The sequence below is a fragment of the Anabrus simplex genome, chromosome 2 (genome assembly GCF_040414725.1).
Source record: "Anabrus simplex isolate iqAnaSimp1 chromosome 2, ASM4041472v1, whole genome shotgun sequence".
NCBI classification, from domain to species: domain Eukaryota; kingdom Metazoa; phylum Arthropoda; class Insecta; order Orthoptera; family Tettigoniidae; genus Anabrus; species Anabrus simplex.
Window position 1 is genome coordinate 1,045,797,733 of NC_090266.1, and position 72,089 is coordinate 1,045,869,821.

Below are 72,089 nucleotides of genomic sequence, written 5' to 3' on the forward strand. Positions count from 1 at the left end.
ATTGTGAACGGCTTAAATCGAATGTCTTTCCTTAATTTCAGCATCTCTAGCCGTTTGCTTTCATCATTGTCGTTTGCGTAAGCTTCCTTGATTGTGTTTTTGGTATTCGCCCGTACAGCATAATTACATTTGAAACCTTAAAGAAGTCGCCTGAGGTGAGATCCTGTAGGCAAAGACAATGCCTACGATGATGTCTGTAACCCCTAAGCTATTTCCTGTCCTCTATGAACTCATTTTAATAACTCACACTTTTGGGACCAATGTTACATTTCTTCAGCTTCGCTCTAACACTTTTCAAGTTATTTTATTGTAGTGTTGTAAAGAGTTAATTTATACAGTGTTCTTAAATTCCTGCGTGATTTTTTAATTATTTTCTTCAAATTTAGAATGACACGGGGAACATTAACGCCAATACTTATTCTTTTTAGATGTAGAAGAAAGATTATTGTAGGCTAATTTATTTAATAGTTATAGCGTTTAGTTTTCTTACTGTTATCAAAGAGTTTATCGTGTAATCCCATTCACAGTGGATATGAGGACTCTGATGGCTCATTGGAATAGGAGGGAAGTTAGAAAAAATATGTGGAACAACTCCCGGCTTAAAGCTCTATCTAACCCAAGGAAATTTGACGTTTTACCCTTCAATAATGAATGAGTCTAACATATGTAATTAATTGAAAGGTAATCGGGGAACTGTCATTCGCAAATTTCTGATTTACGTATAAGAGAAGTCTCTTGGAGTAGCCCTAGGCCACACATTGAAGAGATGTTCATCTTTTAGGCTGTGTAAGGAAAAGTTTACCTCTATCTGACGTGTATCTAGATCGACTTCTCGGCACAAAACCCTACAAAAACCAACATCCACCACCTAAAGATGAACCGGAAGCCTTGCTGGAGCACTTAAGAACGTGGCTCCAGTCCTTTCAGCGAAGACTCCCACCGCGCCATTCGTATAATGATACACAGGAGGAAGTAAGCACACTTATTCTTCTACGCGTTATGCTTACACTTAACGAAAGAATGTAAACTTACAGTAAAGCATGTCTGGCAATACTCAATAAGTACCGGCCGAGTAGGCCGTGCGGTTAGGAGCGCGCAGCTGTGAGCTCGCATCCGGGAGGTAGTGGTATCGAATCCCACTGTCGGCAGCCCTGAAGATGGTTTTCCGTGTTTTCCCATTTTCACACCAAGCAAATGACGGGGCTGTATCTTCATTAGGGCCACGGCCCCTTCCTTCCAATTCCTAGGCCTTTCCCGTCCCATCGTCGCCACAAGACCTATGTGTGTTGGTACGACGTAAAAAAACTCAATAAGTTACTCCGCAACGATAGGCAACCAGGAACACAAGTTCACTCCGTTAGTAGGTGAACCAATATGACTCACGTTCGTCTATATTTCAATGATTTGCAGAAAAATAGTGTTTCACAGTGCGTAAATATTGATCATAACACCTCAAGTGAATCCACGTAATGAAATGCCTTCATTTTCCTCTGTATACGAACAATATATCATATAACAATTTCAGCGGTCCTTGTGTTTCGTGATTTTTTATTTTTTTATGTTATGTTGTCAGTCCAAAGGCTCGTTGGATTCCGAATAATTTCACTATCACCTATCACAGAAAATCTAGATGTCACCGAAAATGCACACTAAGGATATGAGGAGTGATGTAGTTTCCTGTTGGTTTCCTCAAGAGTCAGAAGGTGCTATTACGTATCAGTCTGCCAAGCCCACTGAAGACACCTAATGACGCTATAATCCATACCTAATTTTCCGTGGTTTCCCATTTTCACACCAGGCAAATGCTGGGGCTGTACCTTAATTAAGGCCACGGCCGCTTCCTTCCAACTCCTAGGCCTTTCCTATCCCACCGTCGCCATAAGACCTGTCTGTGTCGGTGCGACGTAAAGCCCCTAGCAAAAAAAAAAAATCCATACCTAAAAGCCAATTACGACAGGGACTGGGTAATTAAGGATAATGTTTCGAGCATTGATCATACATCAGTTTCTTTCAATCCGTGCACCGAGCAAGCGGCTGCGCGGTTTGAGTCACGAAGCTTGTCAGCTTGCATTCGGGAGATAGTGGATTCGAACCCCACTGTCGGATACCTTGAAGGTATTTTCACACTAGGCTTAATTAAGGTCACGGCCGCTTCCTTCTCACTCCTAGAGCTTTCCCACCCCATCGTCGCCATAAGACCTATCTGTGTCGGTTCGACGTAAAGCAAACCCTAAAAAAAAATTAAAAAATCGTCTTTCAATCTGACAAAACCATAGGTCAATCTAAGACAGATCCATGAAAGTAACAGACATTTCCTAGCCCATGTAATGCATTGTAAACTCTGTATCAACACAATGATGGATCTGAGATGTAATTTTTCATAATTTTAAAAATTCTTCATTACCCAATATCTTAGTAATACAAAAGCCGTCAACAGAGTATCTAGGAACAGTTCTAGGGCCGGGCGAGTTGGCCGTGCGGTTAGAGGCACGCGGCTTGAGATTGCATCTGGGAGATAGTGGGTTCGAATCCCGCTGTCGGCAGCCCTGAATATGGTATTCCGTGGTTTCCCATTTTCGCACCAGGCAAATGCTGGGGCTGTACCTTGAGGCCACGGCCGCTTCCTTCCAACTCCTAGGCATTTCCTATCCCATCGTCGCCATAAGACCTATCTGTGCCGGTGTGAAGTAAAGCCACTGGGAAGCAAAGTTCTGGAATGCAGTCAATGGCAGTTAGGTGATGTGTAAATACTCTCGAATACATACTATAAGTACTAAGAAATCATAAACAAAAATAAATGAATTTGGCACGATGGGGTAGGGTTGGGGGATATGTTTATATTTGGAGTATGAAACTACCTTTTCACAATGGAATTAGCAAATAAAGCATTGTTTTTTTGATAAAGTAAGAACATGGTGGCGATGGTTATCGTTAGAGCCCGGAAGTTCAGGCATTTATTTTGCTAAATAGGCAGGCAAATAAGCACTTAACATTTAGGAAGTATGCAGTAAAATAATGAAAATAGGCATTTATAATGACAAAAATGGGCACTAAAATAATAACGATGTAAGCTACGTGACACACATCTGCATCACATTTTAATACTTAATCTTACGTCCCCATGTGGCTGGGGATGACAGAATAACGTCAACGGTATCCCCTGTCTGTCGTAAGAGGCGACTAAAAAGTAGGACCAGGGCCTCTCAACTTGGGAGTGTGGGTTGACGATCACGGTTCCCATACCTGAGTCTGGCGATGCTCCACTTACTTGTGTCAGGTTCTTCGCTCTTACCTTTCCTGTCTGACCTCCCTTGATCAACTCTTGTTCTTTTTCGACCCTTAATTAAGGTACAGCCCCAGCATTTGCCTGGTGTGAAAATGGGAAACCACGGAAAACCATTTTCAGGGCTGCCGACAGTGGGGTTCGAACCTACTATCTCCCGAATACTGGATACTGGCCGCACTTAAGCGACTGCAGCTATCGAGCTCGGTAACATAAGTTTTGGAAATCAGTTAAAATATACAGTCAAAATAAGTTTTGGAAATCAGTTAAAATATACAAGTAAAAATCAGTTTCGGAAATCAGCTAAATAAGTTTTAAATGCGGTGGTAGATTCCGTACTCAAAACAAGGTTAAGTTAGGTTTAGTGATTAAGTAATGATTTAATCATAAACGCATTTTAAACTTATTTCATGTTTGTTAAAAGGGCGTTTATTTAAGACGTTATTATGAGGATATAATAATTTCAATAACTGTCTTTAAATGATATTAAAATGTAATTTTGATACTTGTTAATATTAAGAAGCACATTGAGATGAAAACGAGCGGTAGAACATGAACAAATGAAGAAACCTACCCCTCTGAGCAGAGGTCGTAACTGGACCTAGATCCTCCGAGGATCGATGATAATCCGCAGGGGAATGTTTTGAACGTGCCCGCCTGAGCCACGGAGGCTGTTGACTTGACTGTAAGCATATATGGAGGGAAACAATATTGCCTACAAGGAAATCTTGCATGAATTCAAGATGGCTCCCTTGCGAAGCCGGGGTGGTCTCTACTTATTGGTATATAAGATTTCTTTAACAAATTGCTGTCAGCGTCGCAAACGAGAAGCGCTGACGTAGGATGACGGAAGTTTGTGACGACACTGTTCAATGATCGGTGGTATTAGGAGGCCAGAATAGAATAAGAGGTGACTCTTATTGACCGGCCTCGGGGTATGAGTTACTAAATGCGGCCACTGCTGTCGTCCCGGCGCCACTTGATGCGTTGGACGAAGCTGGGTGCGTTGTGAGCCGCCCTATCGTCTTGTGACGACATAACCAACAGCGTGGACCAACCAGGAGTTGATAAGCAGTGGAGACGTACGTAGAAACCTGCGATAACTTCCTCAAGTCCTGATAATGAAGTTAGTTGTTGTCATGCGTTTTCCTTTTTCTCATTCCTTGTCTATTTATTCCTCTCTCTAGTATTATCTCCTGGAATTTGAAGGAAATGTGTGTGTGTGTTTTTTTAAAAATTAGAGTTCAACCATGCTCAGGAGCAGTGCAGCGTTCGTTTCCTACAAATCACACAGTAGACAAGCTCCCATTGCGGGTCAAAGATCAACACGGGTTCAAAACGGCAGGGGTAGTCAGACTTTTGAAAGACGATGTCGGCATGGAAAAGATCTCTGGTGGCACATTTAGTGCTCACCAGACAAAACTAAAAAGAAAAGTCAGCTACAGTACAGATCACTCAACAGAAATCTATTTTATTGCGCCATCTGTAAACTAAAACGGAACTTCGAAATTAATAATAATAATGTTATTTGTTTTACGTCCCACTAACTACTCTTTTACGGTTTTCGGAGACGCCAAGGTGCCGGAATTTAGTCCCGCAGGAATTCTTTTTACGTGCCAGTAAATCTACCGACACGAGGCTGACGTATTTGAGCACCTTCAAATACCACCGGACTGAGCCAGGATCGAACCTGCCAAGTTGGGGTCAGAAGACCAACGCCTTAACCGTCTGAGCCACTCAGCCCGGCGTACTTCGAAACTGACCCGCAGGCAGCATAAATGGCGTCAAATTAAAAAGCCTGCTCACAGTAGCTGAGACCGTACGATTATTATTATTATTATTATTATTATTATTATTATTATTATTATTATTATTATTATTATTATTATACTGTAGCTCAGTGGCTTAGCTGCTGGCTTTCCACCCAGAAAGCTGACGTTCGAATCTAAGTCATTTCTGGAATGAGAATTTTTTAAAAATTACGTGGCGTCAAGATGTGCATCCGGCCTTAAACAACCGGCCAAAACCATAGCGATCCTGGGTGGCTACAGGGACACCAGAAATATCTGGGATAATCTGAAGAATGTTTCAATAATAATAATAATAATAATAATAATAATAATAATAATAATAATAATAATAATAATAATAATAACAATAACAACACCGAGCTCGATAGCTGCAGTCGTTTAAGTGCGGCCAGTATCCAGTATTCGGGAGATAGTAGGTTCGAATCCCACTGTCGACAGCCCTGAAAATAGTTTTCCGTTGTTTCCCATTTTCACACCAGGCAAATGCTGAGGCTGTACATTAATTAAGGCCACGGCCGCTTCCTTCCCACTCCTAGGCCTTTCCCGTCCCATCGTCGCCATCTGTGTCGGTGCGACGTAAAGCAACTAGCAAAAAAAAAAGAAAAATAATAATAACAATAATAATTGTTACGGAGTTATCCGTGGAAGTCAGAGGTGAAAGAAGGTGCGGGCTGGAATGGGTCTAACTACAAGTTCGAAAGATGAATTAAAATTTCAACAAGGTTATATTTTCAAAACTTAACAATGGTGACATAGAATTTTGAGCGTACAACAAATAACAAGAAGTTAAATCAGGTACACAACCAAGAGAAAAATTTAAACAGTTTCCACTAGGGGGAAATAACAAAGAAAATCAGGTACAATGCCGCTTTACAAGAAGGCACCAGTTAAGTGGTCATTACAAATTCTGGGCTACGGGCCCAAATTCATCAATCTTTGAGCTCTCAGCTCACAATCACAAAACACCAAAGGGCAGAAAACCCTTAATTACATGGAGCATTAGCTCCCAACCTTACATTTCAAGCCCCTCTAAGGCACTTTTACCACAACTCCATAAAGAGCTGACCAGCTCTCGATCTTTCAAGCCTATAAAGGCAATAACAAACCTTTACACAAACTGCCATCAAGGCATAATAAAGAAACAGGGGTATCTCGTACCCCATCTACTGGGCCTTAGTGTGCAAAACCAGGTTAAATGGCCCAAAACAAAAGGATGGAGACGTGAATTTGCACTCCTAAATCTACATTTTAAAACCTAAGTGGCTCTAGGCCGATACACAGGGGCTAATCCCAAGCTAGGAAGGTGACTCGTATGAGAAAACTTTAATACATTAAGGAAGAGAAGAAACGGTTACGAAAACATAGTCACCTCACTTTCAAATGAAGGGGAGCTCGAGAGGGTAAAGCACTCTCTATCCCCGAATTAAAGTTCAAGAAAACTGAAGTTTACCAGGAAAAGGGTTTACATGTTTAATAGTTTACATATTAAAGGTTTCGAACCTTCCCCGGGAGTTAAACTGCTGAGCTAGCCAGAAATAAAGATGTTAAGAGGCCATTACCTTGTAGAAGAACTGCTGTCTGAAGAACGAGGCGCTTCCCGCCCCCTGCTACATATTCACACACTGAGTTAGATGTTATACTAGTGGCCCCGAGACAAGAAAATCAGCAGTTTTTATACCCTCGTGGAAAATTCGAGACCTTTCACGAATGAGTAGACACACCCCCTCAATTTTTATTGGAAGACAAAGAATTACACATGGAAATTTGAAGAAGAAAACTATGATTGGAGGAAAATTAATTACAGAAATTACTGATTGGATAAATTCAAAACAGGCGGAAAGAAAGGATTAATATGCCAACCCACAAACCACAGAACAAAATTTAGTAAAGACAAAACTTATGAATACAAAATTTCTTCAAGAGAGTTCATTCCATTGCGTCAGAGTGTATTACCATAGTTTTTGGTAGAGACATCTGTTAGAGAATGTCCACACTTCTTGATCAATGAAAAACAAAAGCAAATCAAAAACACTCAGTGACATCTTCTGATAAGTAGTAGAGGTAGTTCGGTGGTTAAAGTTCCGGGTTTCTCCAGTAGAGGAGTTTCAATTGGCGCAAGATTTGAACTTGCGTCGCGTAGAGGTGTACCGCCCGGTACAATAATAATTCTACAAGTATCTATATAAAGCTAGTGATGTCAATGTTAGGAAGAGTGGAGAACTTTACCACTCCTCCACAGGTCTGTATGGTCTGTGCAGAGATGGCTTTGGTTTATTTACCGATGTGTATTGAACAGCCTTTCAATTGCTATAGATTTGCAGAAACTGAAGGGTATCCGAGGTTCGTCCCGTGAAAGACACGCAGTTGTCACATTTAAATAGGCCTACCCTCAATCCTACCAATCTCAATCGGGATCGAACTCGCTATTCTGGGAATGGAAAGACAACCAATAATCGACTGCGCCGTTGTGGTGCGCTGATGAATGAATGAATGAGCACACGAATAATTTGATACATTTCGTCAAGTTACTCCGCATTTCTGAAGTTTTAAATTCATGTATTCTTTGAATGGTGCAAAATTGCAATCAAGGGCACAGTAAGCATAATAATGAGCGTAGAAAAACTACCCGTAACTTAGGTCGTCATGTTGGAGAATGCAATATTTTTACAATGAATTTCAAAGTTCTTGACGTTTTTCGGTAAGACTATTCGACGACTGGATGAAGTGTCATTAATAGACTGGTGGAATTTCAGCTCTTCCTTTCCGGTTTCTCCAAAATGAGATTGCGGTATGAGCAGTGCTGTTTTGACAAAGCTACAGGAAATGCTAGGCGTATGCTCTGTAATTGGGACATGCCTATTTCGACATTTTGTCCACGAGTAAAGGTCACAGCAGTTTCACCGTCAGTTAGTTACGCAGTAGACTCATCTTCCAGCCCATTGAGCAGAGTACTGAGCGAGGGTGACGAGCCACTTTCCTTCTAAGACAATGAGTGGAGAAGGTTATTTCCTTCCACAATCCTTTTTATGGGCAGTGCGTGGTGCAGTGCCCAGATGAACATTCAAGCTGCTGTGAATGCGCACTTCGGTTTTCATATGGCGTCTCTTATGTATGTAGGGATGATAACAATCATTATGAATTAGTAGGGGCTGCCTGGCCGAGGCGGTAAAGGCATCCTCGGTCCACCCGGAAGGACGTGGTTTCGATTCCCAGTCAGGAAGTCGAAAAATTTATAAAAACGAGATTCCCACTTCCGGAAGTGCACATGGCCCTGAGGTTCACTCAGCCTACACCAAAAATGAGTATCAGGTTTAATTCCTGAGGGCAAAAGCGGCCGGGCGTAGAGCTAACCACGCAACCCCACCAAGAGTGGCGAGGTTACGGATAGTGGAAGCCTTTAACTTCCTCTCCTCCACGGGCCTTCATGGCCTGTACGGAGATGACTTCTTTGACTATGAATTAGCGGAAACACCCATTCCTTGCAAGGAGTTCTTTGCTCTCTTTCGCATTTAAGACAGAATAAAGTCTTCCTTTTGTCGTAAAATGTCCAGAGAAACACAACGAGTACGTGCCTTACTTGCCATGCTGAACAAGGGCCTTGTAGGGGGATGGGAAGTTCGGAAATGATAGGCAAGGAAGAGGGAAGGACGCGGCCGTGGCCTTAAGTTAGGTACCATCCCGGCATTTCCCTGCAGGAAAAGTGAGAAACCACGGAAAACCACTTCGAAGTAGGCTGAGGTGGGAATCGAAACCCCCTCTATTCATTTGACTTTCGGAGGCTGAGAGGACCCCGTTCCAGCCCTCGTACCACTTTTCAAATTTCGTGGCACAGCCGGGAATCGAACCCGGTTTAATCACACTAACCACTATAGCGCAGGGGCGGACAATCCTGTCTTCGGCAGTCGAAATTACTATCTATAAAGTAATTGGAAATTCTAAATGGACTATTAATATACAGTATTTTATGGATGAAAATTACACTTTCCAGGTTTTATATGACATTCGAGTGGAATCAAAACAGGTAGACCAGTATTTCATTACAAATCATGTTGAGTGCATTTGCAGCTTGGAGTTGTACTTTGACGTCTATTGATCTGTTTACTCTTGAGAAAGCTACATACAGCTGTCCAAAACACTGGAGTGGGGGGATTTATCCAAACTTTAAAAGTTTGTCCTGCTGACTTATTCATTGTGACAGAGAAGGCTAAATATAGAGGAGATTGTCACCATTTAGGAACGAAAGGTATACCCGGATTCACAGGTGCTAGATCTATTCTTGGAATAAAATACTTTCTTCATGAAAGTGAGTAAGTCTGAATTTCTGCATGAACGATATTTCTGTTAAGCTTCCGTAGATTCAATCTCGCCCTATTGCCTAAACCAGCTTTATTAACTTCATTAACATCATCGCACACTATGGAGGCAATGGTAATGTACGTTATTTGGTCACCTGTCAAACTATCGAGCCTCCGTAGCTCAGGTGGCAGCGCGCCGTCCTCTCGCCGCTGGGTTCCATGGTTCAAATCCTGGTCACTGCATGTGAAATTTGTACTGGACAAAGCGAAGGCGAGACAGATTTTTCTCCCTGTACTCTGGTTTTCCCTATCATTCATTCCAGCAACACTCTCCAATATCATTTCATTTCATCTATCAGTCATTAATCATTGCCCCAGAGGAGTGCGACATGCTCCGGCAGCCGGCACAATTCCTATACTCGCCGCTAGATGGGGGCTTCATTCATTCCATCCATGACCCGGTCGGATGACTGAAAACAGGCTGTGGATTTTTTCATTTTGATCAAACTATTCAGAACCTATTGGTTGATGATGTTAATTTGTTCGTTTCTTGGGCAAACGTTGGAAAATGTTGTACTCTGAAAAGAACAACAAAATGAATCTCGTGTAATATATTTTGGAATACTGTTTTGTTGAATCTCAATACTGCCATTTGGCCTAGTTCTCTGTTTTCGGGTTTGTAAATTCAGTGAAGTCAAATATATTAATTTTGGACCACTAAGTATAATATTGAAAATTTGGCTGGATAACACACGTTCAGTAACAGTAAGGTATTACTGCCAGGCACTGTGTGAATCCCGCACCAAGCACGATCATTTTTCTAGCGAAAGGTGATTTGTTGTTCATTATAAGTAGCTGACCTACTGGGGAAAGAGCGTAAAGGGGAGCTATGTTTGCCTCGTGCCATGTGATTATCTTAATCTGAAACACCTGTAACATGCAACTCTAAAAATAGTCCAGAAATACTAGGAATTGTTCTGTTGTAATGAAATAGCAAAGCTAATTTTTAAGTAAAGCTGCGCGCATTTGTCCATGTTAGACGATATTACACCGCCTCATTTGGCTGTATTCTGTTAGCTACGCGGTGTTTTATCTCAAGCCACGGTATTCGCAGGGGCATGGTTGGTTAGCTATAAAACATTCGGCAGAGTACAACCGTCGCATCATGTTCGGTGGCCGGTCGAGGTCGAACTGAATATAAATAAGTTTCTACAGGACTCTAGATCGAATCCCATCTTCACTAGCTTCGAAAATGATTTTCCATGGGTTTATATTTTCCTTAAAATTGTGGGACAACTTTCTATTATTTGTATCCATATGACCACAAAGGATATCGCTCTTATCAAGTGTTAAACATGTTTCTGAAATTAATCACTTATAAAATTACAGTTAAATACACAACACTCTTAACTTAAATGTAGTACAGAAATATTTAAAATAGTTATATTTGAATTAGCCTTGTCAATACACTTATTAATGAAAGAAAATTATTTATTCAACCAAACATGTTTCAGGAATTCAACCATTCCCTGCCATGGTTAAGTTTATCAACTCTTAACTTATTCAAATACGCTCAAGTAACATGGTTTGAGTAGCCTGTACCATGAAAGTGCAGCGATTTGAGCTTCCTGTAAAAGTAATTTAATAATAAAATAGGTGATTCAAATATATTGCGGGAAATTTATTTCCAGTCATCAGAGAAATTAAGTCGACTTACAAATATATTGCTTATATTTCATACCTTTATTTCAAAGATTAAATTTGAAATTCGTGAGAACTCCTCAATTAATAGAACAGTGAGAGAATACAACAGTATCCATGTATGAGTTGATAATTTTAGTATGATGGAGGCTACAGTTATGTTTCCCTGCAACTCTGTACTTCTCAATATAATTTAATCGAAACCACAACCAATTTACAATGCTCTAATATACATTCAGCAAATTACTCGATAACATCCTAGTCGAATATCCTGTATTAATAGGTTCTATATTTTTATATTCTTATAGTTAACAATAGCACATTTTATTATGATTTCATATTAGAATTAATTGATGTTTACTGTTGTTTTATTTCTAATTTTATTCTGCTACTTAAATCAATTAAGTCACTTATAAGTGATAACAGGTAATCAAATAATAGCCTTTATGGAACAGCTATCGCGAACAAGGTAAATGGGACTCATGACCTTTGGTATTCGCATTAAATAAATAAATAAATAAATAAATAAATAAAATAATTCATTCATTAACTAAGTAAATAATTAAGCCAGTGGTCTATGTAGCTCAGACAGTACAGCGCTGGCCTTCTGAGCTCAAGTTGGCGGATTCTATTCCGGCTCAGTCCGGTGGTATTTGATGGCGCAAAAAATATGCCGGCCTCGTGTCGATAAATTTACCCGTACGTAAAAGCACACCCGTGGGACAAAATTCCGGCACTTCATTAACTTTGAAAGCCGTTAAAGTAGTCTGTGAGACGTATAACAAATATGATTCTTCTTCTTCTTCTTAATTAGAATGGGACAAATGAGGACTACGACATTCAGTTTTTATATTACTGTGGGCCGTAATGTTTGCCCAGCAATCCCTCATTCTCTGACTATGCTGTTCCTTTCTCTCCTCCGTTCTGTGGATGCTTTCAAAGTTAATGAAGTGCCGGAATTTTGTCCCACGGGTGTGCTTTTACGTACGGGTAAATTTATCGACACGAGGCCGGCATATTTTTTGCGCCATCAAATACCACCGGACTGAGCCGGAATAGAATCCGCCAACTTGAGCTCAGAAGGCCAGCGCTGTACTGTCTGAGCTACATAGACCATTGGCTTAATTATATAGAACCTCTTTTGTGTCGGTATTCTTCCGAGAGGTGATCTGTCTCTGATGTCACTCTCTGTTACTCCCTGTTTCTGCGGTGGCGTGCCAGATGCGACCGTGCCGCATGCGACCCGTGCCACTAGCGACCGCATAATCTGTAACCGTGCCGGATGCGACCGGCGTTGACAAGCAAATTGTCATTTTATAAGTTGTGTCATCACCCAAAATCAGGTAAGCTAAACGAAGTGCAGTGCCATTTCAATAGCGAGCTCGATAGCTGCAGTCGCTTAACTGCGGCCGGTATCCAGTATTCGGGAGATAGTAGGTTCGAACCCCACTGTCAGCAGCCCTGAAGATGGTTTTCCGTGGTTTCCCATTTTCACACCAGGCAAATGCTGGGGCTGTACCTTAATTAAGGCCGCGGCCGCTTCCCTCCCACCCCTAGCCCTTCCCTGTCCCGTCGTCGCCATAAGACCCATCTGTGTCGGTGCGACGTAAATCAACTAGCAAAAAAAATAGCACCATTTCAATAAGTCCTATAAGCAGCTACTGCTCCTACTTTACATAACACTTCTGGGGGAAACTCGTTTTACAGCACGAAACATGGTGATGCGTTTACGTCTTTTCCCCACCGGGCGAGTTGGCCATGCGGTTAGAGGCGCGCGGCCCTGAGCTTTCATCCGGGAGATAGTGGGTTCGAATCCCACTGTCGGCAGCCCGAAGATGGTTTTCCGTGGTTTCCCATTTTCACACCAGGCAAATGCTGGGGCTGTACTTTAATTAAGACCAGGGCCGCTTTCTTCCCATTCCTAGCCATTTCCTATCCCATCGTCGCGTTAAGACCTGTCTGTGTCGGTGCGACGTAATACCACTAGCAATAAAAAAGATCCTAATTCTCTGAAATTATTTACGACTTAGGGCTACTTACTTATCGTGTCCTATTAGTACCATGAGTGTCCGAGGACGTGTTCGGCTTGCCTGGTGCAGGTCTGTCTATCTGACTCCCTTGGGCGGCCTGCGCGTCTGGATGTGGGATTATGACAATGAAGTAGGGAGAGATGAAACCCGGTTTCGGCACGTAGCCTACTCCTCTCGAATAATACCAAGGGTTCTGCTCAATGATTTACGTCGCCATCCGACGGCCGAATCACCATCAACAGCATCATATCCCCTCACTCCATTTGAACACTGCGAAAAGGTTTGGATTTGAATCCAGGCTTTTGGCATGCAATCTAGTGATTAGAAACTGTCTACCAACCAACTTTCCTACCCTGTCGGCCAACATTCTGATGGTTTTTTTTTCATCCAGGCTAAGTGGCTCCGACGGTTGAGATGCTAGTCTTCCGACTCCAACTTGGCAGGTTCGATCCTGGCTCAGTCCGGTGGTATTTGAACGTGCTCAAATACGTCAGCTTTGTGTCGGTGGATTTACTGGCACGTAAAATAAATTCTGCGGGACTAAGTTCCGGCAACTCGGCGTCTCCTTAAACCATAAAAGTAGTTACTGGGATGTAAAGCCAGCAACATTATTATATTTTTTTTTCGACCAACGGCACTCGAACCTGCTAACAACGGTGTCAGACCTCTATTTTAGAAAAGACCAAGTTAGCTACTTATAAGCAATCTGCCACTTGGTGACAGCCCTTAATGCAGATCAATTGTAAGTGATTGATGGGTCGCATGCGGCACGATGCATATCCACTCGGTCGCTATTGGCACGATAATGACCGGGTCGCATCTGGCACGGAACCGTTTCTGCATGTCTTTGGTCACTTCTGTTAGCCATGTTGTCTTGATGTTTCTTTTCTTCCAGTAGGTGAGAAGAAATAATTTCTTGTGAGACTTCTAATCCCTGGTTTTTGAGTATACAAGGATTCTTTACTGCTGTTTCTATGGAACTCGTTCAGTAGTGCCAAGTAGTAAGAAAATGCCAGAAAATCTACTGTGAACCCTTTATGCTTGTTCTAGTAGGGTTCATCCTTGAGATATGTTCGTAGGTTAGTCGTTGGACCTCCGCTCCATGTTCCTGGAACCATTCCCGGGCGACCGCGACGTGGGGGCGATGTGGCGGCGCGTTATCATCTTGAAACACCGCAGAACCGTCTGGGCGCTGGAAGGCCAAAAATGGGTGGAGATGGTCTCCGAGCAGCTCAGCATACCGCGTACCATTCAAAGTCTCTTCCAGAACAACGATGGGTCCCATTCCATACCAGGAAAATGCACCCCAGACCATAACAGAGACACTAGCGCCCTGGACCACACCTTCGAGGCAGGCGGAATCCATAGCTTCATGTGGTCTGCGCCATACACGGTGCCTCCCATCGGCATGGTGCAGTTGAAATCGTGATTCGTCCGACCATATCACGTTACGCCATTGTTCCAGTGTCCATCCCTGGTGACTAGCGACAAATGCGCGTCGTTGTGCCCGATGACGTTGGGTTAACAGTGGCGCCCGTGTCCGGGGCCGGCTCCCATACCCCACAGAACCCATGTTCCTACGGATTGTCCACTGGGAGACGTATCTAGCACGGCCTGTGTTGAATTGAGCCGTGATTTGTTGTACGGTTGCCCGTATGTCACTATTGACAATCCTTCTCAGATGTCGCCGGTCACGGTCATCGAGGGTGGCTGGACGGCCGGTCGTTCGTCTGTTGTGGACGGTGACACCCGCATTCAACCATTCACGATACACCCTGGATACGGTTGATCGTGTGAAGCCGAATTCCCGCACCACTTCCGAAATCGCACTTCCCATCCGTCGGGCACCGACCACTATACCCCGTTCGAACGGTGTCAGCTCACGACGACGTTCCATGTTACACCTGTCACATGCAGAGCCACTGCTCACAAGGTCTCCTATACAACTGCCGCTGGCACAGAGGGCGCGTGGTGCGCAGACAACACACCTGGGCATCAGTGCTCCACTATCCCATGACATTTGCTCAGTCAGTGTACACCTCTCCAGGCTTGCGCTATCCGATAACATCCTGTTTCTTGTGCACGCCAGCGATCTCGATCGTACATGTACGATCCAACCCGCTGAACGTACGCCTGTTGTAAGATCCAATTACGTATCGTCAATTTTGTCTTATTTTCCCTTAAAATGCGTAGATTTTTGTTCTTTCTTTTATTTGTGCAAGTTATGTTCTATCATAGTTGACAAGTTGGAAAGAGAGGAAGAGGCTTTGCGAATAATGAAATTCCCAAGGGGAATTTACCAAGTGTGGGCTCTTTCCTTTCTGAGTTACTTCACCGTCTCGCGCCTGTACTATAGTCAGTGGATCATAGCATTCACCTTCATGAGATTGACGCAGTGTTGAACACATTTAATTGTGAATGTCGCTATATAAAGGATATGTCGCTATAGTAGCCCCTATGTATAAAGGAAAGGGTGATAAACATAAAGCTGAAAATTACAGGCCAGTAAGTCTGATATGCGTTGTATGTAAGCTTTGCGAAGGCATTATTTCTGATTACATTAGACTTGTTTGCGAAATTAATAACTGGTTATTCCACAGAAGCTCAACTTGTAGGATTCCAGCAAGATATAGCAGATATTTTGGATTCTGGAGGTCAAATGGACTGTATCGCGATTGACCTGTCGAAAGCATTTGATAGGGTGGATCATGGGAGACTACTGGCAAAAATTAGTGCAATTGGACTAGACAAAAGAGTGACTGAATTGGTTGCTATATTTCTAGAAAATATATCTCAGAGAATTAGAGTAGGCGAAGCTTTATCTGACCCTGTAATAATTAAGATGGGAATTCCTCAAGGCAGTATTATTGGACCTTTATGTTTTCTTATATATATAAATGATATGAGTAAAGGAGTGGAATCAGAGGTAAAGCTTTTTGCGGATGACGTTATTCTGTATAGAGTAATAAATAAGTTACACGATTGTGAGCAACTGCAAAATGATCTCGATAATGTTGTGAGATGGACAGTAGCCAATGGTATGATGATAAACGGTGTTAAAAGTCAGGTTGTGAGTTTCGCAAATAGGAAAAGTCTTCTGAGTTTTAATTACTGCGTTGATGGGGTGAAAGTTCCTTTTGAGGATCATTGTAAGTACCTAGGTGTTAATATAAGGAAAAATCTTCATTGGAGTAATCACATAAATGGGATTGTAAATAAAGGATACAGATCTCTGCAAAAGGTTATGAGGGTGTTTAGGGGTTGTAGTAAGGATGTAAAGGAGAGGGCTTATAAATCTCTGGTAAGACCCCAACTAGAGTATGGTTCCAGTGTATGGGACCCTCCATAGGATTACTTGATTCATGAACTGGAAAAAATCCAAAGAAAAGCAGCTCGATTTGTTCTGGGTGATTTCCGACAAAAGAGTAGCGTTACAAAAATGTTGCAAAGTTTGGGCTGGGAAGAACTGGGAGAAAGGAGACGAGCTGCTCGATTAAGTGGTATGTTCCGAGCTGTCAGCGGAGTAATGGCGTAGAATGACATTAGTAGACGAATAAGTTTGAATTTCGTCTTTAACAATAGGAAAGATCATAATATGAAGATAAAGTTGGAATACAAGAGGACAAATTGGAGCAAATATTCATTTATAGGAAGGGGAGTTAGGGGTTGGAATATCTTACCAAGGGAGATGTTCAATAAATTTCCAATGTCATTGAAACCATTTAAGAAAAAGCTAGGAAAACAACAGATAGGGAGTCTGCCACCTGGGCGACTGTCCTAAATGCAGATCAATATAAATTGACTTGACTTGACTTGATTGGGGGAGTACCGTATTTATAATAATGTTCACCTCTCCAGGCTTGCGCTATCCGAAAACGTCCTGGGCTAGCGCTCGGAACAGCTGTTTCTTGTGCAGGAATTTACCCTTTGTCAACGTCAATGATTATCTTAAAGCCTGCTCCGATGTAGATTAATTTTTGGCAAAGTTGCAGGAGGTGGAAAACGCGTTTGATGAACTGAGTTTCCCGCACTTCCAGAATTTGCACTCTGTTTTCTCACTCCCTCCCTAGAAAGCTGATACTGAAAGAATATTCAGCAAAATTAATCTCAATAAAGTCAAAAACAGGAATAGGCTAATTACTTCTACGGTGAATGGATGCTTGCTGGCCACACAGTGTGCTCGAGTCAGTGGTACGTGTAAAGATTTCAAACCGTCGGAATACATGCTCAGAAGGATGGCTAAAGCACAGCAAGCTCAAGTACCGGTACTTCAGAATTTTTGCTGTGAATGTGCTTAAACGTTCCATAGAAGAAGATGATCATGATGACGATTTCCAGCTATGATGTAAGTCACTTCGATGACTTTATATCTCATGTTGACTACTTCTTTAAGAATTACCCAATTCTTGAGTAATCTAAATAAAAATTTATTTTCGTATCCTTGATACTGTATCACACATATTAGCACTATGACTTATATTTATTTTCCATCTTAACCTGTTGAAATGTGGAGTTGCGGCAGTGGGACACCTAGCTATGATGTTATAGGTAATCCGTGGAACGTACCGTTCTACGTGTGGTACTCGACATTTCGGAAATTTCATATTATTAACCAAGAATCGAACCAATCACCTCAGAAGCAAGCTGCTGCGTCTGTAAAGAGACTTAAGAAACCGAATAATTTAATGGTTATTTTAAGTCGTAAGTTCCTCTCTTGAAAAAATACGACATTTTTGGTTTTATTGTACAATTATGGCCATCTTAGAGGTTGGCAACGCTGTGCACACACAGTTGTCGGTCAGATCGTGACCTTGACATGCCTGACCTAGAGTGATGATTTCCTTTAAGTTAAGCCTCCATGCTTTAGTTGCAAATTGTATTCAGGGGTTAGGGATGTCACACTCTGAGCTTGTTACTACCGAGGTTGTGAACTCCTGTAGGTTTGATTTCAAGGTTCGTTCCCTTAGACAGGTGATCCTCCCGGGCTGTGGAGACCAGTCTTCGCGGCAGTAGTTTTTCTGACTTCTTTCCCGTTGAGGTGCTACAAAACAGCATCCTCCACCTTGGAAGCCGTTGTCCATTTTCACCTGTTCCCTCGACAGGAACTCTTACAAGGTGCTATCCGCCGGACCAGCTGAACCCTGCTTTTTTTTTTTTAACGAGGTTTTACTCTCCTCCCCTTCTTTCATCTTCTCTTGCAAGACGAAACTCCGGGCTTGCTGCGGTTATAGTGGAGTTCAATATTATTATTATTATTATTATTATTATTATTATTATTATTATTATTATTATTATTATTATTATTATTATTATTACACCGAGCTCGATAGCTGCAGTCGCTTAAGTGCGGCCAGTATCCAGTATTCGGGAGATAGTAGGTTCGAACCCCACTGTCGGCAGCCCTGAAAATGGTTTTCCGTGGTTTCCCATTTTCACACCAGGCAAATGCTGGGGCTGTACCTTAATTAAGGCCACGGCCGCTTCCTTCCCACTCCTAGCCCTTTCCTTCCCATCGTCGCCGTAAGACCTATCTGTGTCGGTGCGACAAAAACAACTAGCAAAAAAAAAAAAAAAAAAATTATTATTACATTATTCGTTGGGGCCATCTAGGACCACGTTAATTCTTGTTACATTTGGCAGTTTGCTTCGCGCAGAATTCCCTCATTCTCTGTGAGTGGGCCAACTTGCGTTCCTCTGTCCAGGTGGTACCTTGTCTTCTTTTCGGTCGCTTGTCTCGGTTTAGCCCATTCTAGTTGCTTTACGTCGCACCGACACAGATAGGTCTTATGGCGACGATGGGACAAGGAAGGGCTAGGAGTGGGAAGGAAGCGGCCGTGGCCTTAATTAAGGTACAGCCCCAGCATTTGCCTGGTGTGAAAGTGGGAAACCACGGAAAACCATTTTCAGGGCTGCCGACAGTGGGGTTCGAACCTACTATCTCCCGAATACTGGATACTGTCCGCACTTAAGCGACTGCAGCTTCGAGCTCGGTTTTAGCCCATTCGTCAGTATCATTTTGCGGAAGAGATCTCTATTGAAGGCATCTTCGGGTTTTATATGCAGCATTTGGAGGTCTTCCTTGGTGTTCATAAACCAGGGCATTGTGGTTTTGGGTTGGAGTCAACACAGTAAAAGATCTGTTAAGTCCCCCTGTTTCCGTCCATTCGTATGAGATGACCGTAATATCGTGCCCGCCTCTTAAGGATTGTTTCAGAAATGTTCTCTCTTTTACTGTACACTTCTTTGTTGGATTTTGTTATAATGGGTGCCATTCTTGTAATTGGATCCCATGATACTTCTGATGATTTTGCGCTCTTTTTTCTCTAGTTCTTCGAGGAGTCCTTTATTAGCATTTACGGATAGGGTTTCGGCTGCATACATAACTACTGACTTCAGAACAGTTTAATTTTTTTGCTAGTGCCTTTACATCGCACCGACACAGATAGGTCTTATGGCGACGATGGGATAGGAAAGGCCTAGGAGTTGGAAGAAAGCGGCCGTTGCCTTAATTAAGGCACTGGTGTGAAAATAGGAAACCACGGAAAATCAGGGTTGCCGACAGTGGGGTTCGAACCCAATATCTCCCGGATGCAAGCTCACAGCCGCGCGCCCCTAACCGCACAGCCACTGCCTTCGTGATGTCCAGGCCGTACTGTAACGAGCGCGGGAAAGCAATCAGCTGATCGTTAGGGGGGAAGTTTAGCACATGAGTTAGTAGAGTTAAACATAGATTTTCGCAGTTTTATGGAAATTTTTAGCGATGGCCGCATGTTTAGTCAGATATATGTGAGAATGAGTCGTCATCGACTGCATTATTAAGTGGAAAGTCGTTAATTAGTGAAGAATACTTAGTGTGAGTGTGTATTTATGTGAAGCTATAGGTTAAGAAGATTGTTCTTCAGTGTTTTAATTTTGTAGTTTATTTGTGTATAGTTATATTTATAGTGTAAAATTAATTGAGTTAATGCATTCTGTGTTTTATTATTAACCACGAATTGTATTTACTTGAATTAACATGTTCAGTGAGGGAAATCACCATGCCTAAGAGTTGCTGTGTGCCTGGCTGCAAAGCCAATTATAAACAAGGAGAGTACACTCCGGTATTTGTGTTTCCTTGTGATGAAGAACGAGTTGAGTTATAGAAGAAGGGAGAATTTAATAGTTAATCACAAGAAAGTTGTGTGTATCAAGCACTTTCCTGAAAATCACATCCTGAGAGAAATAAGAGTGTCCCGTCCAGATGGTGAGTTAATTTTTTTTTATTATATCATAAACGTGGGTAACATTAGGTAGGCCCTATATTTTTATGTAATCAGACCTACGGCTTATCTGAATTCGGTGTATTTGAAAATGCAAGTCTTATTTATGAGCATCACCGAGCTCGATAGCTGCAGTCGCTTAAGTGCGGCCAGTATTCAGTATTCGGGAGACAGTGGGTTCGAACCCCACTGTCGGCAGCCGTGAAGATGGCTTTCCGTGGTTTCCCATTTTCACGCCAGGCAAATGCTAGGGCTGTACCTTAATTAAGGCCACGGCCGCTTGCCATTCCTAGTCCTTTCCTGTCCCATCGTCACCGTAAGACCTATCTGTGTCGGTGCGATGAAAAGTAAATAGCAATAATAATAATAATAATAATAATAATAATAATAATAATAATAATAATAATAATAATTTATGAGTATCAAACAGCAGTGCGATTTATGTAAATCTTATCTTTTGACAGATTCAGATCTTATTTATGAATTACTTCCAGAAGTAAGATACCTATCTGAATTTCCTAAATCGAGGGGGCTTAAAGTATCCATCAGACATGTCAATAGAACTTGGAATTGATGTGTACAAAGTATTTTGTGTGTTAGTGTCAGCTACATATAAGATGGTATTTCTAAATTCAGTCAATCCTAAGTGTGTCACAAAATCCTTGGCTTTGGAATCAATGCAGTTGGCAAATTCCCTAGTCATTTGTGACTGCGGGAAAAAAATTGGAAGGCCTGGCCGGACAGTGTAGGCCTATATATATTTGGGTGAATATATTTTTAAATGACTTTTCCCAAATTCACACCGACTTGTGTATTCAACAAAGTGCTTCAAGGAGAGCAGACCTACTCCATACTGGTGTAACTTCCTGTAAGAGGTCCAGGAAAGCTGCAGTGTTCATGGCGTGGAAACAGTGAGGTACAGAAATAATTTATATTTGTAATAAATAGTAATGGTAATTGGCTGCATGTTTTCTGTCAGTGCGTATGATGTGAATGTTCCAGTTGACCAGAAAATGGATAAAATCGCAAGAATATGTCTCAAAGTGTTAGGCTGTACTCACGCAAACGAACGTATATACGCGAGAAATAGAACGTTACGGAGAAGGATATGTATTATATGCCAGAATTAACAAATATTTGAGGATAGATTTTGGTTTTATAATGTGTTAACAGTTCTTTAAGTAATTTAAACGAGTGTGTTATTCAAGCGGAGCGTATGCGTATCGCCTTCAAGTCGCCCCCCAAAGCGTGACGTCATCAGAGGTACAGTACGGCCTGGACATTACGAAGGCAGTGGCACAGCCAACTCGCCCGGTAATTATAATAAGAATAATATTATTATTTTTATTATAGTATTGAGTCCACGATTCCTACCCTCCCAGTCCTAACCCTTTGTCATCCCAGCAGCACCGAAGACCTGCCTGTGTTGGGATGACCAGAAACATCTAGCAAAGTAGAAAAGAATGGATATTCTCGTCCTAAAGACTGATTTTTTTTTACATGGGTGCATTGACAACGGCTGACGCTCCGACATATTAATACTTAGTTTCGTTGTTTTACCTCTCTTCTTCACAATGAGTCATGTTGGAGAATAGCTGTCGGTTGAGGAAACTCCTGTCTCTGTTTTCAAATTTAAGTACAAATCTTTGTACATGTTCATATATGGTGCGATGATGGCCGGATATCTATAGAATACCCGCCACATGCGAAGAGAATAACACTGATCAAAGGCAATAAATTTCTAGATTGGTTTGGCTTTGTAGGGATTGTGGTGTTTAAGCTCTCTGAAGTAGCTAGACGGAAGGGAAGCAATAACTCGCAGCTGCGGCGCATGACCTAGAAGCTTTATTTTATGGCGGCTGTAGACAGAAACGAACGACGAATGAAAGAAATTGTGAAAAGCATCACACCTGATATTTTGTATTTGGGGAAACTTATTTTAAGTATATTATGGATTATAGGAATTTCAGAACGTTGAAGGAAATTACTCCAATTCACTTTTATACTTGAACCCACGGTCTAGGTGTAGTGAGCCTGGCTCTTACCTGGAGGCCACGGGTTTGAATCCCGGCCAGGTCAGGGATACCTTCCAGGATCTGAGGGGTGGTTGGAGGTCCACTCATCCTCCGTGATTATAACTGAGGAGCTATCTCACGGTGAGACAGCGGTTCTGGTCTAGAAAGTTAAGAATAACGGCCAAGACGATTCATCACGTTGACCATGCGCCATCTCGTAATCCACACGTCCTCGGGCTAAGCACCGGTCACTTGGTAGGCCAAGGCCTATCACGGCTGTAGTGCCACTGTATGGGAATTCATTTTTATCACTCCTGACTAATTTCCATTGAAAAATGTATTCAATGATGAGATATGATAAGCAAAAAAAAAAAAAAAAAAAAAAAAAACAACAACAAAAAAAGCTTGTTATTTTACATGACTGTTGATATTGTGACCTCCAGTTCTTATGTAGCATCCAAACCACAGGTAAGTAACAATTCATTTAAAATTCCACGTTCATTGGGCGGGACTCTAACTAAAGGCGCCTTCGTGAGAAGCCTGTGAATATATCAGTCGACTACCACGTTCGCAATTAGTGATGACTTCTGTACGTTAACCCATCGGTTACACCTTACATTGCTCTTCAGGGCTTTCATCTGCTTCATATTGTGGTAATATGAGACAAACATCTTCTAGACGTGTACACCACTGTTTCTCAGGAGTTTATTACAGCTGTTTTGTTTTGTCCATTTCAAGGATGTTCCAATTTTTGAAACAGGATCCTTCTGATAGTAATGTTATTTATTCAAATCTTTGGAAATCATTATTATTTTTTACAAGTTCTTTACGTCGCACCGACACAGATAGGTCTTATGGCGACGATGGGACAGAAAAGGGCTATGGGTGGGAAGGAAGCAGCCGTGGCCTTAATTAAAGCCACCAGCATTTGTCTGGTGTGAAAAGGGAAACCACGAAAAAACCATCTTCAGGGCTGCCGACAGTGGGGTTCGAACCCACTATCTTCCTAATACTGGACACTGGCCGCATTTAAGCGACTGCAGCTATCGAGCTCGGTGCGAATTTATTATTATTATTATTATTATTATTATTATTATTATTATTATTATTATTATTATTATTATTATTATTATTGACCTACATACGTATTACGGCTGGTGGTCATATGAAATTAGCAACCGTTGATGGGTGGCCATGACCGAGAAACATGTTCATGATAATTTGATTTTAACAAAGGGAAAAGTGATTTATTTATCATTATTATCGCCAAGATGGTCGTGATTCTAATGCCGATCAATATATGAGAGACTTTGAAAATGAAAAATTACGTCCCTAAGGATGGAATTCCACGTAAAATATATCGCGCTTAAGATCATAATATCAAAGATCACGTAAAACTGTAAGCTTAACTTTTGATTATTCTTTTCTGTTTTAAATTAACGTATTGTTTCCTGTTAGAAGCGCTCTAAATCTTCTGAAAATATTATTTGGTGTTGTATTTATTTATAATGTAACTGCCTAACCAAGGCGATAGTGGCGAGCTACATTCACTCAAAACGATCTAGATTTGTTTCTCCGACAGGGGATCACTTTTGAAAGGGCTCGCTAACCTGTGGCTCACAGCATTGGGCAGAGGTGAAAACTATATGAATTCCTGAGGGTAAATTTGGAGAACGGTGAGTTAAAACTATTCCACGTTGTGCCTAAGTTACGAATAATGGACTAAGCGAGTTGCCTATGTGGTACAGGTCATGTTGCTGTGAGCTTGCATTCGGGAGGTGGTAGGGTCGAGCGCCACCATCGGAATCCCTAAGGATGGTGTTCAGTGGCTTCCTATTTTCGGATCAGGCAAACGCTGGGTGTGTGCCTGAACTAAAGCCTCGGCCCTTGCCTCCCCAGCCTAGCGCTTTCCTATCCCATTGTTACTGGAAAACCTACATGAGTTCGTACGACGTTAAACAAATAGGGAAGACCGGGCGAGTTGGCTGTGCAGTTAGAGGCGCGCGGTTGTGAGCTTGCATCCGGGAGATAGTGGGTTCGAATCCCACTGTCGGCAGCCCTGAAGATGGTTTTCCGTCGTTTCCCATTTTCACACCAGGCAAATGATGGGGCTGTACCTTGATTAAGGCCATGGCCGCTTCCTTCCAGCTCCTAGCCTTTCCTGTCCCACCGTCACCATAAGATCTATCTGTGTCGGTGCGACTTAAAGCCAGTAGCAAAAAAAAGTACGAAAGAAAGAAGAAGACGAATAGTGAAACTATTTAATCCCTTCCCCTGTATGACCAGGAACTGAGAACGCTTTGCTTTGATATTAGAACTCGTAATCAACGCTTTAATAATAACACATCAAGAATTTAGATTATTTCATTATTGACTTAGGAGCGATTATGCAGTAAATATGCACATTGAAGAGAAATTGTGAAAGGAGTTCAGCCTCTCTTTTTAATTTAAGATGCGTCAGGCACAGGTTTAGGCATAATAGCGCAGAGACCTACTAAAAAGGCAGCCAGTATTCGTATCCTGTCAATATAAACCGATGAGCCATTACTTTATGACCACCCCGACCCGAGAATATACCAGATGTCCACAATTGAAGTTATTGTATTCAGCGCGGTACAACACGGGCTGTAACGACCGTAGGAGCCTGAAATTTCGTAGATATGCTAACTAAACAATGCGCTCGCGAATTATGCCACAAAAATGATTAGTTCCAAGTTTTTCCACCAGGTGAAAATATGGCACTCTAAACAATGATAGGGGCCACAAATTCAGGCAGGAAACATCAAATACATGATAACGGTGGTCCTAGGAGGTTTATTAGCATTTATGGTTACAAACATTGTTCGGTATGGCCTCCGAACTCAGCAACATGCTGCATCAGTAACACGACATGGTCGACAGTCGCCCGCAGCATATCGAATGAAATCAAAGCAACATGTCGTCGTATGCTAGCCTTTAGATCAGGCATAGATAGGACATGTCCCTGATAGACACGATCTTTCAAATATCCCAACAACCAGAAGTCACATGGATTTAGTTTGGGGGAATTCGAAGGCCATGCATCTGGAAAATGCCTAGAGATAATGCGGTCGTTACTGAAGGTTTCTCGAAGCAATTCTTTCAAATAGCGAGCGATATGTGGTGTTGCCCCGTCTTGCATGAAAATAACGGAGTGGTCGCAGTTGCCTTCCTGCAAAGCTGGAATCACGTGTTGCACAAGGAGGTCCCTATACCGTGCAGATGTCACTGTGCACATAACTGGTCCATGAGGGGTCATCTCCTCAAAGAAAAACGGACCGAGAATGAAGGAGTTTGTAAAACCAAAAAGTCACGTAAGCTGAATGCAATGGTTGTTCCTGCACAACGTTTGGAGGAGTCGAACCCCATATGCGACAGTTCTGTGCATTCACTGCACCCTCCAGAGTAAAATGCGCCTCGTCAGTACACAGAATATTCCTGGGCCACATGCTATCCACTTCCACGCGCGCCAGAAACCGAAGGGCAAAGTCACGGCGTTGTGCAACATCTTGGTGTTTCAATTTGTGAACAGTATGTAATATACTGCACCCGCTCACCTCCTGAGTCCCAGACTAGCATTTATCTCAGGGGTGATCAGTTCGAAAACGATAAAAAAATTTATATAAAGAAAATCAAAAATATATATATCGGCGCATCAAATGAACACAGGGATGAACGGGGCATGCAAATTTAAGGTTACGGGGGACGACTCATTCATGGATACAAATTTTTGACTCCTGAATAGGACTGGGAAGTGACAACTTAAATTCCATGGGCATACTGGACTAACTACAATGAAAAGATATGGAAACTGTTTCCTATTGAAATTGCAATGAGGAGCAATTTATTCATTTATTTTGCATACTACACATGATGACAATTTTACATTGGGACACTTTAATCCTGAAAAATAAATGACACAATACTTGGATTTTACCTCACTACTCTGGTAGTGTAAAACATCTGGTGAATTCGCCCCAATTGGTTACTGGGGATCGAATTCACATCCGTATGATTGGACGTTTCACCGCTGGAGATCTTCTTTCGGAGACGAAGGCACGACAGTAACCTTTTACTGTCGTCTCCTCGTTCCGTTTGGACATGAGACACTTCCGGTATGTACATTCTGGTGAGCCGGACACCCACCGTGGAAAATGTTATCGCCTCGAAAAAACGGGAATTTATAATACGGACAAACTCTAGCCTATTATTTCCAGATTCACAAACACGCCAGGTAGAGTTCATTAACTCAAAGCCTATTTCAATATTTACACTTGTCAATACGACAAGACGTACGGAAAGGTTCATTACTATGCTCTGACCATGAAAACATGTGCCGTCCGTGGGTTATTTACGTATCTACCGCTAACAATCTCCCCGTGAAAACCCAACATCTGGTTCGGAGCAGTTCGACACAGGATGACTGTCCCTAGCATATCCTCCTATGATTATTAAATAATATCATTACCATTCTTTATCTGATCATTATCATATTCTTTGACTACCATCAATTAATTTTATTATTATCATTAATTTCAATTATAATCCTATTTTTTGATTATTATCATTTGTCATCCGGGATGATTATATGCCAACCCTTGCCGACGTTTCAAACGAAGGGTCGTTCTTCCTCCTAATTTATCCGCACAATATAATGATCAGCATCCTCATAAATATTATTATTATTATTATTATTATTATTATTATTATTATTATTATTATTATTATTATTATTATAATATTCGTAACAATGAATCATCGCCCATTAAATATCTTAATTTCTTTTCATCATAATTATTATTCTCAAATTACTATTGCAAGTTCTTTATCTTCTGCTTCTTCATTATTATTATTATTAACATTATTATTAATAGTGGAAATCGTGATTATCGTAACCCGTAATCATCCTCGCTATAATACTTCAACTTCTCGCTCTTATTATTTTCATCAAACAAATAAAAAAAAGTAGCTTCATTGGTTATTCTTCTTCTCCTCCTTCAAATATTTTATTTATTATTATTATTAGTTAAAAAATCTAAAATTTTTCATTTCAACTCCCAACATCATTATCATGTCCAAATATATAAAAAAATTTCTAAAAAAGTAGTTTTTTTAAAAATATTTATTATTATTAATTTAAAAAAAATTTATTTCGCCTGTTACACGGTAGTTCACTCTTAATATGTTTAACGCATAACCCCTTTTACAATTCCGATTTATCCTGGCACTAAGCACTTGATTTAAGACAAGATTCACTTGGAGTATGATTATTGTTATTATTATTATTATTAAAAATGGAAAGATGATATTTTAATTTCCACTCTTTGGAATTTAGTCACATATGTTAAATCCCGTTATGAACCACTAAGATCTGCTTTATATTGGTCGGGACAACACGGTATCCGGGACCGTACCTTCAGTTTCGTACTGCCGTTAATTTTATATGGGGACACATGTCCTCCCAAGATACATCTCACAACCTATGGCACATCGCGGCTGGGCAAATACCTCCAATGCCGGCGATTGCTAAACTTTTCCTTCCAATTTGAAGTCCATTTCCTTTCATCGGAACTCTTCAAATATTTAATTTATAAATTAATCCTCGGTGCGTGGATTCTACCACTAATAACACCGGCATCTGTATTTTATATCATTTAGGCCTTGAGATTCATCTATTTCATCATTACAAACAATACGGCTCAATTTATTTCACGCCGGATATTCGTCCCTCATGACTTCCAACTCTAAATATGGGCTCAAATCATTCTGGGCTTTTAACATATCGTGACCATTGTAATTCACGTGCCTTTATCGCTTTTAAACAAATTTTTAATGGGTAAAATAAAGTCCAAAAACGTAAAATAAAAAATTTACGTAAAATCAAACTGATTACGCGAATGAAAGTCTTTAACGCTACATGTCATCTCCACATTGATTATTATATTTGCACTGGTTAACTCACGAGGCACTGTCATTATTATTGTTATTATTATTATACTTTAACTCGCAAACGCACAAATATTATTATTATTATTATTAATTTACTTTCCTTTGTCAACTCACAAACATTATTATTATTCGTATTTTAATTACCTTCCGTACGCAACACAAATCTTACATACTCTGGCTCTTTCATAATCTCGCTGTCTAATAGAAATTATTCCTAATTAAAATACCAATGATCACCGCAGTGAATGAAATTCAAATAAATGGGTTAGCACAAAAAAAGAATTTAACACTTGAAATGAACTTAAGTCAAAGTATTACGAACAGCATGCATTAATTGAAAGAAATATATCCCATATTTACATTATATACAACAAACAAATACTCAAATTAATTAATCTAACCCATTATTACGTTAATATAAATTAGTTCGTCCGTCTAACAAAAAAATAAAATCATGGACTCGGGAGGCGGACCATGTTAAGTAACCATAATTAATTTACACTGAACCCCATTTAGTCGCGATAACATCCCCCAAATATCAAAATTGTGTACTCATTCCTATGTAGAATTCCATTGTCTCGTAGCGGATGAGATATAGGCCTTACGGCCCCATGGTGATCTACTCGTCCATCATGTCGCACAATACAAATTTAACACAATAAAACACTTCTGGGTGACTACCCATGATTAATACCTTATTACACTCTTTTACACAAGAATACTAATAACAAAAAAATACCACTTATAGGTGCTCCTAGACCCCTGACACTCGCACAATATACTCTTCATATACGCCCGAAACACACGTCGTGACACATTACGACGAAATGTCGTTCATTTGAACCGGCGCGTATCGCGTATTCAACCGGCACTTCCTGGTTTATTTCTAAGCTGTCTTGATAATCGCCTAGCTCCTATGGTTCCCTGCTCGGATAGTTATTCACCGTCTATCTTGATGTGTTTACTTCAGGCTCCGCACACTGCCTTCCAAAGGTACTGTCGGCGTTCCGTTAATTATTTATTATTCAATCACATGACATTTATTAAATTCAACATACAGTTGTACTGATTAGTTACACTCGGTACTCTGGATAATTTCACTGTTCGTATTCATTCTCCTGATAACTCACGCACTTTCAGCTTTAACTGACTTCGAATGCGTCCCGAGGTACTGACTTACAGAGTCAACGTGTCAGAGTCTCAACTACTTCATACGACTGACACGACTGGTGACCGGTCACAACTGGTGACTTCAAACGAATGGGTGCTGTGAGGTTCCACTACTGGACTTTTATGGACGATATGGTTTCCCGCCGGGGTCATCCGCGGTCAGCTCCTGGAGAGGGGGGTTGGTTATCCTAAATCGGCATGTGCAGGTGGATTTAGATCTCTTGCTTTATCCTACTTAATACACTGGCGATACACATTAATGTGTCGTATTCTGAACTCCTATCGTTCGGTGATCATGGACATATCACTTAATTTCTGTCCTCCACCTTTCGCGCTCTAACTCGGCGTCCCTGATGGCGTGCTCATCTCGACCAATGGCGAGATAGCGTGGGTCATTTCCACGAATTCATTACTTGAATTTATTACGATTACAATTAATCAACATGGGAACGATATCACAAAAATCCCCTCTATTCAATTATGTGGTTGGAATAATTTAATTATTGTTATCGGAGAAGCTAACTGGAGTTCACTCTCTGAGTTTTTCTTATGTTGGTTTATCTGCGGTCCTATGATAAATTTTCTCATTGGTCAACACCGCTTCGGTTAGTTTGAAATCTCTTCCTTGAAACGTGACAACACCAAATGCCTCGGGCGTGGAAAAACTGGTACGTCACATTCTCGGTATTGGTGATACATCTGCTCGCCCTTGGTCCGAAATATATACTCTTTCACTTCCTCGTAGTAATTATTCTGTTGTTGTGAGCTCTAGATTTAATCCTCTTAGCTTCTGGCCAAGAAACATTCTCCCCCTAATGACAAGCTTACTGTGGCGACGGACAGTCGCGATATGTCTAGCTATGTTGAAATTCTCCCGTCCACACAAAACTGACACTGTATTCAATTTAATATTCCTTTATATCTGTATTCATCTTCAAAAAACCAAATCATGAAACTAGGGCCTATCTCATCAGGGTACATTTTCCTGTTGCTCGGTAAAAAAAAATCTTGTGATAATCATGAGATTTTTTAAAATATATATATCCGCATCATACTTTCATCATGATTTGATTACTGCTTTCGTTCCTTTTCGATGGTGACTGATCTCGTCCCGCAGAGACTGGTTATTGAGTCTCAATTCTTCATTCTCTCGTTGAATCAGGTGGATCCTGTTAACAAAATCTTGGACATCACTGTCGAGCTCTCCGCATTCTGGGCATGGTCTTGCTTCTATTTGCCTATGGATCAGCTGGATTTCTTCTTCTCTTCCGTCTTCTTCGTCATCATCCTCTCCTTCGTCCTCATCTTCTTCTTGGTCGTCCTCTGCCTCGTTCAAACTCTGTCGTTTTCCTCCTAGCTCCTAGTTGTCGTTCGTCCTCGAATCTAGGGGTGTTTGGATTTAGCTGGCTACTATATTGAGAATGTGACAACGGCGCGTTCCTTTACCCGTTGCGACCACCATTTGCCTCCTTATTCCATTTGTCTTCTAAATATTGCTTGGTCTCCTGATGTAGCTCCTCCATAGTTTGTATCATCGCCTCTATGTATGGTCTCCCATCGTCTCGGTCCCAAACACTACATGGCTTGTCATCCTTTCGGTCATGATTTTGGATTGCCTCCTTCCATTTCCTCTTCTTCAGCTCATCGAGGTACTGCTGGGTTTCTGGGTGTCGATCATCCCCATTTCTACGGTATTCCTCCGTGTAATGCCTTCGGTTATTCTGATTTCTTCGGTGGTACGGCTGAGTTTCGCTCCTTCCATTCCGATATCCACGGTATCCCCTTTCGTCATGGAATTTAACATGATTCATTTGCCGGTTGCTTTCCGCAAATCCTCCTCGGTGATTCCATTGTCGGGGTCGCCATCCTGGATCATACATCCTCTTCGGTTCTGGATCGGTACTCGTTCCTTGACTTCTAGTACTGATGGTTCTAGTTTCCGCCTGCCTCTCGACGTTATTTATCTGTTGCTCTCTAGGCCTGGGTTGCCTCTGGTTAGAGTGATACGTGGTCTGATCTAATTGACGTAACAGAGCTTCCGCTTGTATTGCCGTCTGAATATTCGACGCAATCATCATCCGCTGGACCTCAAATGGCAACTGCTTCCCGATAGCGCTAATGAGTTCTGTTTCACTGACCGGATTGTCTAATTCCCGCATCTTATGAAATTGGGATACGAAATACTCTGAATATTTAGTTGGGGACGATGTTGAATAACGTCTAGAATACAACTCCAACCTAAGATCTTGCTGTTCTTGGATACTCCAGAATTTTTGCAAAAACGCCTGTCGGAATCCCATGAAATCCTCGAATGTGTATAAGAAGGCCCTGAACCACATTGCAGGTGCTCCGTCCAAAAACTTCTCTACAGTTCGTAATTGCCGCTCCACCGGAATTTTATTTTCACTAATATAGTTAGTGATCTCGCGGATGAAGCCTTTAGGGGTTATATGTCCTCGAGCGTCGTATCTAGGTGGTTTGTCGTCTGACATTTTGATGACGTGGACCACAGATGTCGGAAGGGCATTTGATGATGATGACGATCCGTCTCCTATTTCAAACTTAAGTCCGGTCGTATCAGCTTGTGACATGCCTTCCTTTTTATGAAAGCCCTGATTGTCTGGGGTCTCGAACTCTCGGTACTGGAGATGGAAGTCCTGAACTGACCCTGGCTGTTCTAACCTGGCCTTGACCTGTTCCAGATCCTTTCTAATCTCATCCAGCCTTTCGGTATTACTGTCTGACATTTGCTTGGACACTGAATTCTGCCCCGTGTGGACCTTAAATTGTTCCACTATTCTGACTTCTGTGTCAGCGATCGTTTGGCTTTGTTCCGCCAAGCCATCAATTTTTCTGAACAATGCTATATTTGCCTCCTCACACTGTGTGAGTCTACGGCTACGATCTTCCGAATTCGTCTTTATATCCTGAATTTCATTTCTGAGACCGGCTACTAGTACTAGGGTACGAACAGTTTCACCTCGTAACTCATCGATTCCCTTTTCGTGCCCGTCCAAAGTACATGCAGTATGTGCACCTTTACTTTCCACGTGGCTCCGGATGATATCGTTTTCCTTGCGACATTCACCCCTCACCTCTTCGATGTGCGCCTTTAAATATTCGCGGTCGACCAACCTCTGAGCTGAAATCTCCTGAATACTGGCCTTTAAATTCTCCTTAATTTCGTTACGTTCTAGTAACGCCTCATCCCTGAATCGGTCAACCTTTTCATTGACACTAATAATACAAGAGTCGATATGCCCTTTCAGTTCGTCCTTAGCGACATGACACGCCTCTTGGACTTGGGTCATTCGGTCCCGTAATTCCTGTTCTAGTGATATGCTGGCGGCATGAACCTCAGCTATTTGTTCTGTGAGTTTTATTTTATTAAATTCACACGCGGCCTGAACCATATCGACTTTATTTTCCAAAGAAATTCTCGCGGCCTGAACCTTGTCCACTTTATTTTCTAGCGCACCACTAGCGGCCTGAACGATAGATGTCAGTTCCTGTTTAGTAGAAACACTAGCGGCCTGCATCTGTTCCGTGAGTTCTTGTTTATTTAGAACCATAACTCGCATTAAGTCTTCCAAAGTGAGATCTTTCACCTCTCCCTGTCCTTCTAACTGTTCACCTTGGGGACGCTCCCCACCTTCGTCTGACATTATATCAAATGAGAAAAGAGGGCCGATCAGCCTCTCATCCTATCGCACACGATTACGACAATTTTTGGGTCTAGGCCCTATCATACGGTTATATCCTCGTTAATATTTTCTAGAACTTTAACTTTCCAAATTCAAAACCAAAACAATATTTTTCGCTTTCACATAGCGAATTATTATATAACGTAATTCAAATTTGCATATTAATTGCCATCACGTGCTTATTATGCCTAAAATAGATATCATCAGTCACTCTCGACTATGACAATAACAACAACAACAATCGATAATACAACGATGGAAAACTTGAAGTCACCTGTCTTGAAATAATTTAAATTTAACTTACACAGTTCCATTATCTTTTTATTAATACCTGAATCTGGTTCTCAGTCACATTTTTACCAAATACAGTATTCCTAATAAATTTTGCCTATATAAAATTCCTGCCCATGGATAGATACATTTATGTGGAGTCTCGCTAAATCACAATAAAATTTTTATTTTATAGAATAGGTAATTATTAATTTAATGAGCCTTGATAGCAATAAAATACTATTGTATAATTATCAAGTCTAGCCCCGTTCGAAACTAACCGAACTTTAACATGAATTACTACTTGACATATCTAAACCCACTATTTAACTTAACCGTGACGCGGTCAAAATTTAATTAAATATCCCGATTGGGTTTACATTGAAGTTAAACAACTGGGGCTATCTATAATGCAATCGGGCACTGAGCTGGTCGCTAATGATATCGTCGCTAATACAACAAAAAGTTCAGATTTTTTTTGCGTAAAAAATATAAAGTCACCCGTTGCTCAAACATGATGCAATAGGCCCTTTTACGTTGGGCGCCATTATGCACCCGCTCACCTCCTGAGTCCCAGACTAGCATTTATCTCAGGGGTGATCAGTTCGAAAACGATAAAAAAAATTATATAAAGAAAATCAAAAATATATATATATCGGCGCATCAAATGAACACAGGGATGAACGGGGCATGCAAATTTAAGGTTACGGGGGACGACTCATTCATGGATACAAATTTTTGACTCCTGAATAGGACTGGGAAGTGACAACTTAAATTCCATGGGCATACTGGACTAACTACAATGAAAAGATATGGAAACTGTTTCCTATTGAAATTGCAATGAGGAGCAATTTATTCATTTATTTTGCATACTACACATGATGACAATTTTACATTGGGACACTTTAATCCTGAAAAATAAATGACACAATACTTGGATTTTACCTCACTACTCTGGTAGTGTAAAACATCTGGTGAATTCGCCCCAATTGGTTACTGGGGATCGAATTCACATCCGTATGATTGGACGTTTCACCGCTGGAGATCTTCTTTCGGAGACGAAGGCACGACAGTAACCTTTTACTGTCGTCTCCTCGTTCCGTTTGGACATGAGACACTTCCGGTATGTACATTCTGGTGAGCCGGACACCCACCGTGGAAAATGTTATCGCCTCGAAAAAACGGGAATTTATAATACGGACAAACTCTAGCCTATTATTTCCAGATTCACAAACACGCCAGGTAGAGTTCATTAACTCAAAGCCTATTTCAATATTTACACTTGTCAATACGACAAGACGTACGGAAATGTTCATTACTATACTCTGACCATGAAAACATGTGCCGTCCGTGGGTTATTTACGTATCTACCGCTAACAATCTCCCCGTGAAAACCCAACATCTGGTTCGGAGCAGTTCGACACAGGATGACTGTCCCTAGCATATCCTCCTATGATTATTAAATAATATCATTACCATTCTTTATCTGATCATTATCATATTCTTTGACTACCATCAATTAATTTTATTATTATCATTAATTTCAATTATAATCCTATTTTTTGATTATTATCATTTGTCATCCGGGATGATTATATGCCAACCCTTGCCGACGTTTCAAACGAAGGGTCGTTCTTCCTCCTAATTTATCCGCACAATATAATGATCAGCTTCCTCATAAATATTTTTATTATTATTATTATTATTATTATTATTATTATTATTATTATTATTATTATTATTATAATATTCGTAACAATGAATCATCGCCCATTAAATATCTTAATTTCCTTTCATCATAATTATTATTCTCAAATTACTATTGCAAGTTCTTTATCTTCTGCTTCTTCATTATTATTATTATTAACATTATTATTAATAGTGGAAATCGTGATTATCGTAACCCGTAATCACCCTCGCTATAATACTTCAACTTCTCGCTCTTATTATTTTCATCAAACAAATAAAAAAAAGTAGCTGCATTGGTTATTCTTCTTCTCCTCCTTCAAATATTTTATTTATTATTATTATTATTAGTGTTACCGTGTTTTTGCGGTAGTTATGCGTGAAAGACGGTGCGGGTGTGAACGGGTCTCAAGCTACGAAATTATAGTGCATGTAAAATTAACAAGGTTATATTTTCTTTTCCAAATAAAGAAATAACAATCATAGCAGGTACAGAGTAGCAAGGCAATAAAAATACAATTACAATATTTACAGGATTTGGGCTTCGAGCCCCAGCCTCGCACTTCTTGAGCAATTAGCCCAGTTTTACCCCAAACACAAGTTTCAACAGAGAGGCAGAAAACCCCATTCATGCCTAGGAGCACTTGCTCCAAAATACACAGTAAGGCCTCCTTGAGGCGCGCAGAAAACAAAATTTTCGGGAAAATAGCAACTTGCTCTCAAAATTCAGGCCTGTCAAAGGCCACACCTAATTCCACCTTCAAGCTGTCCTCCAAGGACATATACACAGGGGTAAAATAATCAACCTACTGAGGTCTATTAAATGAGAAGAATTTTAATTACATGACCTCTAAAATAACAATTAGAGAGGAGGCGATCAGCACTCCTAATGCATTTGTTTTTAAAACCTAATCTGGTTCTAGGCCACTAATGCAAGGGCTAATCCCATACTACAGAGGTGACTTTAGAAAAGAACAATTTGCTTTACGTTAACGAAGAATAGGTTGAGAAAAATAAGTTCACCTCAAAACAATATGATTGGGAGCTCGAGAGGGTTAAGCACTCTCTATCCCGATATGCAGTTTAAAGATAGAATAGATATATTTTAAGGATGGTTACAGTATGGAAAAACTTCGGACCCGCCCCGAGAGTTAAACTGCTGAGCTAGCAACGAAAGAAGTTATTAATCGGCCATTACCTTGTTGTTGACCACTGCCGAAGAAAGAGGCGCTTCCCGCCCCCTGCTATGTACTTTACACACTGAAAGATGGAACAGAAGTGGCGCAGAGACCCTAAAATCAGCAGTTTATATACTCTCGCGGAAGGTTCGAGGCGTTTCAGGAAGGAAAACACCCGCCCACAATATTTTTATTGGTGGATAACGAAAACCCCTACACAAGATGAAGAAGAAACACATTATTGGTGGAAAATTAATTTAAGAAATTCGGGATTGGCTAAATTCAAAACAAGGGGAAAGAAAGGGTTAATATTGCCAACTTAAACAATGACTGAAAGAAATTTAGCAAAGAAAAACTTTTGAAATTAAATTTTCTCCAAAAAAAACAGTTCTTTCACTCCGCACTAGGGTGCACTATTGTTGATCTTCAGTAGTGTCCTCTAGAAGAGAAAGTTCACACTTCTTACTACAAGCAAAACAAAAATACGTCGAAAATGACACAGTTCAAAAACTCCAAAATTTCCAGGTAGTGACATCTTCTGAGAAAGTAGAAAATTAATACCGTAGATAAAGTTCAGACTTCCTCCAGCAGAGGAGTTTCAACTGGCGCACATTTTAAATTAGCGGCGTGGAGGTGTACCGCCCGGTACAGACCTCCCCCCCCAAAAGTTCCTCCAGGGGTGACACATGCAATTTGTTTTCAAACAAGGTCCAAGTTTTGATGTTGATATGGAGATTAATTGCAGAAGTATTTATAGGATTTTCTTAATGTGGTTTGATTCAGTTTCAAAATTTTTGTTGTGACTGGCGAAGTAAAGTCTTTATGTTTGTAGAAGTTGAATTCAGAAGGAAAACTTTAGTTTTAAAGTTGAGGAAAAATTTTCTAAGTCCACCAGATATTGTTGTTGAATTCTCAGGTATAGTAATTGCTGATAGTAACTGTCCATGTAGTTGATGTTGATTAAGTTGGATGGCCGGACCGGCCGTTGCGGCTTGCGTCCAAAGGCGGCCGCTCGGACCCCACAAGTACCCTGAGATACCGCTCGCCCGCACTATGAGGGGAGCAGTGGTGTTGAAGCACGCCGCGCCCGCGGTGAACATATACGGGCTGCGGGCAAGTAGTAGGTCGTGCGCCGCACATCAGCGTTGGCCGGGAGGAGAGCTCCGGCTCGCCGTGCACATGTCGTCCTCGCTGGGGTCGAGGGGGCCCTTCCTCTATCCCAGTCGCAGCACGGCGCCGCACGGCTGCGGGGGCACTGAAACATGAAAACTAGGCGGCAGAATTTGTTGGACCATCATCTTTTTGAGGGCACAGGCTTGTGGAGAGGTTGAGGGGCCAGCGGCGTGCAGATATCCATGGCATTAATTAAGCCACTGTGTAGAGTGGAGCAGGAGACGGGAGCGTGGTAATGGCCGTGGCAAGGACAGGATGGCAGTTTAATGGTTCGGGGCAGGTTTCACAAAAATGCTTACATATAAAACAAAATACTATAGAAGGGGCAGAAAGCCTTAAAAGTGAAACTCAAAAAAAATATAACCTTCATATTCCTTTCAAGGCAAGTTAGCACATAAATTATACAGGTTTCACCTGCGACAAGTGAACCCTAAATATCCTCTCGGTGGCTGGATTGCTTAATAACAACGTAACCGGCGTATGGAAATCGAGAATAACACACGGCCCATGGAATCTGGGGGCAAGCTTGCCCGCGGGAACAAAATTCTTGACCATTACTTGGTCACCTACCTTCAAAGGGGTGGGTCTCCGTCCACGATCATACCTTTCCCTAACCTTTTCATGAGACACTTTAAGATTGGCTTTAGCCTTCTTCCAAAGATCTTTAATGTTGTCCGGATCTATTGTCTCAGGTAGAATGTCACTCAGGGACCAGAGGTTAGAGAGCGGCGTGTTGGGAACAAACTTGAACATCAAAGAGGCTGGAGTAAATTTATGTGATTCATGAACCGCCGAATTCAAAGCAAAAGCTAACCAATGCAGGGACGTGTCCCACCTGGAATGATCTTCATGATGATAGGCAATAAGCGCGGACCTGAGATTACGGTTAACCCGTTCAGCCAGAGATGGTTGAGGGTAATAAGCAGAAGTAGTTACATGAGAGATGGACAAGTCAAAACAGAATTTACGAAAAAGATTTGATGTGAACGCCTTAGCATTATCAGACACAATATATTGGCACGGACCAAAAGAGGCAAAAATAGAATTTAAGCAAGTAATGGTGGACTGAGCGGTAGCCAGCTTAGTCGCAAATAACCAGGAAAATCTTGTGAAACCATCTACGCATACAAAGATGAACTTGTTGGCATTTCCCTTTGACTGGGGGAAGGGTCCTACATAATCAATATATAGACGTTCCATGGGGCGCGACGCTTGATGCGAAGACAGAAGGCCTACCTTGGTGGACATGGTTGGTTTACTGAGCAAACAAGATTTACAAGCTTTTACTAGTTCACGGATTTCACCGTCCATACCCTTCCAGATGAACCTTTCACGAATCTTTTCACGAGTTTTAAAGATACCAAGATGCCCTCCTAATGGGGTCTCATGATAATACTTGAAGATCATAGGTACAAGAACAGCTGGAACGACAACTTTCATCATCTTATCATGCCTCGATGGGCAACATAAAACACCATTCCTCAGAACATAAGGGACAACATGTTCCCCAGAAGAAAGGGTTTCCATTATCGGAGCCAGCGTCGGATCTTCACGTTGGTATTTCTCGATATCCCTAAAGAGCATGGGAGCATCTGTTAAGATGGCATTAACATCAGATAGCATGGACTCGGGAGGTGAAGAACTATCGACCGGATCATGGGTCTCGACGTCGTTGGAAAACATAGGCTGAGTCCATCAGCAACAACATTTTCGTTACCTCGGATATGCCTGACATCGAATTGGAAGGCAGAAATACGGATGGCCCAACGGGCTATACGACCAGTACGACGCGGCCTACCTAAGACCCAGCTTAAGGCTTGATTATCTGTCTCCAGGTCGAATTTGACATGTTCCAGATAGAGACGGAACTTCTCTAAGGCAAATAAGACTGCCAAACCTTCGAGCTCATAGAGAGAATACTTGGCTTCTTGAGCCGATAGAGTCCTAGATGCATAGGCGATGGGTCGCCTACCTAGTTCAGTCTCTTGAAGAAGGACTGCAGCTACTGCTGACGACGACGCGTCGGTTTGGACGATGAATTTCTTCGAGAAATCAGGCATAGCAAGTACAGGGGCATTACAGAGAGCTAATTTAAGATCTTCAAAAGCGGCTTGTTGAGAAGGTCCCCACTCGAATTTGATGCCTTTCCTACGAAGAAGGTTTAAGTGCGCCGCTCTATTAGCGAAGTTAGGAATAAACTTCCTGAAGAAATTGACCATACCAATGAATCTGGCGATACCTTTAACGTCCTTGGGAGGTTTAAAATCACGGATGGCCTGTGTTCTGGAATGATCGACGGCAACACCATCAGGTGACACAATATGCCCTAGGAATGACATAGAGGGCTTAGCAAAGGCCACCTTGGACAACTTGACAGTTAACCCAGCCTTACGAAGGCGATTGAGAACTTCTCGCAGATGATCTAGATGTTCTTCAAAGGTCTCCGAAAATACGACATCATCCAAGTAGTGATACAAGTACTCAAATTTGATGTCGGAGAAGACCCTATCTAGCAGCCTAGTGAGTACAGCTGCTCCCGTGGGGAGCCCGAAAGGCACGCGGTTGTATTCGTATAAGTTCCAGTCCGTGGCAAACGCTGTGAGATGTTTAGACTTTTCGGCGAGGGGAATTTGATTATAGGCCTGATTCAAGTCCAAGATAGTAAAGAACTTGGCCTTACGAAACCATGAAAAACAAGAATGAAGGTCAGGAAGGGGCACGGATTGCAACACCACCTTCCGATTGAGAGCCCTATAATCAATGACAGGCCTGAAGCCTCCTTGGGGTTTCGGGACTAGAAAAATAGGCGAAGAATACGCCGACTTAGAGGGCCTAATAATACCATCCTTCAACATTTGATCGATGATTTCTTTCAATGCCTTCATTTTAGGTGGAGATAGCCTATATGGTGGAAAACGGACAGGAATCGAATCCGTGACCTCAATTTTGTATTCAATAAGGTCAGTAACACCAAGAGTATCAGAGAACACCTCTGGAAATGACTGACATAATTTACGAATACTATCAGCCTGCTCCTCAGGTAGATGTCTAAGGTCTAACAACATCTCATCCTGGGTAGGCGAAATAGATGAACATGATACAGAATTACACTTTAACAAGGGAATTTTACAATTGGACGCAAATTTGAATGTGCACGACCTACTCTGGATATCGAGCACAAGACCAGTGTAAGAAATGAAGTCAGCTCCCAATATAATGGGGCAAGACAAGTGCTTAGCCACAAACAATTTGATTTTCCATGTAAATTTAAAAATACGAATTTTGACATTTACAGAACCTAGGATTTCCAATGGAGATGAATTAGCCGAAACATATTTAACAGGAGATGAGACTAGTCAGGTAGTTTACAAACAGATTTCAATTTTGAATACCATTGGTCCGAAATAATTGAACAAACACTGCCTGAATCTAATACAGCTGTTATAGGCTCGTTATTTAACTCAATCTTAAGAAAAGGAACAGGTGCGGGGGTGTCCGCCGCAATCCTAAGACATTCTTTGGGGCATTCGAAAGATGAATTTGAAGATAGAACATTCCCTGAATTTTCGACCTGTTTACCAGGGGCTGAGCCTCGGGAAGAAGGATTAGTCGACTCAGCCGAAGCCACTAGTCATTTTTTATTATTATTGGCATAGGTGGAGTTTGCACCAGAAGTTGAGCAGGAGGGGGTGCTATTTGAATTTGGGCAATTTTTGGCGATATGTGAGAAAGCCCCACATTTAAAACAGCCTTGTGATGAACCAGCCCCATTCCTTGTCCCACTCGACTTGATCAGTGGACACTTATTGCGCAGATGGTCGGGCGACCCGCAAGCATAACATTTACGGGGTGTGACTGGTCGGCGAGGTGGAGGCCGAAGATTACTAAAAGAGGGAGGGGGTTCTTTCGCGACACGCAAAGAGTCGGCGTATCTAACTCCTTCCGCTGAGACGGCCAATGCTTCAAGTTCAGAGAAGGTTTGCGGGCACGCCGCGAAACACAAATATGACCTATAGGATGGTGAAATTCCTTCCACAATAGCTTGTACAATCTGATCCTGAGGGAAGTGAAGAGCAAACACCCTAGTATAGAACTTAATATCTTGGATGAAATCTGCCAAGTTTTCATCCAAGCGCTGCACCCGATAATAGTACTTCTGAATAAGGGAGGACCTTGCCCTGGCCGGGATGAAGTTAGCTAGCAAGTGGGCGTGGAATTCTTCAATCGATGATTGCTCGTCAATGGCTCTAACTATTTTGTCTGAGAGAATACCTATTGCATAGGGATAGATAATTTGCAAAATTTGACATGGAGAAAGAGAAAACACAAGAGCATGATCCTGAAATTCAACTAAAAATCTTAAAAATGAAATTACGTCACTGGTGGTATTAACAGAAAACTTAGAAATACCTCTGAGCAACATTGCCAATGGATGAGGCAAGCTGCTAAACCCGGGCGACATAGTAGGTAAAGGTTTCAATGGCAAGTAAGTTAATTCAGAACGTATATTATTCAACGATGCACGGCGTTCAGACTCATTGTCCAATGGGGCAGAGATAGTTTGAGCGGCAACGGTTATCCTATTGGCTTCTCCCTTAGGAGGCTCTTCCTCGCTACCTACATTCATCGTGGTGGTTTGATCAATTTTGGGAGGAACTTCCCCAGTTAACAATTGAGTGACCTTGCTAGATAATTCAGAAATACTTTCAAGCAACGTACTAGCTTCCTTCCTCTGAACGTCATTCAACTTCAGAGACAACAGATCGTTAACTCTATTTGAAAAATGATATAGCCTGGCTTGCACACGCTTAATTTGATTAGGAGAAGGACCATTTTCGTCAAAAAACTAACTACCGATGCTAGCCCAGTAGTATTCTCGGTGATCGTGGAAAGAGAGTCGTCAATTTCTTTCTCTCCCAAATTGGGGATGGAAATGGGCAAATCAAGGGACTCTCTAAGCTTGTTGGTGTCTATCGCAACCGTGCCTCCAGATTGCACATTTCTGATAGTTAACTCATAGATCAACTCCTCCTTGCGCAAATAGTTAAGATGGAGAACATCGCGAGGGCCGGGCATGATGACAGAACAATTTTGAAAAAATCAGAAAATTCCAGCAACTGAGAAAATTGTTAGAGTTTGAATCAAAGCAATGTTTAGCCGTCAAAAGGGGCTAAATTGAGACCCATTCAACCACGCTCTGTCACCACTTGTTACCGTGTTTTTGTGGTAGTTATGCGTGAAAGAAGGTGCGGGTGTGAACGGGTCTCAAGCTACGAAATTATAGTGCATGTAAAATTAACAAGGTTATATTTTCTTTTCCAAATAAAGAAATAACAATCATAGCAGGTACAGAGTAGCAAGGCAATAAAAATACAATTACAATATTTACAGGATTTGGGCTTCGAGCCCCAGCCTCGCACTTCTTGAGCAATTAGCCCAGTTTTACCCCAAACACAAGTTTCAACAGAGAGGCAGAAAACCCCATTCATGCCTAGGAGCACTTGCTCCAAAATACACAGTAAGGCCTCCTTGAGGCGCGCAGAAAACAAACTTTTCGGGAAAATAGCAACTTGCTCTCAAAATTCAGGCCTGTCAAAGGCCACACCTAATTCCACCTTCAAGCTGTCCTCCAAGGACATATACACAGGGGTAAAATACCCAACCTACTGAGGTCTATTAAATGAGAAGAAGGTTAATTACATGACCTCTAAAATAACAATTAGAGAGGAGGCGATCAGCAGTCCTAATGCATTTGTTTTTAAAACCTAATCTGGCTCTAGGCCACTAATGCAAGGGCTAATCCCATACTACAGAGGTGACTTTAGAAAAGAACAATTTGCTTTACGTTAACGAAGAATAGGTTGAGAAAAATAAGTTCACCTCAAAACAATATGATTGGGAGCTCGAGAGGGTTAAGCACTCTCTATCCCGATATGCAGTTTAAAGATAGAATAGATATATTTTAAGGAAGGTTACATTATGGAAAAACTTCGGACCCGCCCCGAGAGTTAAACTGCTGAGCTAGCAAAGAAAGAAGTTATTAATCGGCCATTACCTTGTTGTTGACCACTGCCGAAGAAAGAGGCGCTTCCCGCCCCCTGCTATGTACTTTACACACTGAAAGATGGAACAGAAGTGGCGCAGAGACCCTAAAATCAGCAGTTTATATACTCTCGCGGAAAGTTCGAGGCGTTTCAGGAAGGAAAACACCCGCCCACAATCTTTTTATTGGTGGATAACGAAAACCCCTACACAAGATGAAGAAGAAACACATTATTGGTGGAAAATTAATTTAAGAAATTCGGGATTGGCTAAATTCAAAACAAGGGGAAAGAAAGGGTTAATATTGCCAACTTAAACAATGACTGAAAGAAATTTAGCAAAGAACAAACTTATGAAATTAAATTTTCTCCAAAAAAAACAGTTCTTTCACTCCGCACTAGGGTGCACTATTGTTGATCTTCAGTAGTGTCCTCTAGAAGAGAAAGTTCACACTTCTTACTACAAGCAAAACAAAAATACGTCGAAAATGACACAGTTCAAAAACTCCAAAATTTCCAGGTAGTGACATCTTCTGAGAAAGTAGAAAATTAATACCGTAGATAAAGTTCAGACTTCCTCCAGCAGAGGAGTTTCAACTGGCGCACATTTTAAATTAGCGGCGTGGAGGTGTACCGCCCGGTACAATTAGTTAAAAAAATCTCAAATTTTTCATTTCAACTCCCAACATCATTATCATGTCCAAATATATAAAAAAATTCTTCTAAAAAAGTAGTTTTTTAAAAATATTTATTATTATTATTAATTTAAAAAATTAATTTCGCCTGTTACACGGTAGTTCACTCTTAATATGTTTGACGCATAACCCCTTTTACAAATCCGATTTATCCTGGCACTAAGCACTTGATTTAAGACAAGATTCACTTGGAGTATGATTATTGTTATTATTATTATTATTAAAAATGGAAAGATGATATTTTAATTTCCACTCTTTAGAATTTAGTCACATATGTTAAATCCCGTTATGAACCACTAAGATCTGCTTTATATTGGTCGGGACAACACGGTATCCGGGACCGTACCTTCAGTTTCGTACTGCCGTTAATTTTATATGGGGACACATGTCCTCCCAAGATACATCTCACAACCTATGGCACATCGCGGCTGGGCAAATACCTCCAATGCCGGCGATTGCTAAACTGTTCCTTCCAATTTGAAGTCCATTTCCTTTCATCGGAACTCTTCAAACATTTAATTTATAAATTAATCCTCGGTGCGTGGATTCTACCACTAATAACACCGGCATCTGTATTTTATATCATTTAGGCCTTGAGATTCATCTATTTCATCATTACAAACAATACGGCTCAATTTATTTCACGCCGGATATTCGTCCCTCATGACTTCCAACTCTAAATATGGGCTCAAATCATTCTGGGCTTTTAACATATCGTGACCATTCTAATTCACGTGCCTTTATCTCTTTTAAACAAATTTTTAATGGTTAAAATAAAGTCCAAAAACGTAAAATAAAAAAATTACGTAAAATCAAACTGATTACGCGAATGAAAGTCTTTAACGCTACATGTCATCTCCACATTGATTATTATATTTGCACTGGTTAACTCACGAGGCACTGTCATTATTATTATTATTATTATACTTTAACTCGCAAACGCACAAATATTATTATTATTATTATTAATTTACTTTCCTTTGTCAACTCACAAACATTATTATTATTCGTATTTTAATGACCTACCGTACGCAACACAAATCTTACATGCTCTGGCTCTTTCATAATCTCGCTGTCTAATAGAAATTATTCCTAATTAAAATACCAATGATCACCGCAGTGAATGAAATTCAAATAAATGGGTTAGCACAAAAAAAGAATTTAACACTTGAAATGAACTTAAGTCAAAATATTACGAACAGCATGCATTAATTGAAAGAAATATATCCCATATTTACATTATATACAACAAACAAATACTCAAATTAATTAATCTAACCCATTATTACGTTAATATAAATTAGTTCGTCCGTCTAACAAAAAAATAAAATCATGGACTCGGGAGGCGGGCCATGTTAAGTAACCATAATTAGTTTACACTGAACCCCGTTTAGTCGCGATAACATCCCCCAAATATCAAAATTGTGTACTCATTCCTATGTAGAATTCCATTGTCTCGTAGCGGATGAGATATAGGCCTTACGGCCCCATGGTGATCTACTCGTCCATCATGTCGCACAATACAAATTTAACACAATAAAACACTTCTGGGTGACTACCCATGATTAATACCTTATTACACTCTTTTACACAAGAATACTAATAACAAAAAAAAACACTTATAGGTGCTCCTAGACCCCTGACACTCGCACAATATACTCTTCATATACGCCCGAAACACACGTCGTGACACATTACGACGAAATGTCGTTCATTTGAACCGGCGCGTATCGCGTATTCAACCGGCACTTCCTGGTTTATTTCTAAGCTGTCTTGATAATCGCCTAGCTCCTATGGTTCCCTGCTCGGATAGTTATTCACCGTCTGTCTTGAGGTGTTTACTTCAGGCTCCGCACACTGCCTTCCAAAGGTACTATCGGCGTTCCGTTAATTATTTATTATTCAATCACATGACATTTATTAAATTCAACATACAGTTGTACTGATTAGTTACACTCGGTACTATGGATAATTTCACTGTTCGTATTCATTCTCCTGATAACTCACGCACTTTCAGCTTTAACTGACTTCGAATGCGTCCCGAGGTACTGACTTACAGAGTCAACGTGTCAGAGTTTCAACTACTTCATACGACTGACACGACTGGTGACCGGTCACAACTGGTGACTTCAAACGAATGGGTGATGTGAGGTTCCACTACTGGACTTTTATGGACGATATGGTTTCCCGCCGGGGTCATCCGCGGTCAGCTCCTGGAGAGGGGGGTTGGTTATCCTAAATCGGCATGTGCAGGTGGATTTAGATCTCTTGCTTTATCCTACTTAATACACTGGCGATACACATTCATGTGTCGTGTTCTGAACTCCTATCGTTCGGTGATCATGGACATATCACTTAATTTCTGTCCTCCACCTTTCGCGCTCTAACTCGGCGTCCCTGATGGCGTGCTCATCTCGATCATTGGCGAGATAGCGTGGGTCATTTCCACGAATTCATTACTTGAATTTATTACGATTACAATTAATCAACATGGGAACGATATCACAAAAATCCCCTCTATTCAATTATGTGGTTGGAATAATTTAATTATTGTTATCGGAGAAGCTAACTGGAGTTCACTCTGAGTTTTTCTTATGTTGGTTTATCTGCGGTCCTATGATAAATTTTCTCATTGGTCAACACCGCTTCGGTTAGTTTGAAATCTCTTCCTTGAAACGTGACAACACCAAATGCCTCGGGCGTGGAAAAACTGGTACGTCACATTCTCGGTATTGGTGATACATCTGCTCGCCCTTGGTCCGAAATATATACTCTTTCACTTCCTCGTAGTAATTATTCTGTTGTTGTGAGCTCTAGATTTAATCCTCTTAGCTTCTGGCCAAGAAACATTCTCCCCCTAATGATAAGCTTACTGTGGCGACGGACAGTCGCGATATGTCTAGCTATGTTGAAATTCTCCCGTCCGCACAAAACTGACACTGTATTCAATTTAATATTCCTTTATATCTGTATTCATCTTCAAAAAAACCAAATCATGAAACTAGGGCCTATCTCATCAGGGTACAATACCAGTGTAAAATGCGCCGCAAAATCTTGTAAACTGTTGACAATTCACGTAAATGAAATGGCGTATGGCTTTTAGTACCGGGATGTGCCCGAGGACTTCGGCTCGCCAGGTGCAGGTATTTTTGACTTGATGCCCGTAGGCGACCTGGGCGTCGTGATAAGGATGATGAAAACGACACATACACCTAGTCCTTGTGCCAGTGAAATTAACCAATGATCGTTAAAATTCCGGACCCTGACGGGAATCGAACCCGGGACCCCTGTAACCAAAGACCAGCGCGCTAACCATTTAGCCATGGATCCGGACGGGTAAACAGGAAATTTAAAATAATAGCCTTTCAAGATGGCAGCTTGTAGACGACTGGAATATTTAATTGAGAGATAAAATCACAACGACGAGAAATATGACTAAGATTATACAAAAAATAAAAGTCCTAAGTGGATAAATTAACGCGCTTCATACTTTTAGGACTACGATGACACTGAAGAACGCTGCCCAAGGCTTCTTCAAACCGATCAAGGTAAAGAGTTTTAAGAGTTTTACAACAAGGATTTTTCTTCCTACTTCAAGTTACTTGGCATTCATCACTACTCTACGTTCAGCAGTCTCAAGGCAAGTGTTGTAGAATGCTTTAGTGGTACACTCAATACAATGATGTGGCGAGAATTTACAGCACAAGGATCATATCATTGGATTAAACTGCTACCTAGACTCGTGTCTACCTACAACGATACACCTCACCGCAATATCGGGACAAAGCCACGTCTTGTTACAAGGAATACACTACGCCTAGATACTATTCATCTTGTAATCAAAACGGCTGATCCGCGCCGCCATTGCTTTAAAGAAGGTGATTTCGTTCGCATCAGCAAACACAAGTCCATCTTTGTAAAAGGTTACACCCCTAACTGGAGCACTGAATTTTTCGAATCAGGAGTGTTAAGCTTACTAATCCAACTTCGCGATCTCAGAGGACAACCTATTGAAGGTGGATTCTACATCGAAGAATTGCAGGAAACAAAATATCCTGATCACTATTTAATTGAACGTTTTATTCGATGTTGTGGAGATAAACTGTATGTCAAATGGCTTGGTTTTAATAACAACTTCAGTTCATGGATTAATAAAGAGGATGTACTTTACATCTTGTGTTTTTTATTCTCGAACCACTACCTCTCCTTTCTTCTACGTCATAAGACAAAATTAAACTTGCAAGTCAACATTATTACTACTAGATAATTTAGGACATGCTGTAGGGTAGGATTAATATTAAAAATTAAACAACGCCTGCAATATGTTTTTACAATTTGTATTTATTTTATAATATATACATTTTCTTTCTTCATCCAGCCAAAGGCCGTAGCCGTGTTGAAACACCGGATCCCGTGAGATCTCCGAAGTTAAGCAACATTGTGCGTGGTCAGGAGTTGGATGGGTTGCCACGCGCTGTTGGTGGGCGGTAAGGGAATGGAGGAGCGGAAAGGAACTGGCCACCCTACCGCACGTAAACTACGGCTCAGGAGCACCTCTGCGGAGGTTCGGACCTGCCTTCGGGCAGAACAACCCTTACCCTCTTCATCCAAATCTGTTTTGTCCTTTCTTTCATAGATTATTTTAATGTCTTCGCTGTTTAATGCCACTACCTAGTATGCCTTTACCACCTCGGCCAGGCAGCCCCTCCTCTGCATATGGTTATGAGAAACTAAATCAGTGTGAACCAGATGTACGACAAGGCACAAACGAATTTTTTTGCTATTTGATTTGCGTTGCATCTACACAGATAGGTCTTATGGCGACGATGGGATAGGAAAGGCCTAGGAATGGGAAGGAAGCGGCATTGGCCTTAATTAAGGTACAGCCCCACTGTCGGCAGCCCTGAAGATGGTTTTCCGTGGTTTTCCATTTTCACACCAGGCAAATGCTGGGGCTGTACATTAATTAAGGCCACGGCCGCTTCCTTCCCATTCCTAGGCCTTTCCTATCCCATCGTCGCCATAAGACCTATCTGTGTCGGTGCAACGCAAATCAAATAGCAAAAAAATTCGTTTCTGCCTTGTCGTACATCTGGTTCACACTGATTTAGTTTCTCATAACCATATGCAGAGGAGGGGCTGCCTGGCCGACGTGGTAAAGGCATACTCGTTTCACCCGGAAGGACGTGGGCTCGATTCCCTGTCAGGAAGTTGAAAAATTAAGAAACGAGGTTTCTACTTCCGGAGGTGCACAGGGCCCTGAGATTTACTCAGCTTACAAAAAAAAAAAAATGATTACCAAAGTAACTCCTGCGGACAAAAGCGGCCGGGCGTAGAACTAAGCACTCTACCCCATCACGTGCTGAGGTTAGAGATAGTGGAAGCCTTTACCTTCCACCCCTTCTAGAGCCTTCATGGCCTGGACGGTGATGACTATGGTGATGTATGTATGTTCAGTCTTCAGCCCTAAAGGTAGTTGGATCCTCAACAGCTCTGCCATCAGCTGTCATAGATGGCCTAGACATCACTGATGAGGCGTACTAGGGAAATGAGGAGTGAGGTAGTTTCCCGTTGCTTTCCTCACCGAGCCAGAAATTGCTATTTCAAATCAGTCTGCCAAGCCCACTGAAATGCATGCACCAACCGACCCTATGAGCAACAATTTCACACCATTCATAGCAGGGACTGGCTGCACAAAGAATGGCATTACTAGCGTCACTCATACCTCAGTCACTTTCATATTGTCAAAGCCAAGGATAAGGCAGTGACAGATCAATGAAAGCAACAAAATTGCTCTAGCCCGTACCAGAAGACATAGTGCACTGTAAACACTAGGTCCTGCCAGCAAAGGCATGACTATGGTGATATGCAGTGGTATTACATAGAGTGTTAGGAGGTATAAGACATCCTATCATGAAGTTCCAGGCCTTGATTCTGAGTTTTAGGTTTCAGCAACTGAAATATATTCGTCTGTATTAAATATTTTAAGCGAAGCAAACAAATTTTGACTTCTTACACGATTGTTTATCGCGTGATGGTGGTCACGGGACCTACAATTTTATGTTGAATACGATCGACAAGAACGTGGCTTTTCCTTTGAAAAATCCCACGCGCATTCACCGGATATCGAACCACGACCGCCTTGATGAGAAACCAGTGGCGCTGCCGATATGCTATCATGTCTTTGGCATACATTTCATTGGACAAGAGAATATGATACGATTATGTGTTCTTTACTATGTCTATGTCTCCTTAAATTCTTGGTTGGTGTTTAATAGACTTCCAACTTCGAAGAATTGCGGCAACATACTTCTCTTAGTTCTGCATTCTCTTTTGTAATGACAGCAATGCGTCTTATTTACTGGTGCTCTCGAACCGTGCAGATGGGATCTGTCTCTTGAATAATAAATCGTTTCTTTCTCTAGACTTCATGTCATACTGCACACAGATTGGAATTTATGTTCACTTACTGGAGTTCTAAGCCAGCTTGGTACATACATTCCATCTTCTTATTAATATATTTCAGATAGTAATTGACGTATTTGGACCAAGGTATCTAACGATGAAGAACACAAGATGCATTTGAGCAGTGAAGGGAATTATCGGCGGGTAATATGTGTTTTGAATAGTGGCCTTCCAAAAATAATGCATGAAGGTACTGATACGTTTTTTCAATCAATGACATATATTTGGAAAGACGGTTCTTGTCATTTCTTGTATACTGACATCGCCAGGGATTTTCGTAATCATGAGATTCCAAAAGAACTTCACATCATCTTTTCCATCACATGCGAAATTTGGCGATGGAATTTTTCTGTGGGTCATTTATTTAATGGATATATATATATATATACACTGACTGACAGAGCAAATGCAACACCAAGAAGGAGTGGTCAGAACTTTATGCCAATTGCAGGGTAGACTGACGTCACTGAGGTATGCTCATGATGTGAAATGCGCCGCTGTGCTGCGCACGTAGCGAACGATAAATGGGACACGGCGTTGGCGAATGGCCCACTTCGTACCGTGATTTCTCACCCGACAGTCATTGTAGGACGTGTTGTCGTGTGCCACAGGACACGTGTATAGCTAAGAATGCCAGGCCGCCGTCAACGGAGGCATTTCCAGCAGACAGACGACTTTACGAGGGGTATGGTGATCGGGCTGAGATGGGCAGGTTGGTCGCTTCGTCAAATCGCAGCCGATACCCATAGGGATGTGTCCACGGTGCAGCGCCTTTGGCGAAGATGGTTGGCGCAGGGACATGTAGCACGTGCGAGGGGTCCAGGCGCAGCCCGAGTGACGTCAGCACGCGAGGATCGGCGCATCCGCCGCCAAGCGGTGGCAGCCCCGCACGCCACGTCAACCGCCATTCTTCAGCATGTGCAAGACACCCTGGCTGTTCCAATATCGACCAGAACAATTTCCCGTCGATTGGATGAAGGAGGCCTGCACTCCCGGCGTCCGCTCAGAAGACTACCATTGACTCCACAGCATAGACGTGCACGCCTGGCATGCTGCCGGGCTAGAGCGACTTGGATGAGGGAATGGCGGAACGTCGTGTTCTCCGATGAGTCACGCTTCTGTTCTGTCAGTGATAGTCACCGCAGACGAGTGTGGCGTCGGCGTGGAGAAAGGTCAAATCCGGCAGTAACTGTGGAGCGCCCTACCGCTAGACAACGCGGCATCATGGTTTGGGGCGCTATTGCGTATGGTTCCACGTCACCTCTAGTGCGTATTCAAGGCACGTTAAATGCCCACCGCTACGTGCAGCATGTGCTGCGGCCGGTGGCACTCCCGTACCTTCAGGGGCTGCCCAATGCTCTGTTTCAGCAGGATAATGCCCGCCCACACACTGCTCGCATCTCCCAACAGGCTCTACGAGGTGTACAGATGCTTCCGTGGCCAGCGTACTCTCCGGATCTCTCACCAATCGAACACCTGTGGGATCTCATTGGACGCCGTTTGCAAACTCTGCCCCAGCCTCGTACGGACGACCAACTGTGGCAAATGGTTGACAGAGAATGGAGAACCATCCCTCAGGACACCATCCGCACTCTTATTGACTCTGTACCTCGACGTGTTTCTGCGTGCATCGCCGCTCGCGGTGGTCCTACATCCTACTGATGCGATGCCGTGCGCATTGTGTAACCTGCATATCGGTTTTAAATAAACATCAATTATTCGTCCGTGCCGTCTCTGTTTTTCCCCAACTTTCATCCCTTTCGAACCACTCCTCCTTGGTGTTGCATTGTCACTGTCAGTCAGTGTATATATACACAATTTGCTTTAAATCGCTCCGACACAAATAGGTCTTATGGCGACGATGGGATAGGAAGGGGCTAGGAGTGAGAAGGAAGCGGCCGTGGCCTTAATTAAGGTACAGCCCCATCATTTGCCCGATGTGAAAATAGGAAACCACGGAAAACCATTTTCAGGGCTGCCAACAGTGGGGTTCGAACCCACTATCTCCCGGATGCAAGGTCACAGCTGCGCGCCGCTAACCGCACAGCCAACTCGCCCGGTACTCTGCAATGAGAAGGACACTCTCAAGAAGGGTGATCTGCAATATTAACTACGTATCTTAGTCCGTCATTCCACAGACTGGTTATCTGGATCCTGATAGTAAGAAAACATCTTTTTACAAAGTTCGGTGAAATTATCAGATATAGTGATGTGAATACGATGCAACACGGAGGGAAAAATTTTAGAAGTAGTATCGCAGCTTCACACTGACCGACTCCTTGGCTGAATGGCCAGTTTTGGGGACTTCGATTCAGAGAGTCCTGGGTTTGATTTCCGGCCGGGCCAGAGATTTTAATCGGGTCTGCTTAATTCCTTTGGCCTGAGGGATGGGTTTTTGTCCTGAGAAACATATTTATTTGCATACAACACACCACACTACAAACCACCACAGATCGAATGTATTAATATTATCCTGTTAAAAGCCTTGTGAAAGGTATTTTTTGGTTCTGCTTTATCCTCTCTATGAGATTTAATAAGGAACGTGTCAAAGCCATGATTTATTTTCTACTTTTTTCATTCTGTGCGGTGAAGGAGAAATATGAAACATTTCCTGCTCCGAGTTTTCTTCAAATAATCAGTTTCCAAGCCACGACAGGGAAGAGAGTAAAACTGGCATGGGCAGAAGTGATCGTAACTATGCTGAAAATTAAAGGCTGCACAAACCTTTCAGCTATATTTTAAATTGCTAACGGTGGAAAGTGAAATGTTATGACAACACAGAGGAGCACAAACTTGCCGATAATGCTGCTGCATCCGGTTCATCTTTCTCAACTCTTTCCCGCAAAGCTGAAATGGGACAAGAAGAACAAAAATTGGCTGCTTTGGAAGGTGCTTTGCGTACCAAACAGTGCAACATATCCGCATATTTCGGTAGATCTAGGTTAGTGCAGAAATTTTTCGAACTAAAATTTTCCTGTGCGTAGATGAAATGCGAAGCAATTGTGACAAACGTAATCAGTCTATCTGCAATGTTTAAAATGGAAATTTACTTTTTAAATGAATTGCGTTACAGACTCATAAAGTCGTTAATTCATAGACCCTTTCCCACTTCTGGTTCGGTATTTTGATTATATAGTGAGTTCCTCTCATCCGTTGGCCGGCAGACGCGCCTCACGTTGACTCATCACTTCCTGTTACACAGCCCAGCGACAGCACGGGAATGCCCGCACTTCGCAATTCAGGTCCGTGCTTAGAACGTGTAGTAAGTGTTGATCTGCCGCTCCAACTGTTTTGGAGTTGTGATGTGTTACTTCGGGGTATAATTCTCATAATTCCTTCGATATGTGTACACGGCAGAGGAAAGGGTATTTATATACCATAATTATGTGAAAACAGATTCTTGCAGGGAAGTCTTTAGGGGATTTGTAACACAATTTCCAGGTGTGCGCCCTCCACATAGAGAGACCGTACGGAAACTCGTAAACAAATTGAGTGGAACTGGGCCTTTACTTGATAAGAAGCGGTGTTAAGAAACTTGTAGTTAACGAGGAACAAGTAAATGAAATCTCAGAAACATTAGAACATACGCCTGCAAAATCCCTAAGACGGCTTGGACAAGAAGCCGAGGTTTCGAAGAGTTCAACATGGCGGGCTTCGAAAATGTTAAAATTGAAATCATACAAGGTAACTGTAGTAAACGAACTACATCAACCAGATCATGTTAAGCGGGAACGTTTTCGTAATTGGATGCTGCGAAACGTTCATGATGAAATAATTGATCCACGCTTAATAGTTTTCTCTGACGAAGCATGGTTCCATTTACACGGGTATGTTTTGAAGCAGAATAACAGATATTGGAGTATAAAAATCCCCCATCGCATGTAAGAAAATCCTGTACATGACGAACGGATCGGAGTATAATGCGCAGTATGTAGAATTATAGGACCTATCTCTTTTCAGGGCACAATTAATGCACAAATGTACAGGGATAATATACTCAAACCATTTTTTTTACGAACTAACTGACTTTGACTGTCGAAATGGATATTTTCAGCAAGACTCTGCCACCAAGCATACAGCTAATGACACATTAAACTAAATTGACCGTGCGTGTAGAGGCGCGCGGCTGTGAGCTTGCATCCGGGAGATAGTAGGTTCGAATCCCACTATCGGCAGCCCTGAAGATGGTTTTCCGTGGTTTCCCATTTTCACACCAGGCAAATGCTAGGGCTGTACCTTAATTAAGGCCACGGCCGCTTCCTTCCAACTCCTAGGCCTTTCCTATCCCATCGTCGCCATAAGACCTATCTGTGTCGGTGCGACGTAAAGCCCCTAGCAAAAAAAAAAAAACTAAATTGAGGAAATTTTTGAAGACCGTGTTTTTAATACGGACTTACGACTGTCACGGTCCCCAGATTTAACCGTTCGTGACTTTTATTTATGGGGGAGTTTAAAAAATAAAGTGTATGCAAGAAACCCTCACACGTTGGACGAACTGAAAGAATATATCTGGAGAGAAATAGCCTCAGTTACGGAAGACGAACATATGCGTGTAAATCGGAATTTCCTAAGAAAATGCCAGAAATGTGTGGATGTAGGAGGAGAACATTTCCAACATCTCCTGTCATAAGGTACGAGCTTATTTTCTAAATTCTTAGTTACTAATTTTCTTAATTTTAATTGTTATCTCGTGTCATGTACGGATAAAGTGAGCGAAGTGGTGTCCGTGTTGCTATGCCGTGGAGCCGGCAGTGATGAGTCAATGGGAGGCAGGTGGGCTGGGCGCGCCTACCGGCCAACCGATGAGAGAAACTCACTGTAGCTGTAGTGTTCAGGTAAAAGTTTGAACTTTAAGCAAAAATTCGGGGAAACTACTGAGTTTATTTCTCACTGAGTGACTAAAAATAGGGTAGTGTGACTTTGTGTGGATAGCACAGATACATAATTCGATGGCTCATCTCGTAAAAGTTAAACACCGGGCGAGTTGGCCGTGCGCGTAGAGGCGCGCGGCTGTAAGCTTTCATCCGGGAGATAGTAGGTTCGAATCCCACTATCGGCAGCCCTGAAGATGGTTTTCCGTGGTTTCCCATTTGCACACCAGGCAAATGCTAGGGCTATACCTTAATTAAGGCCACGGCAGCTTCCTTCCAACACCTAGGCCTTTCCTATCCCATCGTCGCCATAAGACCTATCTGTGTCGGTGCGACGTAAAGCCCCTAGCAAAATAAAAGTTAAACATATGTGTACTCTATTGTTCAGAATTCACTTACTAGCTCAACTGTTGGAGTAGGGTGCTGTACTCATTCTTTCAAGAGTATTATATAAACAGTCAACACAAGTGGCAAAAGCCCGCATTAAACTTGACCTTTTTCAGAAATACTCCGTGCTTTCTGCGTCTAAAATTCTGTTCACTCTAACGTACATGAAAACATTTTGCGGACCATTGATATATTTATGCAACTGATATTGGCTTGTATTTAAAATTACCAAGCACGTTATCTACAGGAACATAAGTTAATACATTAGTGCAATTGCTGCGGAGAAACGTAAAATAAATGTGTTTGACACAGGCACGAGAGTTGTGTGGTTTCCTAAACTGCCTTGAGTTATTTTCTGCGCTGAAATGAATACCTGATTGTTCGTAATACCCGGGGAGTATTATTCCCTTTAAACAAAAAGTAACATTTTTTAACAAATGGCTTTACCGTCGCACCGAAACAGATAGGTCTCATGGCGACGATGGGACAGGGAAGGGCTAGGAGTGGGAAGGAATCGCCCGTGGCTTTAATTCAGGTACAGCCCTAGCATTTGTCTGGTGTAAAAATGGGAGACCACGGAAAACCATCATCAGGGCTGCAGACAGTAGGGTTCGAACCCACTATCTCCCGAATACTGGATACTGGCCGCAATCAAGCCACTGAAGCTATCGAGCTCGGTTATTTTTACACTCTCTCTTAGCAACTTACCAGCTTACAACCATTGTTCTTTCCATGATATTTCACTCACTTTATAATCTACGTGTACACAAATCATGATTTAGGTAACACGTTATACATATAATATCCCTGAATAACTCGCCTCCGAACGATGCTGTTACGTGTAGTCGCTCAAAAAGAGAATGAACGAATAGTATTGCGGGCCTATACGTTCCACGCAGCTACACTTTTCTCAGAAACAATTGAACCTATAGACACAATATTTCTTGTGGGTGTCCACAATGTTTGTATGTACATAAGAGGTAAATTATACGAGGGTTGGGGAAAAAGTCATTGCAACTATTTTTTGTTTTGTAGATATGGCAGCCAGCCATACTCGCAGTGGTTTTCCGTGGTTTCCAATTCTCCTCCAGGCAAATGCCGGGATGGTACCTAACTTAAGGCCACGGCCGCTTCCTTCCCTCTTCCTTGCATGTCCCTCCCTATCTCCCCATCCCTCCACAAGGCCTCTCTTCAGCATAGCAGGTGATGCTGCCTGGGCGAGGTACTCTTCATCCTCCCCACTTGTATCCCCGACCCAGCGTCTGAAGCTCCAGGACACTGACCTTGAGCAAGGCCAACTAGATAGACAGGCCATAAGGCTCCCCATCCACTTCAGGCGCTACGTCACACAAGTCGCCTGCCGCTTCACTTCTCGCCAGTGACTTGTAGGTTGATCTGAACCTCGCAGCAGTGTGGCTATCGATGGTGTTGAATGATTTAAACGTGTGTGAACATCGTGAATTATGACCACGTCGTGTTGTATACCTGGTTGTAGAATCAACTATAGTTCAAAACAGTCTAATATTTCAGTGTTCAAATTTCCTACCGACTTGTTTCGGAAACAAAAGTGGATCATAGCCACCCATCGAACCGAATTCGTCCCATCAGCAAGCTCAGTTGTGTGCATAAAACACTTCGACGAAGTTTCGTAATTAGGGACGATTCTGTTAAAAGACCTGACGAGTCTATTTTAACTGTAAAACCTCTTTTAAAACTCTCAAACGACGCTATTCCTAAGTTTGAAAATGTGCCTGCCTATCTGTCTAAAACACCGAGCAAAAATCCTATTCAAAGACAACAAGAAATTGAAAAACGGGAAGAGGAAGAAAAGAAAGAAAGCTAAGGAAGAATATGATAGGGTCAAGGACTTCGATGGCGTTCAGGGTAATTTCAGTATTAAACGCAAATTAGATTTGGACAAAGTTTTCGTCAATTTTAACAGCCAAAGTCTCTGTATTTTCAAAATGTATATGACTGTGGAAAATATTCCTAAAATTGGTACCTACTTCCTTAACATTAAACGAGGCTCTTGATTTTAAAGCCATTAAACATGATATTTTCATGAGTGATAACCCTGATATACGTGCATTAGGTGACGGGGGCAAAATATTAAAATGGTCAAATTAGAAAAGTATTTGTAACTTCCTGTTTAGACCTGTTCGTAACACAAAAGCGACTGTCCACGACAAAATAGAATCTGTGCACGAAATAATCGATGAAATTGAAAGTGAAGTTGATGAGTGTATCATTACTGATAAATTATAATTTTGTAAGGAACAGTTAAATATAGCCTTTGCAAAGAAAGTATCTTACTCCTGTATACTAATAACATTGTTCACTTCAATATTTTTCGCATTTCCTGGGGCGTAAAAGAAGATAAGACAGTCAACGTTTCTTACAATGCCTCACCCGGTTATTCACAGTCTTTTACTGCAAAACTAGGCACGGGTAATTCGGGTATTGATGATTCACATTGGAATTACTTGAAACAGAAACAAAAATTGTTAAAGGAGCATGAAAGATTTTGTAACTTGTTGGATGGAGTCTACGTAAAACGTGAGCTGAACTATTAAGGAGGAAAGGTTTTATTTTTTGTTTTTGTGTTTGCTAGTGGCTTTAAGTCGCACTGACACAGATAGGTCTTATGGCGACGATGGGATAGGAAAGGCCTAACATCTGGAAAGAAGCGGCCGTGGCCTTAATTAAGGTACAGCCCCAGCATTTGCCTGGTGTGAAAATGGGAAACTACGGAAAACCATCTTCAGGGCTGCCGACAGTGGGATTAGAACCCACTATCTCCCGATGCAAGTTCACAGCCGCACGCCCCTAACCGCACGACCAAATCGCCCGGCAGGAGGAAAGGTAGAGGGAGTTGCTTTTAGTAGTAAAAGCGGAGAAAATAACACTACATTAGCTACAACTGCACAAACTTTTATATTGTCATCCAGTCTTAAAAAAAATAAAGACGTTGTTGATTTGTTTCCATGTAAGAACCTAACGTGACATTTCTCAGAAGAACTAACATTGCAAGTCTTTAAATTATTAACAGATAGGCCTATAGCTTATAAGGTAGCATGCATAATTTCTAATAATAACAGTGTTAGTAGGAACATGTTTGAAAAGCTGTGCAAAAGCAATTTACAAACCACTTTTCAAAACCCATTTGACGAAACACAAAAAATAAGTAATTGTTTGATACTGGTCATTTATTTAAAATCTTAATAAATAACTGGCTTAATCAAGCTGACAACTTATCCTGACTTTGACAACTCTGAGTCAGACAAAAGAATGTCTATCTGAGTCTATCTAGTGCGGCCTTTGTTTGCTCCTGTCCTGGACCAAAAGGTGTTGTACCAGACTCTTTTAGAGCTACAAAATGTAAACCTGTGTACTAATGTTTTTACATGAGAATTCTTAGAGAAAAAAATCTGATTTCGCTTGTCAGCAACGTTCTGGAAAACGAAAATATCATGTTTAAAACATACAGTGATTAAATAAATAGTTTTAAACATTTCGTTGACAAATGTATGTACATCTTTTGTAATATATTATTGAATAACAACAGAAAAGTTACCGTAGACAAACTCATGCCTAAGAAAAAGAAATCCCCAGGAAAATAAAAATGTATTAACTGAAATCTTAGGAATTGTTAGGTAAGTTTTAAGCTCCAGTTTAATTTCTAAGAAAGGTTTTAGACTATTGTTGTGAATTGCCATAATGTATTTCCTAGTAACATTACAACTATTTGTATACGTATTATGCGTTCTAATCTTTTACATGATACCGTGTTCGGTTACAAGTGACAGATGTCAGCATAATTTTACATAAAGAAATGTACATATACTTACTGCCCAGCCAGTTTTCTCCCCGCATAAAACTCGTGTAGCATACAAGCCACAATTGAAGGAGTGTTTAATTTTATCGTTAAGGTTGAATAAATGAACAATATTATGGTGAAAGTGAGAGCGGGCCCTACACTGCCATGCTGAACGCCAGCCACTCTCGTGACGTCACGGTCCGAGCCTTGTGGCCTGTCTATCTAGTGCGGCCTTGCCTTGAGGCGGCAGATGTGGGATCCCTCGCTGAGTCCGGGTGGGAAAGCCGACCCTGGAGGGTAAACAGATTAAGAAGAGGAAAATATGTGAGTGGAAACTATGCAGGCATAGCGTGTATTCACAGTAACATATGGCTCTGTAATTGCTGGTAGCAGCACAAAGAGCGCTGTGAAATGTTTTTTTTCAATTTTATTTAATTTACCTTTGTTGGCACATTTGGTCATCCTCTATGAAATGAAATGTCGTATGGCTTTTAGTGCCGGGATATTCAAGGACGGGTTCGGCTCGCCAGGTGCAGGTCTTTCTATTTGACACCCGTAGGTGACCTGCGCGTCATGATGAGGACGAAATGATGGTGAAGACAACACATACACCCAGCCCCGTGCCATTGGAATTAACCAATTAAGGTTAAAATCCCCGACCCGGCCGGGAATCGAACCCGGGACCCTCTGAACCGAAGGCCAGTACGCTGACCGTTCAGCCAACGAGTCGGACGTCATCCTCTATGTACAAGGGACACTCACAGCATACATACAAAAATATAAATTGTCAGTGCAAACTACATATAAGAAATGAAAACCAGATCGCCCACATTCTTCAAGTATAAAACACTACACTGAATCTTTCTTCCGGGAGAAAATGGGGAGAACAAACAAAACGCGGGCAACAATGCGATGAGCACAAAGTTATATTCTTATATCCGCGGTTCTCAAAAAGTCCATCACAGCATTGAGAACTGAATTGTTTTCACCTTGCAACACCCCGCTGTGAAATCAGTTGTGTGGCAAGCGTCGTGCGAGATGGAAGCAACCCGTGTTGAGCAGCGCGCATACATCAAAATAGCCGTTCTACGGGAGAGAATGTCACAGTGAATTGGTGGAAGCCCTTAGAAATAATGCTCTCCCATACCGCACAGTAGTTTGGTGGATAGGAAAATTTTGGCAAGGACATGTGGCAACCGGTGATCAGAAACGCTCGGGACGACTTGTCATTGTGCGGACTGACGTGGTACGAGCCATCATCGAGCAGCTCCTGGAGGAAGACAGACGATGGACGGTGCTGGATTTAGAGAGGTCAAGTGACATCGAGAAACGCACCATCCACATGATACTTCGGATACATGATACTGCGCATAATCGCATCGTGGGAGCACCGCCAATTCACTGTGACATTCTATCGAATTTCTCCCCCGAAAACGGTTATTTTGATGTATGCGCACTGTTCAACATAGGTTACTTCCATCTCACCAAAAAACTGATTTCACAGCACTCTCTGTGATACTAGCAGCAATCACAGAGCCATCTATTGTTGTGAATACACACTATGCCTGCATAGCTTCAACGCGACAAATATCAGTTTGTGATCCGCTCACATATCTGCAAGGAAAAACTTAGTTGCAGTGACTTTTGCCCAACGCTCTTTTTTATAACAACCGAAATTAATAATACCAATATAATTGGTCCGTTATTGGACTTTATAGATTTTCCAGTTAACTCATTCCTGGTTGCCAGCGTTTCGCCCTCGTGTGCTAGGTTGGGCTCATCAGTTGGTACCTAGCACATCTACTGAGACGCTGGCTAGTGCATACCGTGGAGGCCACTGCGTAGGCTACTTGGAGTCACCGGCAGTGCCAATGCACTATGAGAGACTTTGTCTCTTTACCAAAAATTGATGCCTGCTTGGCTATCAGATGATATAGATGTTGATTCCCATAGGGAGCCGGTGGCTTCAAGTAGCCTACGCAGTGGCCTCCACGGTATGCACTAGCCAGCGTCTTGGTGGGTGTGCTAGGTACCAACCGATGAGCCAAACCTAGCATACGGGGGCGAAACGCTGGCAACCAGGAATGAGTTAGCTGGAAAATTTATAATGTCCAATAACAGACCATTTATATTGGTGTTATAAATTTACTCATTCGGGACAAATATTTCAGATTCCCTATGGGAATAAACATCTATATCAACCGAAATTAAGTCTGATAAAATATTAATGCGAGGAACATGCAATACCATGCGGTTATTTTTTTATTTTTGAGCGACTATACGTTCGTCGAATGTAGGCCTGTTAACAATTCGCAGTCCAGTGCCATTCGACTATTCCAAGTGAAGTGAAGAATGACAGGGTGATGCGCCTGCCTAGGCACTCGAGCCGGCGTGTGCTCGGACCGTCCGCAGTTCACGCAAACAACCCTCATGACGTCCTCCCACTCGAGCAGTTGGATTTCTCGATCAGTTTGCCCATTCGTACTGTACCAGTAAAAGAGCCCGACTTTAAGATTTTAATTTTAACGTAAGCATGAAATAGTTCTCAGGGCGAAACTGGATAGACACTAGCTAGGGCTTGGTACAGGAGGCAGGGTCTTGTCTACAAGAAAAATTTTAATCAGATTGAATAAGAGTTTATTCATGAAATGCATATCAAATTGCACATCACCTCGTTGTAGATAGGGGTTGTCTTCAACATCGTCCTTTTAATGGTCCGGGTCTCCAGCTCACCGGGCCGAACAGGCTGGAACACGTTCCGGAAGATGCCAAATACTCCGTTAAGATGAGGCCGGAACACCCAGGTTGGTAGTGTATGAGTAAGTCTCGAACTTCCGATGTTCTGGATGATCTCCGATGGTCTCTGACGATGTTGCAGGTAATCACTCATCACCTAAGTCCAATGTGGCTGACAGACTCAATGTCCACAAAGACTTCGAAAATGTGTTCTTCGTCACTCGCAGAATTTACAAGTCAAAGTTCATAAAGACCTTGAATAATTGGTTTCTCGCCACTGGCGAAATTACAAGTCACTGTCCATAAAGACTTAAAAGAATTCGCTCCTTAACACTCGCGAAAATGACAAGTCCATGTTTATAAAGACTTTGAATAATTTTGGAGTTCATCACTGGCAGAAAGTGCAAGTCAATGTCCACAAAAACGTTGAATAATTTTAGAGTTCATCACTGGCAAAAATTACAAGTCAATGTTCACAAAAACTTTGAATAATTTTAGAGTTCATCACTGGCGAAAATTACAAGTCACTGTCTGTAAAGACTTTGAATAAATTGTTCCTTAACATTCGCAAATATTACAAGTCCATGTTCATAAAGACTCTGAATAATTTTAGAGTTCATCACTGGCAGAAATTGCAAGTCAATGTTCGTAAAGACTTTGAATAATTTCAGAGTTAATCACTGGCGAAAATCACAAGTCAATGTCCATAAAGACTTTGAAGAATTTTAGAGTTCATCACTGGCAAAAGTTACAAGTCAATGTCCACAAAAGACTTTGAATAATTTTAGAGTTCATCACCGGCGAAAATTACAAGTCAATGTCTGTAAAGACTTTGAATAATCTCTGGCGAAAATCACAAGTCAATGTCCGTAAAGACTTTGAAGAATTTTAGAGTTTATCGCTGGCAAAAGTTACAAGTCAATGTCCTAAAGACTTTGAATAATTTTAGAGTTCATCACCGGCGAAAATTACAAGTCACTGTCTGTAAAGACTTTGAATAAATTATTCCTTAACACTCGCAAATATGACAAGTCCATGTTCATAAAGACTTTGAATAACTTTAGAGTTCATCACTGGCAGAAATTGCAAGTCACTGTTCATAAAGACTTAGAATAATTTTTTCCTTAATACTCACAGATATTACAAGTCCATGTTCAGAAAGACTTTGAATAATTATAGAGTTCACGCGCGCACAATTGATAAGTCCCATATGGCCGTGATGGTTTAAGTTCCGCATGAAGACTGTAACTACTCGAAGATAGCCTCTGACGACTACAGCAGCGTGTAGAGCCAGGCTGAATACTCAGCTCTGACTGACTGATCAGGCTAAAGTGAGCCCTCCTTATATTCGGTATGAGGGCTTCTACGTCATCATATAGCGTGATCCCTTGAAGCTGGTTATCCCATGAATCCCTCGACGGATTTACTTGAGATTCACGCTTTGCGACGTTTATGTGATTCCCTTCAAAATGACATGTCGCTCAAGTCGCTACCATAATTAATAGATGAGTTTTAAAATTTTCTTAATCGAATGTTCGTGAAGGTGTGACGCTTGAATCCAGAACATACCAGGTCAGGCCAGCTACACTTGGCGTGTCAGGCGGGTGATCTATCTTGCCCCTGCCGCCACGTCACACACACAGCTGTCCTCGACTCGCTCGCTCGCTCGTTCCACCGCATGTAAACAAACCAGGCTTGCTCGGAATATTACGCGTGATGATTAAATGCAATTAACTATCAAAAAATACGCATGTACAGGTCGTAACCGGTACAGTACCGACGTGGCGCTGGCGGGCACATCAAAGTAGGATGTAACTTCATGAACTTTTAAGTTAGGCTCCGTCGTTTCATTCCTCCCGTCGACTTAGATATTAATTTCAAGCTTACATTTTAGAATGTAAATGCCAGTGTTTTTTGCTTACCATGTAACATTTTTTCCATCTCAGCTAGTGACCTTTTAAACTCCATGTGGTTCGATGTTAGGCCCCTTAAAACAACAAGCATCAAGCATAAAACTCCATGTGCAACCCTTAGGGCAGGGCCACCATGTGATTCAGATCTAAAATGATTACTCCTGTTATTATAACGTGTCGCGGGAATATTTCGAGGATTGTCATTTCCTTCCTTGTAAATTGCTGCGACATGATTTTGTAAAATTTTCTTCCCTCTTCTAGAATAATTGCTTTCCTATTGCACTGTAGTATCAACTGTGAAATTTGGCAGTCGTACCTCAGTGAATGTGTTCGTTTTTCGTGTTCATTCAGTGGGATTTCCTAAACTTTTCCTTACCCGTGCATCTAATTATTGGCTACCTTTTCTAAATATTTCTTATCTTTTGGATGTAAGTATGGGTTCGGATTCATTTTGTTTGAGACTCGCTCCTGGATTATTGCGTAATACTGTATGCCCGCTTAGGATTTGTTGTGCTATGGATTTAACCTTGGGTTTATGAGTATTTTCGTCTCTAAATCATCTTCGTCTATATGCCGTGGCATTTATTTTGACATCCATGTAACTCGGTACTACAGTATTAGCTCAAGTGAAATTGGGATAGTATGCCATGCTTTATAGTCTACAACAAATGAACAATAATTATATCTGCACCTTGTGCAGCCTGGCTAGGCTATGATGCTACTAGGTTGTCTCTATGATGCTGGTGATGATATTGCTACCGGATATAGTGTAGCTGCCTTGCTATCGTCGTCCTCCCAGCTCTACTCACATGCTACTATTCCTAAATATTTGCTACTATCGAGAAACGATCTAAATTCTTTCTAGTTGGGGAAATAACCTCTCAATAATTCGTTATGTTGTAAGAAAATAAGACATCTTTTTAAAGAAATCGTAAAATACAGAAGGCCGTTCGGGATCTCTGGTGACGAGTTTGAAGGCTGCTGGTGGTGGTGTTATATCAACATGGGCACGTCAAAACGGGGAGTGATGATTTACGTCAGTACTGAGAACGTGCGTGTACAGTTTCGTGACATTAGCTGCAACGATGCCGAAGCGCCCTTACTGGAAGGGCTACATAACAGCCCTCTCCGATGCTAAATATAGCTATTCTGCAATCCAAGGAATGTGCAAAAAGCCTGATTTCCTTATATCAAAGAACGAGATCGGTGCTGTATTAAATAGAATAGAATAGAATAGGCAAACACCGACTGGGTTTAATTCTAGAGTGGAAAAACTGGCAAATCCACGACCGGCCACCAGCCGTGCACAAGATGTGATGAGGAAGGTGAAGGCCCTTCTCTCAGGTGGTAACCCTGCCCCACCAAAGGACTATCGCACGTAAGTTGGGCATATCTGTTTCAACATTTAACACCATAATAAAGAAGGATCTACAATTAGAAAGGCGGCATAATCGCTGAGTTCACAGGCTGTTGCCTATCACATTTCTCAACGTCGCAGTAACGCAAGAAAGCTGTATGAGGGCTATCTGGCAGGGAACAGATGGAAAAATGTGGTGACATTGGACGAAGCATATATGTACCTTAATGACTGTAACAAATCCCGCTCAATTTACTGCCGCTCTAGAGACTAAAAATAATCATACATTGTATAAAGAATGCCAGGAAGGTTTTCCAAGGTTTTTCATGATCATCGCTGGATACTGCTACAATGGCAAGTTAACCAATCGCGTGAAGGTGAACTCCACATACTATCAGCAAGAGGTTTTAACACCCATTTACAACACAGATATTCCATCATTGTATGGGAGAGCGAAACATCAGGTATTGGTAAATCAAGATAAAGCATCCAGCAACACCTCTCGTTCGACTCGTCTGTTCTTAGAGAGAATGGAGATGGAAACTAGAATCCGTGTTATTACTTTTTCTGATATTCCGGTGAAGGCACCTGATGGGTCACCCATGGATTTCCGTGCATTTGGACTCCTAAAAATGGCCTTAGGAAATAAACGTCCACGCACTATCAATGGCCTCTGGAAAGCCTGTCAGGAGGAGTGCGAAATTACTGTAGGTTGTCGGGCTATAGCTAGAAATGCTGGCTTTCCAATTGAGCATGATCGTTGGTGGAGACATGGATTTTCATAGCCCTCAAACATAATCCCCAGAAATCCCGAGCGACCTTCTGTATTATACACTGACTGACAGAGCAAATGTAACACCAAGAAGGAGTGGTTCGAAAGGGATGAAAGTTGGGAAAAAACAGAGACGGCACGGACGAATAATTGATGTTTATTTCAAACCGATATGCAGGTTACACAATGCGCACGGCATCGACTCAGTAGGATGTAGGACCACCGCGAGCGGCGATGCACGCAGAAACACGTCGAGGTACAGAGTCAATAAGAGTGCGGATGGTGTCCTGAGGGATGGTTCTCCATTCTCTGTCAACCATTTGCCACAGTTGGTCGTCCGTACGAGGCTGGGGCAGAGTTTGCAAACGGCGTCCAATGAGATCCCACACGAGTTCGATTGGTGAGAGATCCGGAGAGTAGGCTGGCCACGGAAGCATTAACCTGCTGAAACAGAGCATTGGGCAGCCCCTGAAGGTACGGGAGTGTCACCGGCCGCAGCACATGCTGCACGTAGCGGTGGGCATTTAACGTGCCTTGAATACGCACTAGAGGTGACGTGGAATCATACGCAATAGCGCCCCAAACCATGATGCCGCGTTGTCTAGCGGTAGGGCGCTCCACAGTTATTGCCGGATTTGACCTTTTTCCACGCCGACGCCACACTCGTCTGCGGTGACTATCACTGACAGAACAGAAGCGTGACTCATCGGAGAACACGACGTTCCGCCATTCCCTCATCCAAGTCGCTCTAGCCCGGCACCATGCCAGGCGTGCACGTCTATGCTGTGGAGTCAATGGTCCAATGGTAGTCTTCTGAGCGGACGCCGGGAGTGCAGGCCTCCTTCAACCAATCGACGGGAAATTGTTCTGGTCGATATTGGAACAGCCAGGGTGTCTTGCACATGCTGAAGAATGGCGGTTGACCGGTTGACGTGGCGTGCGGGGCTGCCACCGCTTGGCGGCGGATTTGCCGATCCTCGCGTGCTGACGTCACTCGGGCTGCGCCTGGACCCCTCGCACGTGCCACATGTCCCTGCGCCAACCATCTTCGCCACAGGCGCTGCACCGTGGACACATCCCTATGGGTATCGGCTGCGATTTGACGAAGCGACCAACCTGCCCTTCTCAGCCCGATCACCATACCCCTCGTAAAGTCGTCTGTCTGCTGGAAATGCCTCCGTTGACGGCGGCCTGGCATTCGTATCTATACACGTGTCCTGTGGCACACGACAACACGTTCTACAATGACTGTCGGCTGAGAAATCACGGTACGAAGTGGGCCATTCACCAACGCCGTGTCCCATTTATCGTTCGCTACGTGCGCAGCACAGCGGCGCATTTCACATCATGAGCATACCTCAGTGACGTCAGTCTACCCTGCAATTGGCATAAAGTTCTGACCACTCCTTCTTGGTGTTGCATTTGCTCTGTCAGTCAGTGTATGAATAATCTCTCCATACTTTCACTTAACTTTAATTGTGCGAAGAGTGATAACGATTTATCTTGAACGATTCATGCTAATATGAATTTCCATGCACATGTTAAAGTTTCCAACTCGCAAAAAGCATACAGAACTGTGTCAAGCACCTTCGTCAAATACCTGTGTCAATCAATACACTTACTGTATCTTGTGTAAAAAAAGTTTCGTTGAAACCGGAGTTTTCTCACGTGAATTATTTATACTCTTCTTCAACTTTTGGCGTAACAGACTGTTCAAGTGTAAAATAGCAAGAAGGAAGAGTAATGCATAGAAGTACGAGAACATCAGGTTGATGTACAGTCTGAAGGTCGGTTTCTCTCCCATATTTCCCAATACACATGTGTAGGAAGAATGCCCCAATGAAATAACTGAAGTTCACAAAATATATAGTAAAGAACGTGTTGTAACTTTTGAAACTCCTCATATTATGTCATTGCGTCCTTAAAAAGATGAGTACCAAGCGAGTTGGCTGTGCAGTTAGGGTCACGTAGCTAAGATCTTGCATTCGAGATATGGTGGGTTTAAATCCCACCGTCGGCAGGTCTGAAGATGATTTTCCGTGTTTTCCCATTTTCACACCAGGCAAATACTGGGGCTGTACGTTAATTAAGGCCATGGCCGCTACCTTCCCAATCCTGGGCCATTTCCAACTTTGCGTCACCAAAAACCTTCGATGTGTGTGAGCGAAGTTAAACCACTAGCAAAGAAAGAAGGATAAGTACGATACACCTTTTTACCGGCTGTTCACGTTTTCGGTGACACTGTGCTATCTGCAAAGATAGCTGATATCAACAACACAATCGACCACTGGTAAGTCGATTGCATCTGAATACTTGCTAATTCTCTTGAAAGGTAGAGCTCAGCTGGAATGCGCACGGTACAAGCTAGGCTACAAGGGCAGAAGAGTGTTGACGGAGAGAGTAAGACAGCAAACTTCGCTTTCTACAGTGAAGTTACCAGCTAGACAGCTTGTTACGGACTGATCTGACACCCCTCGGTGGGACTGTGACGGACGAGTCCATTCCACAGGCCGAAATTAAGCCCATGCGCAGGTGTCACAGCTTCCCGACTGACCCCTACTTGCCAAATTTTGATATTAATTACCCCTGAATTTCCAAAATGAGCAAACAAAAAAAAAGACGAGCAAGCAAGAAGTTTTTTTGCTAGTGGCTTTACGTCGCACCGCCACGGATAGGTGTTATGGCGACGATGGTATAGGAAAGGGCTATGAGTTGGAAGGAAGCGGCCGTGGTCTTAATTTAAGTACAGCCCCAGCATTTGCCTGGTGTGAAAATGGGAAACCACGGAAAACCATCTTCAGGGATGTCAACAGTGGGATTCGAACTCACTATCTCCCGGATGCAAGTTCACAGCCGAGCTCGCCTAACCGCATGGTCTACTCACCAGGTAGCATGAAGTTTTACGTGACTTTTGGTACCGTGATCATAGCCACGGAATCTGCAGCATTACGTGGAATCCGAACCGCAGGGACGTGACATTTTCATTTGAAAAAGCCTTACGTACATGAACTGGGATTCGAATCATGGCTGCCATGGTCAGAAGCTAGTGAGTGGCAATCACCCCCTTCAGTACGGACAATGATACTGTAGAGTAATAATAAATGCGGAGAGAGGTAAAGTTGTACTTGTAAAATAATGTGGACATCATTATCTTAGCAGTTATTGACAACAGGGTTGGTCAGCTAAAATGTTCACCATAACTAACTTCTGAACCATTAAAGATCTCGAAAATGTTTTCACTTGCATTAATGGTATTAAGGGGCTCGTACGGGCTGAGTATCTCAGGTGGTAGAGCGCTGGCCACCTGAGCCCAACTTGGCAGGTCGATCGTGGCTCAGTCCGGTGGTATTTGAAGGTGCCACAGCCTCATGTCTGTAGATCTACCGGCAGGTAAAATAACTCTTGCAAGACGAAATCCCGTTACCTCGGCATCTCCGAAAACCATAACAATGTAGTGGGGCGTAAAATCAATAAAATTATTAAGGCGCTCCTAACAATTCGTGACACAGTTGTCTTGCAGGAGTTCCGTATAAATGTTGTTATGTTTCGGTGAATCTACCGACACGAAGCTGGGATACTTAAGCACCTCCAAATACCATTGGATTAAGCCAGGATCGACCCCCCACCCCCAGCATAGGTTTAGAAGGCCGGCACTTCTACCATATGAAACACTCAGCCCGGACGTAGAACAGAACTGAGGAAGAATTCAATAACTGGAGGTTGACTATGGATGTATATGTATATTATTTTATTCTTTCTCCTTGACTCTGGTGGCCCTGGAATGAACTTCATTTCTAATATGGTACTCTACCTTTAGTCTGGTTACTATGGAGTGACAGTTACCAATAAAATCTTTGTTATTGCTCTGAAGACGATCCTGGTCGCAGGTTCAAAACGCATCAGCATATTATAAACATTACACGACCTAATATCCCCAAAATTAAGTATTATTGAACCATTTCGTGTCATGGCCACGAACCTTAATAACATGTGTTGAAACAGACCACGAAGTACTAAAAAAATCACATGCAGTTCTGAGAAAACTGCGAATGATGTATTCGAAAATGCTACACTGAGGAGTGCGAGTAGGGACAGGCAGAATGCTGTCAGCTCCTGTTCTTGGCAAGCGTGTGGTCTTCTCACGGGAATACTTCTCCCAGGAGGATGCGCCTGCACGCAGCCTAACCTGAAAAGACATGTCTTCAACTAGATAAATTGAATTTAAAATCGTCCTACCGATGAACTAGTGTTCTCCGTTCGTTAAAGAGGCTATGCGTACTGTTGGAAGTATCTAAACTGAGTACCCGACCGGGACAATTTGTTTCTATTCGGGACACAAAATTCACTACACGTAAACTTGGGGAGAATGTAATTTTCATATACCGTGGTTGGACGTAATTTTGCACGTTTTCCCCATTGAACTGATAGTAAGGAATCATCATTGTAATTCGGAACTGCTTCCTGTTACAACTACTGTTAGATTCTTCTTCTTATGTCCGGCTCCATGGCTAAGTGGTTATCGTGCTGGCCTTTGGTCACTGGGGTCCTGGGTTTGATTCTCGGGAAGGTCTGGAATTTTAACCTTAATTGGTTCATTCCGCTAGTATGGGGGCTGGGTGTATTAATGTCGTCTTCATCAGTATTTCATACTCATCACGACGCGCAGGTCGCCTACGGGTGTCAATTCGAAAGACTTGCGTCTGGCAAGCCAAACTTCTCCTCGGACACTCCCGGAACTAAAATCCATACGCCATTTCATTTTTCATGATTATTATTATTATTACTGTTTACCACACCGTTGTGGGATCACAGGTATTATTTGAGTCGTATAAGTGGAGGATTTGGTCCAGTTATACGGCCCTTACTGACGCCGAACCTATGTGGAGGAATGTTCTCAACTATTGCGTTTTTTGTGGATGATGCTAGTTTGGTGTGGGCTGTATATAATCTGCGCTACGGTTAGAAGAAAATTTGTAACTGAATCAAAGTTAGATGTGCAAACTGCGGCAAGGAAATTTGTGCACTGTGTCGTGGAGATTTGTCAGCGGTTACGCGACTATTATAATAAACAAAATCTTGTTTGAATTTTGAAGCTATTCGAACAGTCCATACTGTATCCGACAGGGACATGAAGCAAGGACTAGGGATCAAGTGAACTCGCATTTCTTTGTCTGGGAGCGAGTTCGCGGGAACTCGAAGCGTGGAACGTCAAGCGCGAGGCTAGGGAGTATTTCCCCCAAACAGAGTTAGGGAACCACTGGATGAAAAGAAGGGAGGGGTTACCCCGACCACAGGTCGTTTCTAAGTGGGAGAGGGAACATTTTAGCATCGTAATCTCGGAACCATCTTCAAAACAGCTTGGCCAACTTAGTTTTCTATATCAAAGGAATTAACTATTTTTATAATACTGCACTGTACAAGGAACCGAAAGAGCTGTTCGTCATCTGCTAATTTATTTAGGGTTAGTGGCGTCCTTTATGGTGATAATCTCCT